At 38.7% G+C, this 71,361-nt stretch overlaps 5 protein-coding genes, 1 non-coding gene and 1 pseudogene across 9 annotated transcripts in view; 3 read left to right on the top strand and 4 right to left on the bottom strand.

Moving 5' to 3' along the window:
- LOC149023263 (uncharacterized) overlaps positions 1-5,386 on the top strand; it is a 6,049-nt gene extending 663 nt beyond the window's left edge. Inside the window, exons 2-7 of one of the 4 annotated variants that reach the window (XR_016171511.1) lie at positions 633-2,580; positions 3,457-3,661; positions 3,767-3,966; positions 4,076-4,148; positions 4,869-5,024; positions 5,129-5,384. Coding sequence is in view for 3 of the 4 variants with exons in the window: in XM_089143820.1 (XP_088999946.1) it covers positions 744-2,580; positions 3,457-3,661; positions 3,767-3,966; positions 4,076-4,148; position 4,869 (2,316 nt within the window). In the remaining variant the exon portion in view is untranslated. Of the gene's footprint in view, positions 457-632; positions 2,581-3,456; positions 3,662-3,766; positions 3,967-4,075; positions 4,830-4,868 lie in introns of those variants that run through there. The other 3 variants (XM_089143820.1, XM_089143819.1, XM_089143818.1) reach the window with 3 other exon arrangements.
- A 6,898-nt stretch (positions 5,387-12,284) lies between these two features.
- Positions 12,285-16,454, top strand: LOC149023262 (uncharacterized). Its single transcript, XM_089143817.1, has 5 exons — positions 12,285-12,419; positions 12,571-14,444; positions 14,933-15,137; positions 15,257-15,456; positions 15,535-16,454. Exons 2-5 carry the CDS (start codon positions 12,647-12,649, stop codon positions 15,648-15,650), a joined length of 2,319 nt encoding a protein of 772 aa, XP_088999943.1. The 5' UTR covers positions 12,285-12,419; positions 12,571-12,646; the 3' UTR covers positions 15,651-16,454.
- A 1,666-nt stretch (positions 16,455-18,120) lies between these two features.
- LOC149023261 (L-type lectin-domain containing receptor kinase S.4-like) lies at positions 18,121-20,659 on the bottom strand. Its single transcript, XM_089143816.1, has one exon. The coding sequence runs from the start codon at positions 20,398-20,400 to the stop codon at positions 18,349-18,351; it is 2,052 nt and encodes a 683-aa protein (XP_088999942.1). The 5' UTR covers positions 20,401-20,659; the 3' UTR covers positions 18,121-18,348.
- A 9,249-nt stretch (positions 20,660-29,908) lies between these two features.
- On the bottom strand, positions 29,909-29,981 carry TRNAK-UUU (transfer RNA lysine (anticodon UUU)). The gene has a single exon. It is a non-coding gene; the product is annotated as a tRNA-Lys (tRNA).
- An 8,473-nt stretch (positions 29,982-38,454) lies between these two features.
- On the bottom strand, positions 38,455-56,141 carry LOC149023259 (transcription initiation factor IIA large subunit-like). Its single transcript, XM_089143815.1, has 11 exons — positions 55,638-56,141; positions 55,284-55,454; positions 55,018-55,173; positions 54,703-54,757; positions 54,559-54,617; positions 54,244-54,366; positions 44,883-45,035; positions 43,470-43,533; positions 43,203-43,369; positions 39,015-39,098; positions 38,455-38,846 (listed from the first exon to the last, which is right to left on the bottom strand). The coding sequence occupies exons 1-11, from the start codon at positions 55,752-55,754 to the stop codon at positions 38,823-38,825; spliced, it is 1,173 nt and encodes a 390-aa protein (XP_088999941.1). The 5' UTR covers positions 55,755-56,141; the 3' UTR covers positions 38,455-38,822.
- A 4,267-nt stretch (positions 56,142-60,408) lies between these two features.
- LOC149023258 (LOB domain-containing protein 31 pseudogene) lies at positions 60,409-61,457 on the top strand (annotated as a pseudogene).
- A 3,479-nt stretch (positions 61,458-64,936) lies between these two features.
- On the bottom strand, positions 64,937-71,139 carry LOC149023257 (putative phosphoribosylformylglycinamidine synthase, chloroplastic/mitochondrial). Its single transcript, XM_089143813.1, has 3 exons — positions 70,956-71,139; positions 70,573-70,623; positions 64,937-70,462 (listed from the first exon to the last, which is right to left on the bottom strand). The coding sequence occupies exons 1-3, from the start codon at positions 70,980-70,982 to the stop codon at positions 66,263-66,265; spliced, it is 4,278 nt and encodes a 1,425-aa protein (XP_088999939.1). The 5' UTR covers positions 70,983-71,139; the 3' UTR covers positions 64,937-66,262.
- Positions 71,140-71,361: the final 222 nt, after the last annotated feature.

Below are 71,361 nucleotides of genomic sequence, written 5' to 3'. Positions count from 1 at the left end.
TGGAACGGAAGAATGAAGAAGAAAGCAAATCTCTCAGAATGTCGAAGGCTGGAGCAGAACACCGGTTCACCCGAAGATCGACGTTTTCCGGCCGGTTGGGACGGATTCCGAACCATCTCCGGCTCTCTTACAACGGCGACCGAATATTCCAGATTTACTTGTCGAAAACGGACCATTGGGACGTTGACTGCGAAAACATCGGGTCAACCGGTAAACCCGATCGGACGAAGGAGAACCGATGCCCTCAAACTAACCGGTTCATCCGGTTACACTTCAACCCTCTTTCACGGTTTATAAGCAAAACCAACCTAACGCGCCCAATTTCTCAACTCGATTCTCAATTAGAAAAGTCTCTCTCTCTCTCTATATCTCCCTCTTCTTTCTCTCTCTTGTCCTGGCTCTGGCTACCGTTTTGTTTGTTTGTTTGTTTGAAGAGAAGAAGCCTTTCAAACTCTTGTAAGTAACCTAAGACTTTGCTTCCCATTTTACCTTTCGTTGTTTAAGCAAGCAATGTTAGTGCATTAGCAGAAATAGATCTTACTCTGTGTTTGTATGTGCTATTGTTTTAGTATATAGCATTTCTATCAAGGAAAGATTATATTTTTATTTATATGTTTTCCTCTTTTGATTAGGGACGATTCAGTTGTAGTCTACACATGGAATGGTTGCAACATTGTTGAGGTGCCCCCTGTTTCAATTTTTTATTTCAAGGAAATTATTATTGTTGGTATCATAAGTTGTTCATGGAGTCTGAGCTGCAACCCATACCTGTAAGTTCACAAAAACGCGACCCAGCATGGAAGCATTGTCAATTACTTAAGGATGGGGATCGGTTAAAACTCAAATGCATATATTGTGGCAAAATGTTCTCTGGTGGAGGAATCCATAGAATTAAAGAACACTTAGCTGGTCAGAAAGGCAATGCAGCTACATGCCCAAGAGTGCAAAAGGATGTTCAAAGTGTTATGTTAGAAAGCTTAGATGGAGGCAAAGTGAAAAGGAAGAAACAAAAAGTAGCAGTGGCTAGTACAAATCTCAACTCAATTCCAAATGAGATAGATGCCATTGATGGTCAGTCAGAAGAAAAAGCTGGGTTCCAATTGCTTGAAGCCCCCGGTACGGTCACAAATTATTTCAGTTTGGTTCCATGGAAAGGGGAAGAAGCAGCTGACAGGAATTCAGATAGAAGGAAGAGAGTGCAAGACGAAGAAATGACTGGTGAAAGCTCAGATAGAAGGAAGAGGCAAGAAGGACAATCATCTCCTCCCCCCACAGATGTTGATGGGAGTCTGATCGGTAACATGGCCTTGGAATCAAATAGAGCGAAGGATACAGAGCAGAAGGTTGGTCAGTTCCTCTATGACGTTGGAGTGTCTCAAGGTGCAGTCAACTCTATATATTTTCAGCCAATGATCGATGCCTTTTTATCTGAAGGATCGGGTTTCAAAACACCATCTTACCATGATGTTCGTGGCTGGATTCTAAAGAATTCAGTTGAGGAAGTGAAGAACATGGTAGACCAGTATAAAGAGACATGGGGAAGAACTGGATGTTCTCTCCTGGCTGATGAATGGACAACGGGAACAGGCAGAGTTTTGATTAATTTCTTTGCTTATTGTCCTAAGGGAACAATTTTCCTAAAATATGTTGATGCCTCAGACATTGTTAGATCAACTGATGCTCTGTATGAGTTGCTAAAGGAAGTGGTTGAAGAAGTTGGATCTCAGAATGTATTACAAGTGATTACTGACAGTGCAGAACACTATATTGTTTCCGGTAAAAAATTAACTGAAACATTCCCTACTATGTATTGGACCCCTTGTTCCTCCCGTTGCATAGATTTGATGCTTCAGGACATCGGAAAGTTTGAGGGGATAAGTGGAATACTTGAGAGGGCTAAAACAATAACCAGATTTGTATACAATCATGCCTTTGTTCTGAATTTGACAAGAAGATACACTAATGGGAAGGATTTAGTACAACCAGCCATCAGTAGCTCTGCAACAAACTTTACAACTTTACAAAGCATGGTTGATCTCAGGAGTAATTTGCAGGAAATGGTTAATTCACAGGAGTGGATGGACTGCCACTATTCAAAGAGACCAGATGGAATTGCAATGCTTGATGTCATCTGTGATGAGTCCTTTTGGTCTTCATGTAGCACCATTGTTCATATAACAGACCCACTTTTGAGAGTGTTGAAAATGGTTGGCAGTGAGAAGAGGCCTGCCATGGGATACATTTATGCATCCATGTACAGAGCAAAAGAAGCTATAAAAAAAGAACTGGTAAAGAAAAAGTATTACTTGCCCTATTGGAATGTTATAGACCATAGGTGGGAGCGGCAGTTGGCTCGTCCTCTCCATGCAGCAGCTTTCTATCTGAATCCAAAGTTTTTCTACAACATTGAAGGAGATGTACACAATGAGATCATGTCAGGGATGTTGGACTGTATAGAAAGATTAGTACCTGAGATAGAGATTCAAGATAAAATCACAAAAGAACTGAACTCATATAAGAATGCTGCAGGGGATTTTGGACGCAGGATGGCAGAAAGAGCTAGGCATAGTCTACCTCCTGGTAAGGGTCCTTACATTGTTCTCCATATACCCACCCCCCACCCCTCTCATTTTTCCCCTTTCTCTTCTTCCTCCCCTTCTAGTGTGCCACTCATATTTGATGGGTATCTTATTTTGAAATTTTATTTTCTTAAAAGAGGGTGACTGCTTACAAATGTACAAGTCTGGGTATTTTTTTTGCTGAGGACAAAAAGATAATGCTGTTTTTTCCTCGCCTTTTGGGGGATTTGTTTATTTGGGCACGTGGGGGGGGGGGGGGGGAGGCGTAGAACAGGGGTGTCCGGTTGAACAAATAAATGGGGACTTGCCATGTAATAGGCTCATTAAAGGCCTTGGCAGCAAAAAATTACACTGTTGCTTGTCACCAAGTCTTTTTCACACAGCAGAATTTTTGCCAGCAATTTTGGATCAATTGGTTGGTTTTTCCCCTTTTTTTCATTTTCTTTTTGGGTCCCATATGCAAGGTTAAGTGTATTGGTATCCATGGTGGTATCAATCTCCAATAATACGAATACATCAATATTGATCTGGTATCTGGTCAAATAGGTCCATGATGAGATGGTATTTTTTCTTACAAAGACCATGTGTCGACTAGTACTACTACTACCAATGGTATATAGTCTCCGGAATTATGGATATGATACTGATACCTTGATCCTTGTCTATGAGAGAGATTTTGCAGATATTCCCTAGTTCTTCATGTGCCTTTATGAAGACAAGAAGTACTTCCTATTTTGTATCCCAATGTAGATGTACTTGTTCATGCTTTTAACATACATCTGATTCTACTTCTTCCTATTTTGTATCCCAATGTAATGTATACCTTCATGCTTTTAACGATGATCTGTATTTTTTTTCAAAACCTTAAATTTCTTAGATGAGTGGTGGTCTACTTATGGAGGAGGATGCCCAAATTTAACGCGCTTGGCCATCCACATTCTTAGTCAAACTTGTAGTGTGAAGGTTTTCAAGCGACATCAGATATCTCCCAAGCAAATCCATCACTACACAACAAACAGGCTTGAGCGCCAACGGCTCAGTGACCTTGTTTTTGTTGAATACAATTTGCGTTTGCGGCAGATGTAAGTGAAGTATTGGACCCTATTGCATTTCATCATGATAAATAATATTGTGGCTGAAAGAGAAATGAGAGAATGGTCTTTTTTAATGCTTAAAACTTTTTTCAGGCAACTGCAGAAGCATAAAGAATCTGAGGTGATGGACCCTATTTCAATTGACACATTTGATATTGTTGAAGATTGGGTTGCCGAGAAGGATTCTGTTGTTGGGGACATTGGCAGTCCGGACTGGACAGCACTTGCTCAACCTGAAGCTAACACTGCTCTGTCATTATCACCCAAAGATGAGGCTGAGTCTTTAGTTGAAGGTAACACCTGTTCCTTTGGCTTGAAAACTTTTATCTTCTTTCTTCTTCTTCTTTTTTTTTTTTTTTTTTTTATAAGATCCTCAGTTTTCAAGTTAAATTTAACAAACAGGTTTTGGTGATTATGAAATTTATGATGGAGTCAATGATGAGGAAGACGTAGAAAGCCAAGAGCAGGAGGAATAGTGAGCCTTGAGACTCTCTACTTCTTGTTTTTTAATTTTTTTTCAATGAAATACTTGTTAATAATAGGCATAAACTGTGAGGATCAATGGTGTGATGATAGGTTAACTCATTAGGCAGTGTTATGTAAATTGTTTCTTCCTAATTGAAATTTTTTTGAATATGTTATTGCATGATATTTCTGAATGCACAGTCATTCTCTCCTTACCCTACACCATCCCCCACCTAGAAAAGAAGAAAAGAAGAATAAAAAAAAGATAACATTTTCCTTATTTATGTCAATTGATGTTCTTGCCACCATTAGCAAACATATAAGCCTGTTCTTGTGGAGGAACCGGCGGTTTGGCAGGTTCAGTTACACCGAGAAACTATTTGGAAACCCTACTACAGTGGCACCAATGGATATATAATGTTCAGTTCTGGTTATCGGGCCATATGTTCTGTTTTCTACGGCCACAATAATGGCATGTTTGGTGTCATTTTCACACAAGTGCCTTAAGAAAGAAAAAGCATTCTCACTCAGTTTATTTGCTGGTGAAAACCACATTAATGAAGAAAACCCTTTTAAGGTAAAATCTTCACAGGGTTCTTACTGAAAACAGAGTTTGTATCCTGCTATCATGTTTGGTTGGTCATTTAATTCTCTATTTATTATTTATTTTTATACCACCATGCCTGTGTTGGTATTCTTCTGGTGTTCCAAACCTCCATTGCAATTGCAGATTCTGGAACAAGAAAAGAAGCGAATGCTAGTCATTTGTTGTGAAAACCACAACACAGTTACAAGATTCTAGTGACAAGGATGATTGGAAAGAAAGGTGGGGTTGACCCAAATGCTTGAAAGACGCCACCGAATCTGACCCATTTGGCATGTTTGAGTGAGTTTTGACGTCTATATGAAGAATGATTACTCTTCTTCTTGTTCTATTAAATTGTTTTCAATCAAGAATTTGGTTTCTTATGCCAATCTTTTTGTATTAAGGTGCTGCTTACCGTTCTGTGGCCAGTGCTCTATAGCGTTCGATGAAGGAACAAACCCCCGCGAGTCTTGAAATAATGACGGCAATGGCATTCGAAGGTTTCAGGGTTTCCTTTAATGCCCATCCAAGTTTATCCCAACTGCATGAAAGGTTCCATTGATGAAGGACACTCGTATACGCAATGATGTATTTAAATTTATTTTTACCATAGAATGGTTGCTTTTTAGTGAAAAAATCATTGATTATTTTTTTTTGGTATATTTAATTATATATAAAAATTACCCTAAAAATATAATCGAAGCCTGGATGAACCTTAGATCGAAAAATAATGTTGAGGTGGAGCAAAGTTTCTTTAAAGATTTTTCTGATTAATCCATAAGTGAAAATCCTGGAAAGTAGATATCAGCCATACATTGTTGAGATTTCCTGATGGTAGCTTGGGTTTACGCTAAACTATCCTCCTTGTTATGGGCATGGTAAAGCATTTCGACGAATTTCGTGTAGTTCAGTGACTAACAAATCGAAAGACCCACAAAAAAATAAGATCAATCAATGTTGCCAAAAAATTGACAAACCTAGGAAAGATTAGCGAAAATCGCTACCTAATCTTGCAAAATGTCATCGAAGATGGAATGATTGCCACCCAAATCAGTTGCTACTGTATACTACGTTTGTGTTACTTGTTCTTCTTTGCCTCTTTGGTTCGATCGACCTAATGGAGCTTCTGTGTTCTTGAAGCAACTCGTCTCTATGAGTTGAGTTTTGATGGTCCAAATACTTGGCTTTGAAGAAGAACTGACTAAGATGTCAACAATAATTCGACGATATATCGCTAATATGTTATCAAATGTCACTAATGTCGTTGTTATGTTGTCAATGTGGTTTCATCTACTATTTCAAAATATTTAACCCTATTTTGCTCCAATCTTATAACGACAAAATGGATCTTAGTTTGTTCTTGGTAACTCATTTCATAGTTTGTGTCAACAAACAAGATTTCTCGAGTACAAATCGATCAAGGATTTTCCAAACTTCATGAGTTTTGCCCGCATACAAATGGAGACACTGTGTCCATTAAGACATTATTTCTCCGTTATCTTTAGGTCAAAATTACACTCAGGGTTTATCTTCCTCAAGTTAAACTACACAACAATATTTAGACTAAAATGACTTCAAATACCCCCTCAAAACTATGTACAGATCCATTAATGTTCAAAAGCCAACCTGCTCCATTGTGAAGCAGGAAACAGGTCTAAAGGCGTCATAGAATCACATTAAAGCAAGTGATGTTTGAACCTTGATTACTGATGGGAAAAGGATGGTTCATTACATGGGCATAAATAAAAACAAAATGGACAGGTAGTTCTTAGTAACTCATTTCAGTTACTCCTACTTTTATACTTTTGCACATACAACTCTGGAGTAAAAATGGATCCCAGATGAGTTAGCTTGGATAACGGTTTGTGACTATTTTGGGGACACTTATACACTGAGTCTTTATTTCTCCATTATCTTTTTACATCATTATCTTCCTTGAAAAAGAAAAGTACAGATCCATTAATGTTCAAAACCAACCTGCTCATTGTGAAGCAGGAAAAGGTTTAAAGGCGTCATAGAATCACATTAAAGCAAGTTGCTAATTGTTACTGAGGGGAACAGATGGTTCACCCAGCAGCTCAACTGCAGCACAGAATTCCAAGAATGGTTATTATTTCTATCTTTGATACAAATGTAAATTTACAGAAAAGAAGAAAAGAAAAAAAAATGGTAAACCCAGATGATTAGCCAGGAAAACGGATAGAAACAAAGCATTTTGTGGACTTCTACACTGACCAGTTTCCCACCCGACATTTATTAGATCAGTGTGAAACTTAATATATATTAGGCAGCACACAGGTGCTTGATCTTCTAGCCCTCACTCCCTGCATGCACCAATATCACCAAGTAAAATTGGGCTATTACTAGTTGGAATCATTACATAAAAAATAAATAAATAAAGGGGGGACTTCTCTGTCACCTGCTAAATGCAATATGCACACTAGTCTGGTTCCTGAACAGAAATGCATTCCTCAAGAGTTTATACGAGATCCTCTCAAGCTGTTTAACCTGGGAGTTTCTCCTAACCTGGGTTGTTTCTACATTCTGGGGGGGGGGGGAGAGATATCATAGCAGAGACTAAATTTATTTTATAGTCAGGAAATATTAATCTTCCAACTCGTCTTCTGAGGGTCATAACTTTTCACTAGAATGTAGGTATGGAGGCCATGGTACAGTCGGTGCTCCATAAGCTATTCAATCAATTCATTCCTCAAAAGGGAGATTTCAAAGCCAAATGAATGTTCAAGCTGTGTAAGCAACCTTCGAAGTTCAGTTTGCTAATTAGGAATATTATTTTCCTATTTTGAGAGGACTTGCCTTTGATATGCACTCGTAAATTTTTGGAAGCTCACCCATTATTTTTTAATCCACTCTGAAGAACTCCTACAATAAAGGTATTTATGATGGATAAGGCATTCTTATTGGTTTCATGATGAAACTTGATCTCCTTTTCTGTTAGTTTATTGAGACTCCTTGAAAGAAGCACAAATTACACCTCAATTTAGTGTAGCAAAGATGAGCCCTTGCCTTGGAAGTTGACAAAAACTTCTAATCGTTTTCTGCTAAATGACTATCCATCTTTCCAAAAGTTGATTTATCTTCACCAACTTATATTACCTTGTAGATAAATCTTTTTGAAGGAAATAACAGAAAGATAGGAGAGGATTTACATGCCAAGCCAATGTCGTAAGAGAAATAGTATATTTAATGAGAACAGAGATGGGTGACCGCATATTTAATGAGAGAGGAGAGAGGCTGTCAAAGAAAGTCCGAACTGACAGCACGTAGTTCCTCATCCCCAGAAAAATACAATCCCTCTTGGCAACAAGTAAAAAAGGGTAAACCTGGTGCCGAAGGCTTCATATAAGCAGAGTCCCCGGAGGAGGCGGGGCAATTTTTCTGCGCAGCCTTAACCCAGCTATTGGGAACAACTAGACTGAATAAAAATAATCAGCTAAATCTTCTACAGATATTTTTCCAAGTCTTATATTGTAAACTAGCATTTGCTGCAGAAAACAGTGACATAAGGATAATGTTCTAGTCTGATAAGTGCTTCTTTGTGGGAACACCGACAAATCAATCACATAAAAGGCCAATTAAAAAATGGAATAAGGATGGGCAAGCTACTCTTCGATGTAAGCAAAATGAACATGAATAAGGCTTAAACACTGATTAAAACATTCAGAATTCCATAGAAGTGATGGATAAGTACTACAGGGAAGAAAAAAAAATTCACCATTACTTACACTTGCCCAAAATACTTACTTGAAATACAAACACATATACGAATCTGAAGTATCATCTAAATCTCTATGATCCATCTCACTGCTTTACTATAAGCATCCACTGATTAAGTCTGCAAAAAATGGGGAAATTGCGATGAGGATCACCACTTAACTCTCTCAATGGACCTCACGTATAATAAAATGAGACTAGTTTGGTAGCTCAATAAACTTGTTATATAGGCAATTTATCTGCCAGAAAGGAAATTGTTGATTACTATCCTCTTCCCCCCACCCCAAAAAAAGGAAAAAGAAAAAGAAAAGACCCTCCCATGTGCACCCCTCAACAAACAAAAAATGTAACAAACGGAGTATTTCATGTGAAGATATGATCACAGACTAGGTGATATTCAGCCAGCCAACAGTAGACTCCAGATAAGGAACCTGAGGCTTCATAACTTTTTACATATGAAACTCAAGCTCAGTTAAAAGAATTTCTGGTGAACTATGCACAACTTAGTAAAACTAGAGACTGACAGCATTTTGTATAACAGGATTTACAACATCATCAATAAAGAGGAATTGATGTGGATCCAGCACCAAAACTAATGTAGTTTTAGATTAGTAAATAATTAATTAGGAGCCAGACCTTCCAAGACCTCGATCAGAAGTAACTTATGGGACAAAATAGGTTAAGTTTAGGTAGGTTAGTTATGGTGTGATAAGGTGGGTGGAGTAACCTCAGATGGTATTCCCTTATTGAAGGTTTAATTAGGTCAATAATGGGATGGGGTCATGGGGACTAGCTAATAGGAACCGGCTTTTGGTGTTTTGGTTTGGAAAGCAAATTTAAAAATGGGTGGTAAAGCCCTAATATGGAGTGATTTGGGGTATATCTTTAGATTTCAGACTTGGGGTTCAAGGGGTTTTTTAAGGCTCAGGATAGGGTGAAACTTGGATCCAATTATCAGGAAATTGCTGGTTCAGGGTTTAGAATGGTGGAATTGATTGCAACTTGGTTTGAAGGTAGGGGATTATATATAGGGAGATGATTGTGCAAATTAGGGACAGATTTGGTGGCAAGATTGATGTAGATCTGCCCTTGAACTTTGAGGTTCTTGGGGAGTCCAAAAATTCAAGAAAATCAAAAGAAAAGGAGGAAAAAAAAGGTAGGGATGGGGTGTCGGCCTAATGCAAACCTGGAATTGGGCTGCAATGGTGAGCTTTCACAGGTGGGAATTAGAAGAATAGGTAGAGGAAGAAGGGGATGTAGAGATAGGGGAAGGAAAAATCTAAATCCAATACCACTCAATTCGTTTTGTTCAATCTTGAAATCGATCCTAATAAGCCATCTAAAGGAATTAAAACCAAATCCTAGTTGAAATATAAAAGTCAAAAAAACAAATTAGGAATACTAAAACAAATAGAAGACTAAAATTTAAAACTGGAATAAAATATTTAATTAAGTTCAACACTTGTTGGACCCAACCCCATTGGACCGGTTCTTTTTGGAGTTGGAGAACTGATTAAACTAGTCTGATACTGCATCAGCTTCAAGCTTACCTTGATGAACGGGCCTAGTGCAGGTTGATTCCTCAACCAAGACAGGATCTTGGATATTACTCACCGAGAACCTAATAAAACTCACCATCAATTTTACTTACCAAGGATCCCAAGCCTCTGGATGTTAATCACCAAACAACTAATCTAATCTAGGTTTAGATAAGACAACTCTTGAAGGGAAAAAAGATAAGTCCTTTTTGGTGTTGGGAACTGACCACAAACTGAGGTCGCTGCCCAGCCACTGAAGTTACTGCAAAGCAGTCATGGTAGTATCAACAGTATTTTCCATACCCAGTTCTTCAGGGTCTACTAGGCTTGGTATTTTTGTAATTTCTGCCCATCTTGAGTAAAGGCTCAACAGTCTTTCACTTTCTTACTAGTTTAATAATGCTTGTGAAAGCCAGCATGATCTAGTGTTTTATTTGTTGCTATAGGAGTTAAAGTCCTGAGTTTACAAGGAATGTATTCTTATTTTCAGTTGGTATTCAAGTCCTTTTTACAAGGTGAACCTAATGGAATGCCAATTATTCAGTTATATATACAGCCCCCATTGATGTGTAGATACACTGGTTTTTATTTAAAAATTGGGGGGGGGGGGGGGCTAAACATTACAGCTCTTGCTGCCTCTCTTAGAAGTATTAACTGATCAAGGATCAGATTAGTTGTTACTCTTGGAAGGTAACATCCAAGGTGGGATCTCTCAGATTCTTGGCAACATCTAGATCTGGCTGAAGTTGAGGATTCAATCTTCATAAACACTTTATCCTCTTTGACACTTGAAGACAAGGCCCTTCTTCAAGGTATGTTGGAGGCACAGCACACCATTCCTCCTTTCATATCACCTACTTTTCACTTTATCAAACCCTAACCCTCTAAGGCAATTTCCCTACAAATCAAGAAACCATGGAATTCCATATCCCTCCATCCAAACCTTCCTCCTTTCAAGCATAAGATCGCCAGCACCCAGTGAGATGTGATCCAAACCCCAACCACGTCTAAGATCTCTAACCCTGGGGACCATCATCTTCTTGAAAAATCCCTAATTTCTTGACCCTATGATCAAGTCCATATCTTTCAACCAACCATCCAAATCCCTTATAACTTTAAGGACCATTATCCATCCCACTCACTTTAGGTCCTTCCTAGTCAAATCAAGTTCTCTATAACCCAAAAATCCAAACTCTAAAGTTTAACCCATATAACCAAATATCAAGAACCCCACTCTCCCCCCCCCCCCTCCCCAAGCCACCCGAAACAATTATCTATTAGCATCAAACCCATTTGAGATTTCCCGTGAACCCATCCCATATGGCCTAAGCAAACCTAACCTATTTTGTCCCTGAGCTGTTTCTGATCAAGATCTTGGTTTAATTGGCCCTCATTCAGAGAGGCTACATCAGGAGATCTTCATTAGTACTCAATATAAATTCACTAATAGACTGAGGTAGGGGATGCCAAACCAATGAATAATTTACCAATACTATAACCATCTCCTAATGATTTATAGCCATGGTGTAACAGGGAATGTCAAGTCTTCTGTCTATCGTTACCTCTCAGGAGTCGGGATCAATGCGTTTTTTCCCCAGCTATAGTTATTCAAGAAAACACTGTACAAACTTAGTTATTCAGATTACTTTCGACAATTTGTTATTTCCTCGGATGATAAGTCATAAGTCAATGCCATCCTTCTAACCGTCCAACATACCATCCTAAAGAATCTTCAATTTCAAAAATTCCAGAGCCGCTCCAAAGCGTGGAATAAATAGTGGAAAACAGATCAAAATTCGAGACAAATATCAATAGGATCCGAATTTCGGCGATTACCTGAAAATTGCCGAGAGACAGGAGCTCTCCATCCATCAAAATCACATACTTTCACATAATGATTGATCATAGTTTAACAGTCAGCGAGGAGCAACGTTCTGCCTTCTCCCATAGAAAGTGAAAAATATGGGAAGACGAAGAAGCACAGCTCCCCCAAAAACTGAGGAGATCACAGGTACACCCGAGAAACGCCGTTCCGCGGCCGGTCTGACCGGCGTCCAAACCATCTCCGGCCCGGATTTCCGTGTCTTCCACCAACGAAACTGGTCCAAGCTGTCGTTTGATTGCGTAGGAACCGGCTCATCCGGTAAAAAACGATCTGGCCGGGGGAGAAAAGCCATCGCTTCCAACAGAACAAACCGGTTCATCCGGTTAGGTCTCCTTTCTCCCTCGAGTGTTTATATACGATGAACCCGGCTCTCTCAGGTCATCTTATTGGCCATTCCTCGAAGAGAAACCAAGGAAGCTTCTCTCCTCCGTCCTTCCCTCCCTGCTTCACTCTCTTTCTCCTCTCTTCTTCTTCGTTCATCTGGGGAATCCCAATGTTGAATGAATTGAAAGAGAGTCTCAGGACCAGAAGCTACATGTAAGTATTCCTGCTCTTTCTTTCTTTCTTTCTTCTCTGTTATTGGTAGTTGGATTATGAATGTATCTTATGCACAATGTATGGACTGTTGTGTTTATATTACCATTTAAAATGTAGTTTTTGATTAGTTTATTTGTTTTTTATCTTGAAGAGTGAAGTATTTGTTCTTGCAACATCTGCTACTGAAAGGGTGTCAAAATCCCTTATAATAATTAGTTCTCGAGTACATGATGGAAGCTGAATTAGAGCCCATACCTATTGGGTCACAGAAACGTGACCTGGCTTGGAAGCACTGTCAGATGTTCAAGATTGATAATCGGGTTAGACTCAAATGTATTTATTGTTGTAAAATATTTTCTGGTGGAGGTATCCATAGAATTAAAGAACATTTAGCTGGCCGGAAAGGAAATGGAGCTACTTGTCCTGGAGTGCATCCAGATGTTCGCCATATAATGCGGGAAAGTTTAGATGGGTCAATGGTTAGAATGAAAAAGAAGCAAAAGCTGATAGAAGAAGCTGCTCATGTGCCCCTACCTCCTAATGAGGCAGAAATTTATAACCCTCAGTGCCAAGCAAATAGTGGACTCCAACTGCTTGCAGCTCCCAATCCAGTTGAGTCAAACTTGGTCTTGTCAGTCAAGCAAGAGGAAGGAACAACTGATAATAGTTCAGAGAGATGGAAAAGAGGCGTAGTGGGTCATCCTCCTTCAGCTCCTCTGGGTGAAACTAATCCAATTAGAGACCTCACCTTGCAATCAACTAGGGGAAAGGATCAAGTTTATATGACAATAGGTCGGTTTCTATATGATGCTGGGATTCCTCTAGATGCGGTAAACTCTATCTATTTTCAACCAATGATCGATGCCATTGCCTTGGGAGGACCAGACCTCAAATCACCATCATATCATGATCTCCGGGGCTGGATATTGAAGAATTCAGTTGAAGAAGTGAAGAAAATCATCGAGCAATACCAGGGAACATGGGGAAGGACTGGATGCTCTGTCCTTGCTGATGAATGGACACTGGAGGGGGGAAAAATATTGATCAACTTCTTGGTTTATTGTCCTGAAGGAACAATGTTTCTCAAATCAGTTGATGCATCAGACATAATCAGGTTACCTGGTGCTCTTTACGAACTGCTTAAAGAAGTCGTGGAGGATGTTGGAGTCCAACATGTATTGCAGGTTATTACTGACAGTGCAGAACACTATGTTGAAGCTGGGAAAAGCTTAACAGAAACCTTCCCTTCTATATACTGGACTCCGTGCTCTGTTCGTTGCATAGATCTGATGCTTGAGGATTTTGGAAAGTTTGATTGGATAAATAGAATACTTGAGCAGGCCAAATCGGTTACAAGGTTTATTTATAATCATGTTGAGGTATTAAATATGATGCGAAGGTATACACATGGGAAAGAATTAATACAGCCAGCACTCACCCGCTCTGCAACAAACTTTACAATTTTGCAGAGTATGTTTAGCCTTCAAGATAGTTTGCAGCAAATGGTTACTTCTCAGGAGTGGATTAACTGCTCATATTCAAAAACCCCAGATGGACTTGAATTGATTGACATAATTTATAGTCCATACTTTTGGTCTTCATGTGTCACTATCATCCATGTGACAGATCCCCTCCTACAAGCTTTGAGAATTGTAGGAAGTGAGAAAAGACCAGCAATGGGATATATTTATGAAGCAATGTACCGAGCCAAGGAAGCTATAAAAAAGGAACTCATTGAGAGAAAGGATTATCTGGTATACTGGAATGTTATTGATTATAGGTGGAATAGGCAACTTCATCGTCCTCTTCATGCAGCAGGTTGTTACCTAAATCCCAAGTGTTTTTATAGTATTGAAGGAGATGTACCTAATGAGATCATGTCAGGGATGTTGGATTGTATTGAGAGGTTAGTTCCTGATACAAAGATCCAAGATAAAATAACCAAAGAATTGAGCTCATACAAGAATGCTATTGGGGATTTAGGGCGGAAGATGGCAATTAGAGCTAGACACACTATGCTTCCTGGTATCAGTTTTCTCTTCAGATTCAATCTGTTTTGGAGGTTTTTTTGTTGTGTTTAATGTTTCAGCTTCTCTTTTATATTTAGTCTTACCGTATAGTTGATTAGCTTTTATGGAAACTATAGAAAAACAGAAGATGAGTGTGTGACAGTTTTCATTACCCTTAAATTTCTTTTAACTGTGAGGAAGGAAGGATGGGTTACATTTTTTTGAGTCCAAACTGAATGGAACTTATCTTGCTTAGTCAATTTTTACATGATATGAAACTATCCTTTGCATTCTTCTGTGTTTAAGTTTTGGTTAACGTGGTTTAAAAAGAAATGCAACAAGATGGTTACAATCATGTGACATTGGTTGACAACAACCTTGTGGGCTGCAATATGTATGACATGTAGAGAAAGACTAAAACCTGTCTTCCCATTATAGTGTGTGTGTTCCATAACATATATATTTTACATACTATTGATGCTTTCAAATTTTTAAAATCTGTAGTTGAATGGTGGTCCACTTATGGAGGAGGTTGCCCAAATTTGGCACGCTTGGCCATCTGTATTCTCAGTCAAACTTGCAGTGCAACTGGTTTCAAGCAAAATCAGGTTTCTTTCAAGCAATTTCACCACCAGAGGAGAAGCCACATTGAACATCAAAGACTGAGTGACCTCGTATTTGTTCAATCCAACTTGCAGTTGCGGCTACGGTATGTATTCTACTGGACATTGCACCTTTTTACTCTAGCATTTTTCATCATACTTATGTCTCAAGTGTGGGAAAAGAAGGGGAAAGAAAAGCCAATTTTTTGTTTATTGACTGTTTCAGACTACATAGAAAGAACAAGGAACAGGATGCTCGGGATCCTATCTCCTTCAACAACATTGATACTGTTGAGGACTGGGTAACAGAAAAAGAAAATCTTCCCACAGGACATGGAGATTCAGATTGGAGGGCACTTGTCCAGCCTGCTGCTAATACTATGTTGCCTTTGCCTCCGAATGATGAGAACGGAGGCTTGGTTGCAGGTAATTTCCATTCTTCTTAGTTTTGGAGATATGCTAGAGAAGCTCACAGTCAGATGACTTACCTTGGGCATTAAACAGGATTTGAAGATGATGAGATTCACAATGGTGTCAAAGTAATCGACGAGAATGACACTGAAAACCAGTTGGAAGTGACAGTGATGGGGACATGGGACACCAAAGGTGACTGTCATTGATTGGTAATCCTTGACTTTGTTATTAAAGTATCAACGAAGGCACAGTGTAGGAGGGGGAAATGAATGTAAAGAATGAGTCTATGATTGGGGGTTATGGCTGAAATTCTTCATAGGTTCATAACCCTCTTGACTTGTCAATGTTAATCATCTTGTTTATTCAACTCTCTTTTTCCCCCTTTTTCACCAGCACCTGATCTTGCTAGCCGAAGAAACTTAAGCACCACGAAGGTGAAAGCATGTGGAAATAGGTAGCAATTAGATTGATGCCGGAATTCATGTGCACAGTTTTATGCGTTGCTGTGAGGGGATTTTGTTATATACCTTCTAGCAGCACCTGCTCTTTAATAGAGTATGGAATTGATGATCACAAAAAACTTGGAGCTTAGCAACTTGGAATGTAGTATAGTGTTTTTGATAACTTAGAAAAACACAATGGCTTCTGGGAATTGAAACCTAGAGGCAGTTGTAGAAATCAAATGTCATTCAAGTGGCCACCAAAGTCATTGAGTGTGAGACACCTTGTGTTTGTATAAACCAAGGGAGAACCTGATGAGGTTGATTTCCATTTAGTTCCAATAGTTTCAGTCAGAATTATTATAGAAGCTATGTCAGCAGATATGAACATGGAACAGATCCAAATACTCTGCTTGAATTGTTTTTCGCATATAGTTTCTTTCGAGACACTATTGTTTCTGGCTAATTCTAGCAGTTTTTAGATTACCCGTAACTGTAAATTTTGATCGGCCTAAAATTCTTGACCCTAACCCAAAACTTTATGGCCAAGCTAACTCTTATTTGTTTTGATTGGGCTGGAGTAGGCCTTGATTGGCTGTGACCTCGTTTGCCTCTACCTAGCCCTTTGGCCCAGACTACAAAACAATAAAGCAATCCATTATTAGGGTTGGCATCCAATGAACCCAAAATATATTTTATCAAACTCTGAACTGAAAACTAATATCAGCACAGAAGTTTTGGGGAAACTCAGTAGTACAAAATGTAAAATATCAATAGCAAATATTGATAATACTACATAAACTAACAAACCATATGGTTATGGTCATTAGACTTTTTTGTAGCACTCCATTGACTAAGAAACACTGGCTGCAAATGACTGTTGAAATTAGGGCCACAATTAGGAGTCCAAATCAAGGTAGATCAGAATTAAAATCAGGGTTGGGACTAGCATTAATCAAGGTTGAGATTAGGTTAAATTTGGGGTCAAAATCAAGGTTACCTTAGACCAGTTAAGTCTTTATTTAAGGCTAAAATATTCAGGTTGAGATTGAACACTACTTGGGTCGATGCCAAACTTGCACCCTTATATAGAAGCATCAAGCAAGCAATTATTTATGCTTTTCATTGGAATGGAATTAAAAAAAAAATGTTTGAAAATCTTGCACCGACGAGTTCAATGTAGGGCAAACAATTCAAAAAATAAAACTTAGGGATAGTGACAAAACTATGACATACAAAGTTTTGAAAGCATCCGGACAAACAATCATTTATCATCAACTTGTAGAAAGATTGACCTTCAAAAAAGTTACCGTTATACGTCTCTTCATAAGAAAATTTAGCTTTATGTTTCAATCACAAAACTGAGAAATTGCTTCAGTCATGTATATTTATCATCAAGCAGAATTTTGAGCCTTGGGATTCTAAATTTTGATCAAGATAAATGGTCGAGATTGAAATCTCAATTGAAATTTCTATTCAACGGCTCGAATTATTTCGCATGACAATCTTGTACATTTAATAAAATGCACAGGACTAACTAAAGCAAAGTCCTAGAATATTGTCTCTTAAAAAAAATTTTATCTTTATGTTTCAATTACAAAACTACAACATTCCAGATTTAAGAGTAAAGTTGTCCACCTAAAGAAGAGAAATCCCAAATGTCTACCTAAAAAAGAGAAATTTCAATCCTCATAGTTATATGCTACATATAAATAATAACAATATCTCCTTTTCTAGAAAATTCCCCAAACATCCCAAATCACTTTCTTGGTAGTCACGATAACCCACGATGTTAGCGTGGGATTTTGCTTAAGCTTTGTACAATTAATATGCAATACTAAGCTGTTTTAATTTTTTCTTTTTTGGGTTTCACTAGTGTAATTCAAAAAGCAAAAAGCAAAAAATTAAAAAATTAAAAATTAAAAATTAAAAAAACCACCAAAACTGGTGGTCCATAATTCATCGGAACATTAGGTAATTGCACAGCGCTAAAGCAAAATCTGTTAGCATGGATATTCTGTTTTCAAACCCCACATGTGAATCTTACAATTTATCTGTTTATTGATAAATAAAAATAAATAAAAAGAAGCCAGTGGACATATATAACTCACCTCGAATTGGTAACCAACAGCTCCAGCAGCCCACATGGCTGTGGGAGACATTTATGCCCATCCAATGAGTTGCAGAGGAATCTCCATTAGAAAAACATCAAAATGTCCAGATCAAGACAATCGGATTTCATAATTCCATTCTACCATTATTTAATTCCAAATCAAAATGTTGTACAAAAAAATGTGTACAGAAATCATGTTATAATTTACACAACAGAGAATGGGAAATTGCATGTAAATTCCAAACACAAGGAGTAATTAATAATTAATTACACAAGGGGGGGGGGGGAAATTTAGAAACCGCCTGAGTTGCCGAGTTAGTGAGTGAGTCACCGTTGTTGTCCGATATAGAATTAACGGCCACCATTGGCCTGGGCGATCGACAATTCTCCGACTTCCTCATCTGCCGCCTGCGTTAACGAGAAAGAACTCATCACCACCTTCTCAAACGAGGAAGAAGGATAAGAATAAGAATGCAAGAAATCTTCGAACCCAACATCGTCATTTTCACACTTCTCGGTGCCTTCGTACTCCCCCGGCGCATTCAAGACTTCAGGTATCCTCGTCTCCCATTGCAGGTAACTCAAGACCTGCCTCACGCTAGGACGCGCCGTGGGTGTACAGTGAGAACACATGAGCCCTAGCTTCAACACCAACAAAGCTTCAACTTCGTCATAGTTCCCCATCAACTTAGGGTCTACAACTTCAAATATACACCCTTCTCTCCACTTCTCCCAAACCCAATCGACCAGAATCAACTCCTCCGGCAACGCCTTCACCTCGATCGGTCGCCGCCCACACACCACCTCCAACAGTAATCCTCCCAAGGCAAACACGTCGGAGTTCGTCGTTGCCTTCCCCGTCCTCGTCAGCTCCGGCGCCAGATACCCTAGCGTCCCAACCACTCGAGTTGTGCTAGGGTTTGATCCGTGCTCGCAGAGTCGAGCGAGACCGAAATCACCCAATCTGGCATTCATTTCTCCGTCCAATAACACGTTACTCGCCTTGACGTCTCTGTGGATCACGACCTGTTCCCATTCTTCGTGCAGGTATAGCAAGCCCGAAGCAACGCCTTTGATGATCTTGAACCTCTGCTCCCAGCTCAGCGTCGATTTTGGCTGGTCGAAGAGGTATCTATCCAAGCTTCCATTGGGCATGTAATCGTATACAAGGAGAAGATCGCCTCCTCTGCGACACCATCCTTGTAATTGAACCAGATTCCTATGTCGCAGCCGACCCATGCTTGAGATCTCAGACGCGAATTCCCGCAAACCCTGTTTCGATTCGTGTGAAATCCGCTTGACTGCGACTAGGGTTTTCGATTTGGGAAGCGTTCCTCTGTACACCCGACCGAATCCACCGATACCGAGTAACTCCTTTTCCTTGAATCCTTTCGTTGCGGCCTTGAGTTCTTGGTAAGAGAAACGATTCGGGCCCAGGTGGAGCTCCCATTCCTCGATCACGTCACCGTTCTTGATTTTGCAGATGATGTAAATGGAAACGCAGATCGCACCCACCACGAGTGCAGCTGATCCAACAGAGACACCGATTATTAGGGCTGTGTGTTTCTTTTTGGGTCTGGGAAGTGATGGGAGAGAAGACGTGTCTAAGGGTTGAGCCTGTCCGTTCACCTTGAAGCTCCATCCGTACAAGTAATGGGAGCTCGCAAGCAGACCCGTTGAAGAAGAAAATCCCACATACATGGAATCATGTAGGATTAGGGAGAGATCTATGGAGAAAGAGATGAGCGGGTTGGTGGGTTTTGAAGAAGTAGGAGAAAGTGTTACGTTGAGAAGACGACTTACAGAATCATATTCGACCCAACACATAATCATTTTACCACTCTTGAGATTAATGTTCTGGGCGTGGGAATCTTCATCGCTGAAGTAGCTTGCAGAAGCAGAGAAGTTGGAGGTCAGACTATCGATGTCGATTCCAACATGGTTATCGTTGATGTCTTCGAACTCGAAGTCTTGAACCGTGTCGAATTCGACGGCGAGGAGATGGTTCGTGACATTACCATTGTCAGTGGCATTGAGAAGGCCGAGATACTGACTGGGCAGAGCACCAGGGAGCTCTTTGCTGGTGGAGATCGTAAAAGCAAAGCCGTGGCCACCGAGAGTTGGGTACTGAGGAACGATGGCGAAAGCGAAAGAGGTGGAGAAGGAGTAAGCTGTGCCGTCGGTGGAGTTCTTGAACTTGATGGGATTAGGGTAGAAGGCTCGACCAATCAAACGACTGGTATCGTTGGTCAATCTGACAACCCCGTTGTTCTCGATCTTAGCAACCCCATTCAAGCTCAGATTACCATGGAAACCACTGTAGATGAAGTCATCGGATTGGGAGAGAACTGAGTTACAGAGCAATAAGGCAAAAACCCAGAAGAAAGCAAAAGTTTTCGCCATCAGATGCAAAATTTGAAAAAGACCCAGATAAGGGATTTAAGAGGAGAGAAAGCAGTAGCAGCTGGGAAGAATCTCCATTAGTAGAGAAGAACAAAAAGGGTTACAAAGTGGAGAAAAACGTACGAAGGCGACCAGAAGAAGCAGAGGCTATAAGTCTGGTCAGTAAATACTTTAGTGATGGAGATATTAAATTCACACGCTTATCTCCTTTTTTTTGAGTTTCCTGGTTCTGAACTTGCTTATGCCTTTTTGCACGATTTTCTCGGTTATCTTTCTTGTGGTACTGAGTTGGGTTTGAAATTGTATATGTAGGGCAGAAGTAGAAGTGTAGAACCTCGAAGAGAATAGTGCTTTATGGGCCCTGGAAAGATCAAAAGAAGAAAGCCAAAACCAACAACCGATTCCTTCTTGCTGGCTCTGTCGCTGTTTGTAACCTTCCCCTGTCTGGCCTTATCTTATAAAACCAGAACCAGATAGAATGAAATGATTTTAACTGGAGGAATTAGGTGGTTCAGCACTGTGACAGTGTCGTAAGAGAGAAGTTAATGAACTTTTAGCTTGTTAAAGCTTGTTTCGTCACTGGATCCATCATTGGAGTAAGCTCGAAGACGCAATCAATCCTGCAGAACCAAGAGAGAAGAGAACCAACCACTATTTGCGGCTAAAGTGATGGGTGTTGTCATTAGTCAAAAGAATCTCAAATTGTGTTTAAATTAAGTTTATGAAATTATAAGACTGACCCATAAGAGCATAGATTAAAAGAGCTGAAAAGAGAAGTGCAAGGGAGAAAGGAGGACGTACAGCTAGATAAAGGGGAGGGGACCGTTGGATCGAGATTTCGGTCTAAAATTTCACAGAATGTTAATGCGTAGGACTGAAACTTTTTTGGAAGAGAAAATGATGAGAAATCATACACGCAAAAAGGCCCAAATATTCAACAAAGGGTCACGTGATTGAAAACCCTCCTGGCGTATTACACCTAACCACATTATCCTGTTGCTACATATATGCTTCTCGAAGTCAAACTATGACGCACACCAATTTTCCTTAGCAAGTTATTGATTAATACATTTTAGTGTAATCCAATATGTGCCCTTTAAAGAATAAAAGAGAGAGATTAATATGTATCGTATTGTGGGGTAGTTTATATATATATGACATTTTATTCAACTGAATATGACAGCAAAAATGCTTAAACATGGTTGATGTTTTGCATCGGCATTCTAAAGCCAAAGATGGCTAAGAAACAGAAAACTTCAAGTGATTAGTTGATAGGTTCTGGATGAGCCAAGGGCTTCAAAGATCTTTTCAAAGATGATTGAACCATGTTCCATTGAATAAAAACAGCACGATAAAAATCTATCTAACAATACTAGTTTGTATCCTCATCTTAAAAAAAAAAATCCAACTAGTATAGAATAGATTAAGGAGCTTGACTCAACCCATTCCATCATTTTCAGAAATTCTTGATGCAATGATCAAGTATCTAATTGAAACCCTAGGGCTGCTATGATGCTTTAGTTCCATGGTGGGTGGGGACCAAGAGAGGTAGCTAGTTGGAAACTAAAACGAAAGGGCTATCTGAAACCGGTTGAAGCCTTGGAAGGGTTGAGTCATCTGGTTTTCTTTCCTTTTCAATTTCAACTTGGTAGTTGTGGAGGTCTCTCCAGGTTTCTCCATCATGCCAAGACTCATAAAAGGTTATCAATGTGGTGCTATTCTTACGTGTCTCCTCTTAGTGTCTTACCCATTAAAGTGGAGAAGACAAGAAATATTTGACTTTCTTACCATCCAAACATGATAGTGGAGTGGGCCTAGCCCAGTGGGCTGGAGGGTGGTGGTTTTTGCTTTTCAGAGGAGTCAAAAAGGCACAAACTATAGGGGGGAGGAAGGAGACTCTTGCCTCCTTGGTCCACTTTATGGTTTTGAAACTTTGAAATGATTTTATTGAAAGAAGACCTTTCTTCCATGGTGACAAAAAAGATTCCATCTCCATTGACATCTACCATCCGTTTTGATTGGATTTTGGTTTTCATGATCGACAAAAAAAAAAAACCATTTATCTACAGATTATACTTTAGTTGTCCACCCTACATTTGTGCATAAATATTAGGTAAATTTCACTCTTTTGATCCATCATTGTCATACATCAAAACCCACAAAGATAATTCATTAGCATTTAAAACCCAGAAGAGATTTGGTTATCTTTCATGTTCAGCATTTAATTAACATAATTTGGAGAGACTAGTGGAGTAAAACTTGATAATAGGAATTTCAAACTCTTATGGTAATAGTTATAGAGTAAAGAACAGCACCAGTTGAGCAATGTGATGCATTCTTGTGTCAGAAGGCATAAAATGTATAGAAAGATAAAATGCAGGAAGGAAGAGGAGAGCATCGCACTATGCCATCAAGTGACATTCTTAAGCTTTTTTTCTTTTTCTTTTTTTAATTAATAAAGAAGGCTGATTGAATCCTTTTAGCTTCTTTGGAGTCAAAGATATCAATTTTGTTTTCTTATTTGTGATTGTGGAGGATTTAATCAGGTTATTTTAGTTTCCAATCAATTGAGAGATCTAGTTTTCTTCTATCCTAGCTCCTCCTTAAGTGAACCTACACCAGTCTTAATTAGGAAAAGCAAAAGATTGATCTGATTTTTACTTTTAAAAGTTGGTGAAATTTATCCCCAAAACCCAATAGTAAATCTTTCCAAGATTTGAGTTAAAAAAAAAAAAAAATTATCTTTCCAGATGGGATTGTGGAAGAGTAGTAAAAAAGGATATACTTGTACTAAGACTAGACATTCATAAGAGTATTGATAGAGTTGTCTAGAAAACTAGGAGCGATGCAACTAAACATGTATAAAATGATCGATGATTTTGAAATACTACCTTGATATTGTCTCCTAATTATTTTCATAGATGCTTGATTTGCTTTAGTTACTTTTCGTATATTTTTTCCACTCCATGCAAATTATTTGGAAGAAGCCTTCAAAAAGGGAACAAAATTTCCACCCTATTCTTTTCAACTTGGAATTATGAATCCTTTCACACATTAAAAAAAGGACAGTGAATAGGGATAAATTCATTGTTCAAGAGACACAAGATCAAGGAATAGAGCACCCTCTTCATCCATTCCAAGTGGGGACAATTGCCATCCAAGTTCTTTAGCCACTCGAATACACACCACAAAATCCACTTTAAATCAGGTGGCTTGTTGTTAAAAGGAACATCATTATGAAGGTTCCACACAAAGTATCTAGTAAAAGTTGAAAACACCCATCGAAGAGAAGTTTTATCCATAAAAGGATCAACGAGAAAAGAGTTACTGTACTAGTAAAAGTTGAAGACATGAAAACACCCACTGAAGAGAAAAGAGTTACTGTAGAGATGAAATAAAGAACTTGTGGGCGAGACTCAGTTATTAATCCTAAAGTGTCTGCTGCCTTATATCTTCTTAGTCTAATCACGAAAAATAAAAATGTGTCGCCATACAATACACAAAAAAGTCTAACAAATGTCACTCAAAAAAAATGACCTTTAACTGGCAGTCCTGCATTTAAAACACACCGAAAGATGATTAAAAATATTAAATTCTAAAATACCATGTTGAGCCTGCTTCTAGAATGGACCTCAAACTTAGTAATTTATCAACAAACCTTGTGTGGTGAGCATTAAACAAGAAATAATAAATATTTTCAAATTCAAAATTTTGGTAAGACTTAAGAGGCTGCAAGGTCAGTTCATAATGGATAATAGAATGCAAGATTCCTTGTGCCCACAAGTTGCATCGACATTACAGCAAAGAAAGAGCAAAAGCTGCTTTCAGTTGGTTCTTGTCATTGAAGCACCCACCCATCATCCATCTCACCAAACTAAACTTTTCAGTTTTCAACACATACTCATCAGCTATATAGAAATTTGTCTCAAAAGATCTAAAAAGTTTGTCAAACTAATATTTAAAGAATGATATGAAACTTTTATATTCTCAACTAAATGTTAATTAAGATGGATTTTTTTTTTTAATGAAATTCATGAGAATATGGCAAGATTTTTCTTGTGCTAATTGCTGATGCACCAACCTTCCACCTTTATCGAACCATGACTGTGCTCTACTGGCTGAGTTAAGAAGACTAAAACAAGATTTGAACTTAGATTACGGCATCTCTTCAAGGACAAATTGGTGAAGTTTGTCGGGCAAAGCTGTGAAGTTTAAAATAGAAATGAGAAATTTAATTGAGATTACTCATCAAATTTGACATCTCACCTGATGAAATCCGTATGACAAAATAAAAATTCTCACAATAATAATGAATTCAATAAGTATAACTGACAATAACCTACTGATTATCTTAATTTCTAGTCGATTTTGATTCTAATTTGACCAGAATAGGTCAGAAGAACGAACCTTAAAATCTTTTTGAATTAACTAGTTCGAATCACCAAGAATCAAGATAGTTTGAATTGGTCTATTACATACCTTAATTTTCAAGTCATTGGGACCAACATTATATACACTAGTTTACAATTGAAATGTTATGAATGAGAATGAAATTTTCTAAAAAGAATAGTTAAAGTTTTCTACCCATCATATGCTCCAAATTCAAGACTTGTCATTTGACCGTTTGCCTCAGTTTTATTGCAATTTTTTCAACAAAAGCATTAATAATTTGGTCCCAGTTGACAATTAGTTTACTATTTTTAATGATTCTATGATAAATTATGGTGATTTTATCCCCCCAAAAATGATAAATAATGGTGAGAGAGACAGTCAGAACTCAGAAGGTCAATTTGGTTTTCCATCCATAAAGAAAGGCTGATTGTCTGGTTCAAATGGAGGGATTATGGGCAAGCTTTATAGTATCATACATGCAATACAATACTAGTCAATATGTATTCATATTGGATACAATCGATACAGTACATATTGATATATCCTCCCACCAAATCGCACTAAAATATATTGGTGAGTACGATACAATACTCGATACGAGACAATATGTCCCTTAAAATAACTTGACTGGTAGTACTTTAAGCATTGATACAGGTCTATCAAGGGAACTTTGGGTCTCATGTGTTGAAAGTTCTTTTGTGTTGAAGTTCTTTTGTTTTATTTGCTTGGTTGTTGATTGGTTCTTGGTCAAAAAAAAAAAAAAAAAAAAAAAAAGGAAGAAGAAGGAAAGGATGACCCAAAGGTTTCATAAAAACCCATTAGTCATCTTACCTCCACCTTACTCGATGAAAGAAATTTTTTGACTTGGTCTTGTGCAATAACCGTTGTTTTATGTGGGTGTTCTAAGATTGGTCATGTTAATTGACAGATCAATACTCCTAATATTGTTGACCCTAGGATATGGTGAATGTCTTGCCAGTGATAACCAAGTTATGATTTGGCTTTTTAATTCCATGAAACCACAGATATATGAGATTTTTGATTACTCTGAATTGGCTAAATCTCTGTAAAATGCCTTGAGACTCGTGTATGGACAAGCTAATAATTCCTCTAAGATCTATGAACTGCAACAAGAGATTGCCCATGTTGAGCAAGGCCCTTCTCAATCTTTTTCTGATCATCTTGGAAACCTTAAAAATAAATGAGACGAACTTCGACAATATCATCCATCAGCCCAAAGTATTGATGAATATATGAAAAGAGATGAGCATGACCGTGTCTTTCAAGTGTTAGCCAGTATTTGTCCTAAATATGAAGACTTAAAAAGACAAGTACTGAAAAATCTAGACATTCTCACATTCTCTATTGTTTATGCCAATATTCAGAGATAAGAAACTAGAAGACACATTATGCAATCTAAATCTAAAACAGGGACTGATCAAAGTGAGACTACTACTCATGTTGCAAAAACAAACATTGTTCCTAACTTTGGCTCTAGAAATCAAGTCTCTTATGGTCGTCATCGTGGGAAAGGTCGTGGAACTCGACCTACTAATCATTGTAATCGTGATGGTCATTCTAAAAAATGATGTTGGCAGTTGCATCCTCACTTACGTTCTTCTAAAGATCAAACCACCACTAAAACATCGGATCCAAAAATCGTTGCTCAAGAGGCTCTTCAAATTTCTAGGGTTCTCTTGAACAGATTGCATCTCAACTACAACAGCTCCTTCAGACAAATAGTTATGTTTGCTCAACAGTTGAATCAAGCAATGTTGTTCACACCACTAGTACTCCCCTTGCCCTTTCAACTTTATTTCATAATTACTTTATAGTGAATTCAGTGCATCTTGACAATATGTTTCGTTCTTCATATTGTTTATCTGATTTGAATACTGATAAAGTGGACTCATTCTTTCCTATTTCGGTTGCTAATGACACCACTGATCCTATTCAAGGATATGAGAAGTTGAATTTATTTTCAACAAAAGCAGATGCATTGTTTGTGCCATCTTTGTCTATGAACTTACTATCAGTCAGCAAGATTACTAAGAGTTTGAATTACAATGTGATCTTTTCCAAGGATAAAGTAATATTTTAGAACTGCATAACCGGATTGATGATTGGTAAAGGTTGCCTACAACATGGTTTGTATGTGTTGGACTTTCCAAATGGTGCTTTGGTTTCTTTAAAAAACGCTAAGAAATCCCAACTTTGGCATTGGTGTATGGGCCATCCTTCTCATAGGATTCTAAATTCTTTGAATTCAGCTTTCTCTTTTGATTCTAGTTGTTGTGATGCTTGTCATTTTGCTAAGCAATATAGGTTGTTATTTTCGAACTGTACTCATGTTTTCAGTACATTTTTTGAGATTATACATTCTGATGTTTGGTACTCTCCTGTGGATTCTAGAGATGGTTTTAAATTATTTATTAGTTTCATTGATGATAAATCACGAGCCACGTGGTTATATTTATTGAGATCCAAGAATAAAGTTCTGTAGATATTTCAAGATTTTTGCAATATGGTTCACACTCAATTTTAAACTCGCATTAAAATCTTACAATTAGATAATGGCACAAAGTATACAATACCCATTTCCAGTCCTATCTCAAAAATATGATAATCTTGTATCAAACATCATGTGTTGGCACACCTCAACAAAATAGAGTTGTTGAACATAAGAATAGGCATTTACTTGAGGTAACCCGTTCTTTACTTTTTTATGGAAATATTCCCAAAATTTATTGGTCGGATGCTGTTCATACAAGTTGTTATTTAATTAATCGTCTTCCAAGTAGTGTGTTACAATTCAAGATTCCACTGAAAGTTTTCTTTAATCGTTCAATTACAATGACTTATCTTAGAGTCTTTGGTTGTGTTGCTTATGTTCACTCGCAACATGGTAGCAAACTTGATCCTCACTCTAAGAAGTGTGTGTATTTTGGGGTACTCAACATTGCAAAAGGGCTATAAATGTCTCCAAGAAAGTTTTTATTTCTCGTGATGTTTCTTTTGAAAAAAGATGAAACTCACATGTTTTTATTTCAAATAGTCAAATTCAGGGGGAAAATAATATGGATAATTACAATGAACTTGTTGTGTAAGAATTTGCTCCTACCCCATTACCAAATATGTTAAATAGTTCATCAATCGACATTGAGCAACGAAACAATCTGGATACTCAAGAAAGAACCACAAATATTGGCTCCAGCCTCCACATGAGAATGGGCAGGCATCATCTATACAAGTTCGAAGGTCAACTCAAGTCCCTAAACCTTCCATCAGAATGCATGACTTCTCAACATATCATATAGTAAAATATCTCATATTTGTGATGATCATATTTCTCCTCATTTCCTTGCATTTTTAACTACTATTGAGGATCATTAGGAATCCACTAATTATTTTGAAGCCAATAATTCATCAGTATGTGTGAATGCTATGGAAGATAAACTAAAGACCCTTGATAAGAATCATATATGGGACATTGTTCCACTCCTAAATGGTGTACACCCAATTTATTGTCATTGGGCCTATAAGACCAAATACAACAGTAATTGCACAATTGAAAGATACAAAGCCAGGCTTATTGCTAAAGAATATACCCAAATATATGGAGTTGACTATAAGAAAACTTTTGCACCTGTAGTTAAGATGAGCATTGTAAGAATGTTAATGTCAATAGCTGTCAATTGTGAATGACCTATCTTCCAAATGGACGTTAAAAATGTATTCTTACAAAGAGATTTGCTAGAAGACGTATACATAAAAGTTCCTCTAAGTCATCTATTAAAAAATCAAAATGGTATTGCCAACAGATTGAAGAAGACAATATACGGTCTTAAGCAATCACCATGAGCATGGTAAGATAAGTTAAGTACAATCCTTATAAATTTTGGATACAAAATAAGTAGATCAGACTCTTCAATATTTGTCACGAAAACTATTGGCGGAACAGTTGTCATCTAAGTCTATATCGATGACGTAGTTATCACTGGGGGATAATTGTCAAGAAATTACCACTATTTCTCACAATAATAATGAATTCTATATATAACTGACAATAACCTACTGATTATCTTTCGAGTTGATTTTGATTCTAATTTGACCAGAATAAGTCAGAACAAACCTTAAAATCTTTTTGAATTAACTAGTTCGAATCTCCAAGAATCAAGATGGAACGAAGCAAATCCAGTTTGAATTGGTCTATTAAACATACTTTAATTTTCAAGTCATTAGGACCAACATTATATAGACTACTTCACAACTGTAATGTTACGAATGTGAGTGAAAGTTTCTAAAAATAATAGTAAAAGTTTTCTTCCCATCATATACTTCAATTCCAAGACTTGTCATTTGACCGTTTGCTTCAGTTTTATCGAAATTTTGTCAACAAAAGCTTTGATAATTTGGTCCCAGTTGACAATTAGTTTACTATTTTTAATGATCCTATGATAACTAATGGTGATTTTACCTAAAAAAAATGATAAATAATGGTGAGAGAGACAGTCAAAAGTTCAATTTGATTTTCTGTCCATAAAGAAAGGCTGATTGTCAGTTTCAAATGGAGAGATTATAGGCAAGGTTTGAAGTATCCTATAATGCAATATGATACTAGTCGATATGTATTCATAATGGATACAATCGATACGGTATATATTGATACATCCTCATATCAGATTGCACTAAAATACGTGGGTGAGTACAATACAATACTCGATACAAAGCGATACGTCTCTTAAAATAACTTGACTGGTACAATACTTTAAGTATTGATTACAGGTCTATCAAGGGAATAAGAGCGAAAGTAACTCTTGAAAAGGAATTGGATCAAAAGATTATGTTCTTCTCATATCTCTTCATCACACATTTAGAAGAGAGATTCATCTCTAACCCACCTTGCACCTTGTCAGTGCTTAGGGATGAACTCCCTCCTAAATGTAATGGTGGAAGGATGTAAATCGTTTACTCAAGGTTTGAATCGGTAGCAAAACACTGGTTGAGTTAAAACCTAAATGTAATGGTGGGGGCGTTTGCGGGCAACCGGAGTAACCTAAATGTGGTGGGGATGACGTTACCGGGAACGGTAGCAAAACACTGGTTGAGTTAAAACCGCCGTCTGTGGGAATCGAACCCACGACCACATGGTTAAAAGCCATGCGCTCTACCAGCTGAGCTAAGACGGCTACAATGACAATAATTTGAAAGGTCCCACAAAGATTTGAACTGGCGTTAATGGATTTAGAGTCCAATGTCCTCACCACTAGATAGGGGTGTCAACGGTGCGGTTTGGAGCAGTTTTGGGCTGAGCTTAACGGTTTCGGGCTGAAAAACACCTAGCCCAAACACAACCCATTAGCAAAATAACGGTTTCGGGCCGGTTTCGGTTTGGTGTGATTTGGGTTCGGGCTAACTAACGGTTTGGGTTAACAGTTTAGACTCGAGTTGACTAACGGTTTATGGTTTGTAAAAAAAGAACAATAAGAAACAATTGAGTATCCTACAACAAAAGCGAAAATTATATGAAAAGCAAAGTTGCTATTGGTCAATTTCCATTAAAAAAAAACCACCAATTCTATAGAAATCAAGAACCTAAACATTAGGTAGTAAAATGACTATTTGATCTTTGAATTCATGCTTTATTTTTTTAATTGTCTATACCAACTACCTAATGGTAATATAACAATTCAAATATTATTTACTGTAAAATTACAAAACGGGTTATAACGGGTTGCAGTTCGGTTTCGGGTTGATGCGGGCTCCACCACCCTCAGTCCAATTACGGCCCATTAAGGTTCGGTTTGGGCCAGTTCGAGCTATAACGGGCCAATGCTGTTCGGTTTTAACGGTTCGGGCTACAAATTGACACCCCTACAACTAGACCATGGGACCTATATGCAAAGTGATTTAATTCAATTTAATAAATTTAAAAAACTAAGGACATGCTTACCATAGTCTTAAGAGAAGTGGCGAAAAAAGATATACATAATTTAGACCTTGTTTCTAACATATCTTCAAACAGAGCTTATTAGAAAACAAGAATACAATTTGATCTGATCAAATGCGTATAAGAAATACAAATTCTTATAATAATAAACTCAATAAAGACATCTATACATATCAAGATTATTCAAGTAAATGTAACTGAGGATAACTTACTGATTATCTTCAGTTGATTCTGATGTTAATTTTATGAGAATAGATCAAAACCTTAATATCCTTTTCAATTAACTGGTTTGAATCACAAAGAATCAAGATGGAACCAAGCAAATCCAATTTGAATTGGTCTATTTAACATATTTCATTTTTTAATTCATTAGGACTGTTGACCCAAAAAAGTCATTAGGACTAACATTTAGTTTATAGTGGAAAGGTTGTGAATGAGAACAAAAGTTATCTAAAAATAATTATAAAATCTTTCTGCTTGAAATCCAGGACTTGTCATTTGACCATTTGCCTCAATCTTATTGCAATTTATTCAATAAAAACATTGATAATTTGGTACCCTTTGACAATTAGTTTACTATTTTATATGATTGTATGATAAATAATGGGTTTACCAAAAAAAATGATAAATAATGGGAGAAGAATAAAGATGGGTGATTGTGGGACCAATGGAAAGATTATGGGTCTATCAAGGGAATGTGAGGAAAGATAACTCATGAAAAATAATTAGATCAAAGGATCATGTTCCTCTCATATCTCTTCATCACACATTTATAATAATGATTCATCTTTGATCCACCTTGTCTGTGCTCAGAGATAAAATGTCTCATAAATATATTGATAGAAGGATGTAAGCAGATCATAATCTTCTATCCTTATAGGTCTCTCTAAGAAGTTGCAATTTTACTTCTTGTTTTTATAGTGTCGGGAGTTCTCAATAATACACATAAACACACTTTACTTCCTAGATAGATTAATATACCGTTGTAGAATAAAACTCTTTATATAATAAACCACTACAAATATTAAGGCTACAACAGGGCTGAGTTGGGCCGGGCTTTTGCACTCCCAAGCCCAGCCCTATATATTCTAATATAAGTCCATTCCCACCCTGGCCCTAATTCAGGGCCAAGGATTATTGTTCCCGACTCTAAGCCCTACAGGGCCAAGCCAAACCCATTCCTGCCCCGATTGGCCCTGTCCTTGGCCTTGATTGGCCCTATCCCTGCTTTGATTGGCCCTAACCCTGACCCTAGCCCTTATTGGCCCTATACTTGGCCTTGTTCCTGCCCGTGATTGGCCATGTCCCTAACTCTAATTGGCCATATCTCTAGCCCTGATTGGCCTTATGCCTGACCCTAGCCTTGATTGACCATATCCTTGTCCCTGTTTCTAATTCATTGAGATCAAGCATCAGAGACAAAATTAGGGTTAGGATTAGGGCCAAAATCAAAGCCAGGTTCAGGGTCAAAAATCAAGAACGGGTCAGGACAGGCCCGGTGGGCCAATGAGTAATCCCAAACCCGCCTTTGAACCTAGTCAAGGCAAGAATATTTTGGCCCTAACTCACCCTCAGGGCCAAAATATTGAGACCAAGCCCTATTTGTGTTCAAGATGGGCTTAGAGTGGGTCAAGGCCGTCAGGCCCAAACTTGCACCCTTGATTACAATATTTAATTAAGTCAAGTGTGGGCTAGGATTGGCCAAACTTGAGAACAAAATTATCTCATTGATTAGTCATTGAATTGGAGTTTACATCAAGGCTTTTCAACTCTCCTTCAACTATAATTGATCAAAAAGTGATTAGAATCAACTTGAAATTTGGATCCTGAAAAATCAAGATCAAATCAAGCTCAGCTAGTTCCAACTCGAATTGACCGATTGGTACCAACGAGATTGGGCTCAAATGATTTTGATTTGAGTAGGTCGAGAATTGACTTGACCCCAAGATCCCTTCTTGTATTAGCTAATTAGAAACATAGGAGGTATAGATAATATTTGATTTGCAATATAAGGGAGGTAAGGATACAATTAATATTTAATGTAAATGCAATAAAGAAAATTTCAGTTGCAGGTGAAGAAATGTAATGCCGAGACTACATTTACGATTTTTCGAAGTGAGGAGAGAGTGTCTAGCAAAACTAGGACTTGTGCACTTTTGTCTCTTTTGAAAGTCACGGATATCACCATGCCCACTGCGAGGTGTCTGCTATGCTAGGGTTAGAGCGATCAATCACACACAATTGAATAGAAAACAAAGAAGAAGGAGACACAGATTTTACCCTGGTTCACCTTAATGTGAGGCTACATCCAGCATTAGGTTTTCACTATATTCAATGTTCGATTATAAGAGAATATATATAAGCGCTTAGAAACCCTAAGCCACAGCTATTCATGGGTCCCAGCCATAATTGATCGAAAAGTGACTAGAATCAATTTGAAATCATAGTCCAAAAAAATCAAGATCAAGCTCAGCCAGTTTCGATTTGAATTGATCTATTGGTACTAACAAGATTGGAGTCGAGAATTGACTTGAACCCTAGATCCCTTCTTGGATTAGCTGATTTGAAATATAGGAGATACGGTTGATATTTAATTTGAAATGTAGGAATATTTAGTTTGAAACCTAGAGGATGTAAATTCAATAGAGAAAATTTCAATTGTAGGTGAAGAAATGTATTGTCGAGACTATACATTTTCAAATTTTTGACAAGAGGATAGAGTGTGTTTGGCAAAAGTAGGACTTGTGCACTTTCATCTCTTTCGAAAGCCATAGATATCACCATGCCCACTGGTAGGGGATCATCTCCCCGTCGAGGGAGCACCCCGACGGCTTCCCAACCACAAAACTAGTGTGGGGCCCACAATTGAAAAATATAAGTTTTTTTTTTCTTTCTCCAGAATGTGTTTTTCATAAGAGTGTCAAAACCTAACCCGAATCGTTAAAACCGGATCGAACCGCGTTATAGCCCGGACCGGCCCAAACCGAAGCTTAATGGGCTGTGTTTGGGCTGAACAACTTCAGCCCGCAATTGTTCGGGCTGGGCCGAGCCAGCCCGTGTGTGGCCCGCTAGCCCGAACCGTTTGGCCCAAAACTAGCCCGAACACGTATCAACCCGTTAAACCCGTTATAAATAAATGAAATAAATTTAATTTAAATGTAAAAGACAAGAAAACCTCAAAGTGTTCATTTATTTTCCTTAATTGTTTTGCTTTGGAACATGCAAACAACAAGCTAGTCAAAGCCTTTGCCATTTGAAAAATGGGTTTAGTGAATATTTAGCAATTGTATTTTCATTTGAAAATCTTTAAATGCTTTATTTTGATCCATTATTACAAGTGTTAAGAAGAGGGAGGGAAATAAGCAGAGACAACCCACTAAAATTCATCAAGATGCCAGTTTCATTTGTATATATTAGTTCTATAATTTTTACTTCTTTGTAGAAAAAAGTTTTTGGTTTGAACACCGAACACAAGAGACTTGGAGAGAACTTAATGTTTATATGTATTTACATACTCTTGATAAATTCCACACATCAACAAAGTACTCAAAACATACTGTTAGTAAACCCGAACCCAAACCGTTAGTAAACCCAATTTTAAACCGTTAGCCCAAACCATTAGTCAACCCAAACCCAAACCGCATCGGCCCAAAACCGTTATTTTCTTAATGGGCCGTGTTTGGGCTGAGTGTTTTTCAGCCCGAAACCGGCCCAACCCGAACCGTTGACACCCCTAGTTTTTCACCTGAGGGCCCCAATGTTTTTGTGGTTGGGAAGCCGTCTGTGCTCCCCCAACGGGGAGATGATCCCGACTCCATCTTTGGAGTCCGGATTTCAAATCCAGGTTCAATCTGTCAACTATGGAGTTCTAATTATAAAAGTAGATGTTTGGTTGTGGGTATGTGGATTCATCCTAAAACCTATTTGATCCGACGTGATTTTTGTGAATGTGCAAATGTATAGCTTTTTTGAAATATTGTCAATCCATAAATCTTACTTTTAAGTGTAAAAATGAATCCTGATTCAGACTAGAGATTTATACAACGGTATACTTCTCATTCATGATCCGGAGATTTCATCTCCGGTTCGCCCGGCCCTGAATGGTAGAGATCCATGGGTTCGATCCTTGCAGACAGTGTCTTCCCCCTTGAGGATGTAATCAAGGTGCACGCAAGCTGGCCTGGATGAACCTCAGCTTCCAAAAAATAAAATATATAGATCACCAAGGAAATTTTGAATAAAATGGATCATTTTTTTTTTGGGTCAAATATATGCTAAGGGTTTGGCTAACCTTCCTCCTTTACTTGGGCTTAGGATCTAAAACAAAACACTAGCGGAACACTCTACCGGCTGATCTAAGATGGCTACAACATTCATAATTTAAAGGTCATGTTGAGATTATTTAGAGTCCAATATCCTCACCACTAGACCATGGGACCTATATGAAAAATGATTTAATTCGAATTGCAAAAGTTAGAAGAGCTAGGGACAGGCTTGAGATTACCTTGAGTGGTGAGAAAAGATATGGATAATTTAGGCCTTGTGTCTATATTAGGTTTTCTTATTAAAATCTATATTAAGTTTCAAAATTAGTTTTTGCATTTCTTTTATTTAATTGTTTTGCACCATGAGGTAATGGTGGTAATGAGGCACCATAAGTAAAGGAGGCCCCCATTAGTAAAAGAGGCCCTTCATGACCTTGGTTATGAGGCTCTTCATGACATTGGTCATGGTGATGAGGTGGGCTTACTTGAATGGTAGAATTTACTCAAATTCTAACTCTTGACCTTCATTTCTCATTTCAACTTCATGACCATTCATGGCCATTACCATGAGTGGGGTTAAGATCTTTGAATGGATTAAATCCAATTTATTCCAAAGAAGTGAATATGAGAGTTACTTCTCCAAGTAATGAGGAGGTTAGATCAAGGGGATTTATTCACATTAGTGGAGGAGGGACAAGTCCATTGATTTTCCCCCTTGTGAGGAAGTGTGGTTTGGGCTTATATAAATCCAACCCTTCTTTGCATGTGGTGTGCAATAGTGACACTCCTACTCACATTATTTGTTTTACAAAGTTAATTTCTTTCTTTGAATATGTCTAAGTGTTGTGCTCTAGCTTTTGGCTCCTTGAAGGGACTAGAAGAACTACCTCATCTTCTAGTTGGAGGTGGTGGTGCGAAGAACCCTTGGTAGTAGGGTGCATCAATTACCTTAAAAACAGCACTCAAGGTGTGACTCAACCTCTTTGATCGGTGGTTCGTTCAGTTGCAACTTCAAGCTCTCTGGATTGGCTAAAGATCTTTATCTTTCAATTGTATTGCAATTTCATTTTTTTTTTTTAATACTGAAACGAAATGCCGTCCGCAAGAGTTGAATCCAATCCATAACCTCTCCACTAAGAAGTATGGATTTTACCACTCAACTAAGTCTATTTTTAAATAAATATTAAAACTAAGTCTATCAGAAACCATTGGATGGCAATGGATGAACTGTTTTGTTTGACTTTTGACCGAGACATATCCGTTATATCCATTTTAAAAGTCAGTTTAACTACCATTCCCTGAAATTGCTCCAGACAATTGGATTCCCTAGCATCTTCGTAACTGATACCCACATTTCCCGCTCTTCGTGACAAAACGCTTCTCTCTCTCTCCCCCTCTCAAATTCTCAATCTCTCCATCCTGCAAATAAACCTTTCCCGTGCGTGTACTGGCAAGAGAGAGAAAGAGAGAAGACTTGCCCCCAGCGCACAATGGAGGAAACCAAAATGTTTCAGAAAGAAGCAGACGATAAGGCCGATGGAGAAAAGATGGTAGGAAAGAAGATGGCACCAAGCAAGCTACGAAGGAAGGCACCAAAGGCTCCTCTGAAACTAGACCACAACATGTACAATCCATCAGCCAAACCCACGGAGCTTTCCTACGCTGTTGACTTTTCTTCCCGTTGTGCAATTCCTCTACTATCACCCCTTATCGTTGGACCACCTCCTCCATTGCCAGAGCTTGAAGATAATAAGGTCATGGACAGCACGAGCTGCCCAGACCATGGTGGCAACGGCGGCCACAATGACAAAGACAAAGGAGCAGAACCATCATCAACACCTCCACCAGAAGGGTGGAAGCATCCAGCTACCGTTGCTCCATTCACAGAGCCTTCTTCTATTTTCTCTTTCTTTCAGTCTCATTGCTATATCGCTCCCCACCCTACCCAATAGAGCTTTTCTTTCAGAAATATCTTTTTTCAGCTTCTTTTTTCCCCAATAACTACTGGGTTGTTCACCAAACCCTTCTATTATATTCTGACATGTTTCATTCTCCAAACTCTCCTGTGTCTCTCTTCTGGGATTTAGGTCTTAGGGATAACATACATTTTTTTCCGAGGAAAATTCCTGCGAGAATGAGAACACTTCCAAAGATTCCAGCAAAAGTCTATTTACTATCTTCTTGTTTGTTTTGAGGAATTATTATTTGGGCAGGAAATCATCATTGCTTACCAGTGATGCTCGCATAGGGAGGATGCTTTGCTAATCCTGGCAACACAACCCCATAAAGGCTATGGTAACGTTACGTATCATTCCAAATTAGCCAAGTTGAAATACTTTTGGGAGAAAAATGATGGATTGTTTATCTTGTTTGTGGCAGCAGAGAAGTCACAAAGTTGGTAACCTCACCAACCACCCCCTAACACATCTCAAGTCCATCTGATGCGTGTCTGTCTGATGCCCGGCTACGCCTACAAATGTTTTCAGTATTCATGTATTTGAGAGTGATATTTGAACCATGTAATTAAGCAAGATTCTTAAAACCTGTAACTCGATACAAGTGCAGGCGAAGTTAGTGGTAATAGTTGTAATAGTGGTGGAGGAGGTGGCTAATGTCGTAGAGGGCAAAGAGTTGAAAGTAGAGAATTCGAAGGAAATAATTCGAGTTATTTTTATTTTTATTTTTATTTTTATTTTTATTTTTATTTTGTACTGCTTTCTCATTCATTAATTAAATCTTTTTTCTTTTCCCTTTTTTTCACTCTAGTAGCAAGAAAGAAAGTTGCTACGTATTCAGCATTTCGGCTTTCTCTAAATCCCCACCTCCCCAAACGTTTCAGCATCGACCACCCTGCTAATAACCACAAACGATGAACACAAAGAGAGCCAAATAAGGACTCTAGACTGAGAGAGAGAGACTTGCGAAACTCTCATTCGGAAGTTGAGCAACGAAGTTATTGGTTCCCAAACCTTTACGAGAACACCTCTGTTTCTAAATCATGTTCTCAATTCCAAAAACAACTAATTTTTTCCCAATCCTTTTACTAAACCAAATTTCAGGAACAAAGGCCTTTGGGTATTACATTGTAAAGAAACCAAAATGCATGTCATATGCAGAACAATTTATTTTTTCTAGTTCTATAAATTTACAAAAATATCATTTGACATCCAAAGATCCATTAGAGATCAAGGTGATGAAACCAGGATGGAATCAGCAGTGGTGGCGTTATCGGATGTGATCTAGCATTTACAACATGAGATTATCTTTTTACCCCCAATCAACCGAATAGATTCGATCAACAATGTAATCTGATGTTAATTAGCAACTAGAGCAACTCGACCTGCAATTCCAAAGCATATCACTAGCGTTTGGTTTCCGATACCAATGCCAGCACCAAACAGTGCACAGTCCACTCAATACTTAAAAAGATGCAGTCTATCAGCGATGTCAAAAACAAACAATACATTTTGTCAGATTTTAACCCAACAAACTGAATATACAAGCCGATAGAACTACAAATTTCACAGTAAGTAATGAACCAAGAGCAGTTTTCATGAAGATGACATTTAAAAATATTAAAAAAAAAAAGGCTCCACCTACATGTACCTCCATTCGTCCAACCTGCACATCCCTTGCATGTGCCAAATCATATCCCCTAAAGCCATTCATGCAACCACCAAAACCCTTGCATGTGCTAAACAATCCCCTAAAACCTCTCTCTCTCTCTCTTCTCTCTCTCTCCCCCTACACTCTTTCAGCAACAACCCATCCCCGGTCAGCAGAAGTGAACTGGGTCCTATCCTGTGCCAACGCCATCAAAAATCAAATTCACCAGTCGCCTGCAGAGACAAGCATCAGAAAAAGCGCTCTCAAATGAGTCTTCGGACAAAATAACATTTGCAAAGCACCAAAACCAACCCACTCAACTCCAAACCCCCAACCCCAAGAAAAACAAAACGACGAGCCAATATAACTATGGTAACGGAATTTCAAAATTTTGAGCATACCTTAGTGAAGAGAACGTCTTTGTTGTTTATGTGCATAATACCATCCTTAAGAGTGCATTTCCATCTGCTTTTTGTTCGGGTCACCTGTACAACATTTAATAAACTAAAGTCTATGCCAAGGACTTGCCTCACTATAAACACATATTTGAGGATCTCCTACAAGTTGGGCACAAGTGAAGGGGAACAAGGTATCTATAAAATATCCAAACTAAAGGAAAGAAAAGTTAAGAGATTTCAACCATACCATTAGAACTGGTAACGGATATATGCTAACCAATGCTGAAGAGATTAAAGAAAGGAGTATCTATCTCTACAGTTTTTTAAGTGAAAATGATACAAATAATGCTACATCTAGAAGATCACAATAACCATCAATAAACTACAAATCATAAATATATATCAAGGATAAGGGTCCCAAAACTCAACAGAAGCCTTCAGAAAAGATGAAAATAGCAAGTAGTAGATTCAGATGGTATCCCTTCCCAGTAGACGTTTGGAATAATGCAGACATTTGTGGATTTTCATGGTAGACTAAGTTTTTAAGACTTTGAGCATAATGGAAACGTGGGATGAATGGAACCAATCTTGTACAAATAATACAACAACTATTGAAGAATAAAACTCACAAACCATTCTATGGAATTATAGACGAAGACAAGTCAAGCCTGCCCAAACAAATATTTTGCATACACAGTATGGAAATCAACCACGAAAGTTAATGATTTGCCAAGGAGACTAATAGAAATATTCAGAACATACCAGGAAGATCTTCATATGATCGTTATTGGTTTAGAAAAAGCATAAGATTGAGCTCTTAGAGGGTTAATTCAACAAGGTTTAGAGAAAAAAATAGCTTCAAGTAAATAAATAAATATAATTAAAGATCTGTATCATGATGCAGTGACTAGCATTAGAACTATGATGAGACGCATACTGAATTCCCAAAAAGTCAGGCTACACCGAATGCAGGTCTAGGCCTCTCTATTCATTGGCTTTCATAATGGGCGAATCAACTAGAAACATCCAAGATCAGATCCCTTGGCATAGGCTTTCCACATACAGTTGTCTTGGATGATGAAACAAAGAGAAAATTACATTTACACCCCCGTATGTTCATAAACAATTACGTTTACACCCCCCTATAATTCATTCTATTACATTGACACCCCTTAGGTTTAAATAATATAACCATACCCCTATTGCTAGAATAGTAAGGTTAAGTAATGATTCAGCATTTATTATATTTTCAAAATTCTCAATTGATGTAAACCAGGTTAGGGGAAAAAAGGTAATTTCCCTATATTTATGGTTGCCCAGGAAATTCCAAAAAATAAATATGAAGATTCCAGTGTTCCAGAGGGTGTTTTCACACTTCAGAAATTAGTCACAATGTGAACAGGGTTCAGGTGATTCAGACTTAGGGTTTTAAAAGAGGGTTTGCCCAGAGGGAAAGTAAGGGCTAATCCTTTCTGGTTCTGGTGCACAGAAATTGAATTATATTGATGTTCTACCAATCAGATTAGGAATTGACTGAACAGGACTCAACAGAATCAATTTTCAAGAACTTCAAAATTTATGCAGAATTTCAAGGAAGAAGATGAAGTGCATGTTTTCCTAAAGTTAAGGAAGAAGGGCAGATTTGAAGAAAATCACAGCAGGGGTTGTTCGTAGGGCTCATGCGATCCTAATGAAGGTAAAAGAAGCTTGAAAGGGGCTGCGATTGAGGGTTTCCTAGTGGGAGTTGGATGGGCTGCCGTGAGGAAGAGGGGGAAAGGGGGAGGGTCACGATGACTAGGGGAGGGGCTAGGGATTGAAGGAAATTAAAGGGGAAGGGGCAAGGGGGTATTCGCGATGGGGTGGGAATAGTTTCCTAGGTCTAACAAGGAGAAGGAGGTTGGGGAGACTACGGTGGTGAGGGGGTGGTACTCTAGGGTTGCACAGGGAATGAGAAGGGGTTGGGAGCCTTCTACTTACTTGGATGTTGGTGATGCTTGCTGAGATTAATGCTTTGAATGCTGAGAATGCACTTCAAAGTTGAAAGTAGAAGATTTGAATGTTTCACTAGACAACCACAGGGTCCCCCTTAAAGGAACCCTACAACATCTTTGCCAAAACACTCAATTCATTAATCAATCACATCTGAAAATAACATTACATGAAGAGGCTATTTATAGCCTGAAAATAGAACTCTAACTCAAATCCAAACTCTTTAACAGATAAGGATCCAATTACATCTTGGACTGGACTCTTAATGACAAAACAACTCCTAACAGATAAGAAAAGGAATCTTATCTTATCTCAACTAACTAATTTCCAGTCACACAGGACTCATTCGAAACAACTTTAACTCAAAATAAAATTCTCCAAACAAAACCAAACCTAACTCAAATTAACAAACTGGACTCAACGAGAATTCTGGAAAATTCTAAAAATAATTTCAGAAATAAAATAAGGGCTAAAATGCCAAAAATACCCCCCCAAAGGGCCAGCTTAGGGCGGCTTCTTGGAGCCATCATGGGGACCTCACTTGAGGTTTCGACCAGGGGGTCCCTATGTTCCCATCATCAATATTACCCTCAAACCCTTAAAAAAGGAAACATAATTTTACTATTATTTTATTAAATTTGTTATTACCATGTCTTTTACCATTAAAAAAAATTAACTAGTTTCCTAAAAAGTCCCATAAAAAAGGGTCCATTCACCCTAAAAATTGACTAATTTTTAAGTATATTTTTTAATTTTTTTTAAACTTATATTAAGACTTAGGGTAAATTTGTCATGTTCACATTTAAAACTAACGGTGCGAGGCACACGGGGACGTTTATAATAGAATAAATTCCAGGGGTTGTAAACGTAACTGTTTGCAAACAAAGGGGGCGTAAATGTAATTTGCTCTTAAACAAAAGCTAAGATTAAAGCGGAGTAGGACTTGTCAAAATCAACAGTGAAATTGGAAGGTCTTAAGATAAAATAGGACATGAAGAACAGAAATAGAGTACCTAATGTGTAACCAAGATTAGATCCAGTATGCCTTTTACAGACACTATTGGTATAGAGGATGAAACAAGTGCTAGGATAAATGCAAAGTTGGATTTAGTGGATTCAACATTGATATTGGAAGGTTTTAAGATAAAACAGGACAAAAATAGAGAATGTGAAGCCAACATTAGATCCCTTGGTGTACACTTTTCACAGTCACCATTGTTTTAGAGGATAAAAACAACTTCTAGGATAAATGCAAAGTTGGATTTGTTTAAGTCAACATTGAACTAGGAAGGTCTAAAGATAAAATAGATTAAAATAGAGTACATGATGTCTAATCTGGATCAGACCCTTTGATGTATGCTTTTTACAGACGATGTTGATTTACAGGATTGAACAAATGATAGGGTAAACTGATCAATGCAAAGTAGACTATATGGAAATCAATGTTGAATTCAATAGGTTTATGATGTAGTACAAAATAGATGCTAGGATAAGAAAATAAATGCAAAGTTGAATATATGGAAACCAACATTGAAACTGGTAGATTTTAAGATAAAGCAGAACAAAAATAGAGTACAGGATCTGCAACTTTAGTTACAATAGGATTGAGAGGCATATGAATATTGAAGACAGGAGTAAGCACAAACCATAACTTTAGATAGCTATGTTCAATCATTGATAAAGGAGGTGAAATAGATGATGACTATACACAAAAGGATTAGAATACGTGGATAATAATGGAGGGGTGCATCCAGAGCATTGTGCAATCAACTTATTCCTAAACTCAAAAGAGAAGAACAGTTGGTTAATGTTGGCAATGAAGGGGGAAAAAACTAACACATACTTGTGAATGGTACAAAGATGTTACAATGCATGGGTGGTAGAACTAGAACAGATAAAAGAAAGACCGACCAAGATCAGCACAAACCTGTGCATTAACCTATTCGTAATAAATTGCAAGAAACTTATCTGAAGTGGCATGGATAAGTATAAAGGAAGGCCTTTGAAGGTGCTAAAAGAATAAAAAGTGTGCCTAATATAACCATAGAAGTGTGATGAAAGACATACATGGCTTAGAACAGAATCTTGTTTGGATTTGAGTAGAACTGATTAGAGAAACAAAATCCAAGTAAAAGACCCCATTTACTTGGATGTGGCTAAGTTAGCATTCGAGCAGCACAGAAGCACAGAGGAATAGTTTACCTTGTCAAACTGTGCCAAAACCAGATGCTGAGTATTCGGCTCGTCACCTTCGTCCACATCATCATCTACATCGTCATCATCATTTTCATTCAGAGGTTCTTCATCATCAACAGGAGCCTCCACAACTTCATTTTGTGTGCCAACAATGGGTGTGCCCGCTTGTAGATCTAAATCCATAAGCAGCATGTGAGATTCCACAATCAGTAAGAAGAAGAGTTAATAGTAGTTCACCTATCTGTGAATAAAAAAGTTACTCCAAAACTTTACCATGGCCAGCTGGTGTATTCACTGCATTGTAGTCTTCACTAGCAACTCCTTGGTAAGGATACAGCTTCAAGGAGAAAAACAAAGCCAAATTTTGTTTAAAAACAAACATTGAAACAACACTTGAATTTTTTTTTTTTTTTTTTAATACATGCAAGATTTATGACATAAGCCAAATGTATTTGGGTAGCCTGTTTATCCACTGATCCCCCTTCCAAGAGTTGAACTACACACTGGGTTGACTAAAGTACAAAAACAACATCACTACAAAGTCAACCAAATGAATGACTAAAAGTTCAATGGCCAAGAAATTAGGTTATAAACACAGTATTTTATAACATGTATGATACCAAGTACCAATTGATTGGTAAATTCTGATCCAACCTGCCTACATAACCAATTCTATCCAGCATTTAGGGACAGGATTTCTGGAGAGTGACGCAGTTACCGACCCAGGTTAAGTTCAATCAATTCCAGCTGTATCAAGCTTATAATGCCTCTATTTACCACCCAAATTTAACAATATGCACATACATTATGTTGACCACAGTTACATATTTAGACCATGAAACTATAGCGCTGCATAATGAAACTACAACAATATACTAAAACTAAATTATATCACATCTTAGCAAGTTTCAAAGATAAGCCCCCCCCCCCTTTTTCTGCCGGATGTTTTGAGCATCTGATGAAGAGAAAACATAAGGTGTTGGTCACCCCATGTTTTAAACAATGACAATGACTCCAATGGCTCAGAGGAGTCTTCATGCACCCATCAAATAATCAAACAAATACCCTTGGATTTAAAGGTATAGACAAATTTTCAAGAAAGACCCTTCTCCTAATAACACCTCCCCCTCACCCCCACCCCCAAAAAAAAACCCTCTAAACCAAAAGAAAAAAGAAAACCCCACAGGTAGTTTGAGTTGTGCATCAGAGCCACGAGAGGCTATAAGTAGAGCTTAAATTCAGGTCAAATTTGGTGGGTGCCCCAAACCCACCATGACCATCAAGACAAAAATTGTCTAAAGAAACTAGTTCCAAATGCAGCAAATTGCTCAAGCCACCTCTGCCATTGTCGATATGCTGTAAGCCATAAGCTGCACAAATCAACATCTAAAATTCCAGTTGATCAATCTACACTGGACTCTTTGATAAACATCCAGTGAATTTAATGCCTCCAGAAAATCACCTAGAGTGAAGTTTCCTCGATCAGAACTTAGGTTGTATTGATTGATTAATCTCAGTTTTGAACTCATTCAATAATGACTGGGCATTGGATAATTTGTTAATAAAGTAGGGAAAAGCATGTAGCAATGAAATGGTTATATGCATGCATACAACAATAGATCCATTTGTGAGGCTATTGAAAAATATGTTAAATATAAACAATGACAGAGTTGGACTTTAGTTTACATTTGGTGTGGAAACAATCTCATCATAAGCATCAGGAATGGGCCCATCCAGCTGAGGTATCCTTGAAGAAGTCCTCACAACTTGAGCCGGTAATACCTCCTCATTTCTGGTGACTTGATTGGATCTGTCTGGTAGGTTTCCGACTTCATTCACCTGAATCTCAGAAATATAACCATCATTCAGAGGATTGCATCAAATCAAAAAAGGAAAACATTGACTGACATTTGTCACTGTCAGAACCTAGAACCATGTTATACCATATCATGTAATACTATCATATTTATATTTTATATATACTACTATACTATAAAAGCATGAACTCACAAAAGATGGCTATATTTTTCATTCCTAGAATACCCTCAATTGTTCACTAGAAGAATATGATTATATATGTCTAAAATTGTAATTCTAAACTCTCATTTATAATTTCAAAATTACTAGAATATTTATATTAAGTGCTTTTTACATGCACACCCCCAACTCTACCATGAAACTCCTAACACCCCCAGTCTTCCAAAATTACAGACAGGTCCACTCCGTCAGTATAGGACCATTACCGCCTAATGACTGAAATTGAGACAACATTTCAAATATGACCAAAATACCCCCTTTTTGTTAAAATGACTCAACTACCCCTTAACTTAAACCTATTTTTCAAAGTTGAACCTTACACTATCTTCTTCATTGGTTAAGTTGAGCCACCAGAAAATGAAGGGCCCCACTAGAAATCACCGACCACCAGCAGAAATCATAAATCTGATCCAAATCATATTGTTTGCACTGCCTTCTATCCCACCTGAGAATTTTCTAGTCAACTTAAAATCTAATTTGAGTACCTTTTTAGGGGTTTTTGTACAAATTAGCAACAGAGAATATCGAGAAGAGGAAGGACAGGGTTTTCTTGTGCAGCATTTGGACTGCACCTTCCTACCTAGCTTCTTCCCCTCATCAATCCCCCAGAGATCGGTGTAGCAGATCCAAACTCCATTAGGGGTCCCCTATGGAGTCCCAATCCATTTTAATTTCTTTTGTTTGAGTTGTGATTGAGTTGATTTCCATTAGTTAAGTTGTAGATAAGATAAAACTCTTTTACAATAAGGCTGTCTTTGTTTGCTGGAATTAAGGTGGGGTGGGAAAAATTTTGAAAAAGCAAAATTTTCCATTAAATCCCAAAAATGTGGTGTGTTTGGTTGATGAGGGTGAGAAAACTAGAGACAAACTTCCTTAGTTTAAGGAAGCTTGTATGGTGAAGTGGCATGCTAACTTTTCCACCCCATGCATTTTCAAAACACCACAAAATATGTGGGATTTTGTGAAAAATTGTAGAAAACCAAAAAGTGGGAACCACATTTTTCACAAAATCCCTTCCTTTGCTTTTCTTCTCGCTCACCCCATTACACATGGGGCCCACATTTTTTTCCACCCCTTTTTTCCCACCCCACCTTTGCAAACAAACACAGCCTAAGGGCCCTTATCTTTCAGGAGTTTGTTTTTTTGTTGGAATTTGTCTTTATTAGTGGTTGTGGTTTACTTAGGTAACGAGCCTCTTTCTAAAGAGGACTCTTATAGATAAGTCAGTCCTTTATTTCAAGAAGAATTCTTCAACTTATAAGGTTGGAAAAGGGTCTCCTAAAAGAAACCCTAGTTAAGTTGGTCTCAAAGTCTGAACATAGTTTGAGTCAAGTCCTTCTTTTGATGTAAAAGGCTATATAAATAAGCCTCATTGCTCATTTGTAATTCTTAAGTCTGATTATTGAATGAAAAGTCATTGAGGACTGGGGTTCCTGCTTGAGGGGGCCTCGGTGGGTTTTTAGAAAGTGCTTCTTCAATATTCAGTATCCTTCTTCAAGCTTCTTCAAGTCTTCCAACTCTATAGCCTTCACAAAATCCAGCAACCATTTATGGCAACACTGCAACAGTAATCAAGAATCAAGAAGTACAGAAACCCACCCCTTCCCTCACCTCCCTACCCCATCACAGCCCTAGGCAGCCCCTCTGCCTCACCCTCACAACAACCCTAACCACTCCCCTGTTCTGCGCACCACTTCAGCCCCCTCCCCCTTGCTGCAGCAACACAACCACAGCTTCTCCCACCCCCTGCGACCCCCCTAGCCCCTGCCCTACCCCCTATGATCATTCCCAGCCCATCCCCCAGCCTCTGCAATAGCCCCCACCCCCCCCCCTCCCTCTCACGGACTCCCTTTCCCTCCCTTCTCTGCCTTGGGGCAGATCTGAAACAGCAAAGAAAGGAAAGGGGAAAAAAGAAAGAAAGAAAGAAAGAAAGAGAGAGAGAGAGAGAGGTTGCCCAAGATGATCAATCCGTTAAATTGCTTTTCCTCCAAAGCTCATAATGGTCATAAAATCCCTACTTCCACCCAATTGTGTTTTTTTTTTTCCTTTCAATTTTCATCTACCCATAGGATCCCATAAGATTATTGGAATTATTTGTTGGAAGGTTCTAGGCGAATCCAAAATTAGAAGAAAAAAAGAAAGAAAGAAAAAGAGAGAGAAGGAAGGATCCAATGAAGATTTTTTTTTAAAGATCCATCACAAGTTGATCATTCCCTAATTTTTCCTTTTCCCAAAATTCAAGCCATACCCATCATAAAATCACTTCTTCAACCCAATTGTGTTTCTTTGTTTTCCTTTCAATTTCCATCTACCCATTTGATCCCTTACAATTATTGGAATTATTTGCTGGAAGATTCTAGGGAATCTTCCCAAGAAACCCTAACCTTAGAATTGGATTTATATCAATTGGTATCAAAGCTGCAGTTTCCAGCAACCTAAACACCATCTTAGATGAATCCACAATAACCAGAGTCATGGAAGAATTAGCAGGCAGCCTTCATTTTGAAAAAGATATTATGAGTATGGCCCATCGACAAACTTTCATTCCAAAATTCTTATGCATGAAGTTGAAGATGAAGATTGGAGGAGCAGCCTTTTATGTACACGTTTACAGGCTAGTAGATCTGTAGTTAGAGCAATAATTGACAATGGTTGCAGCATTAATGCCATCTCTGAATCAGCCTTATAGAGAGCCAAGCTGCCAGTCGAGGAACACCCCAATCCTCACACAATGGGACTCCTCAACTACAAGGCTATTGAGGTAAAATTTCGTTGCCTAGTTTCCATTAGTACACTCCTATGTTGATGTATTCTGGTGTGATGTCGTTCCCATGAGTGTGATTGATGTAATTCTGGGTAGATATTGGTTGTATGGTAATGATGTAACCATCCATGGGCAGAAAAATACTCGTCACACTAGGCATTGGGAAAAAAATATTGTATTCCTTTCCTTCCCTTGAAATTGCAAGAGAAAGGCAGGAAAAGGGGTCTACAGTGTCCAGTCCCAAGAGAGCATGGTCCTAGCTCTACACCTCAATAAACTGAAGGACCTGCTCTAGAAGTTCTGTCTGAAGTCAAGACCCTTCTAGTCCAGGATAAGTTAAAGCCAAAAGATCCAATCTAGGAGGTTCCACAAATAGAGGGCAGCACCCTAAGTGACCACACAAGGCAGACCAAATCCTCTTATCCAAACAGAAGGTCATCTCCACCAAGTCAGAAGCTTCCTCCAGAGAGTGTGCCAGAAAAGATTGACAAAATTACCCTAGCAGTGAAAGATATCCTAGTTAGAGAGTCTAATCAAAGAAGGGGAGTTGTTGTCCCCAACTTTCATCTACCAACTCCTGATTGAGAGACCCCATGCCAACCACTAGAGGCGGCCCCAGAAGATGCCAATGATAAGGTAACACACTTGGACCAATATCAAAGTCCTAAAGAGATAACAAAAGAGGTACAGCTGTTGTCCATGTCAACTACAGCCACACTAGGAAGAGTTCGATGGTGACCCTAAGACTGGAATAGTGAAGGACTAGAAGGAGATTCCAGTCCTTGAAGTCCAAAACATAATAGTTGACAAAGGTTCCCTCATATAGAATGCAGAGGCATGGTCAAATCAGCAACCCCAGTCAGAGTTGTAAGTAATGAGGAACCCACCCCACTAGCAACGCCATATGTCTTCAACACCACAGAGAAGGCAATGCCGCCCACATACATCAGGGATATACCAGCCCCTATTCCTTGCGAGACAGGCCCACCCTGGGGTCTAAAGATTTGTCTTGGAAGAGAGGCTACCACGATTCTCCGAGCTTTAGCTACAATACTGACAAAGGTGGTGACAACTAAGGACTCCCTGAGCATTGACTTCATCTTTTCTCCTTGGGCTTTTGACCAACAGGGCCCTAGGATTAAGGACTTCATCCCCACCAATTCTACTATACCAGAGTTCTGTCTTGGAGCAGTACTGGCAGCCACATATCTACCAATTCCTCCCCACTCCAAGATGCAAGGGCGAATACACACCAAAGATTTTTGAAGCATTAAACCAGGTTTGATCAGCACATCCATCAAGAGATGAATGCTTTCAAAAAGGGAAAACTGATGTGAACACAAATTGATCCCCTGGCTGAAACCTAAAGGGTCCCAAGGCCCACCCAAGTTAGCTTGGCCGAACCCTATGACAGGGACATTTTTGGCATTTTAGGCCCTTTTTAACTGTTGGAATCTAATTCCAGAACTTTAGAAGAGTCCCAGACCATTTTAATTTCCTTTTGAGTTGTGATTGAGTTGGTTTCCATTAGTTAAGTTGTAGATAAGATAAGCCTCTTTTACAAGAAGGGTTCCCATTTTAGTTCCAAAACTTTAGAAGAGTCCCAAACCATTTTAATCTCCTTTTGAGTTGTGATTGTGATGGTTTCCATTAGTTAAGTTGTAGATACTCTTTCACAAGAAGGGTTCCCATATTTTAGGAGTTCTGTTTTTTATTGGAATTTGTTTTTATTAGTGGTCGTGGTATACTTAGGTAAGGAGTCTCTTTCCAAAGAGGCCTCTTATAGATAAGTCGGTCCTTTATTTCAAAAAGAATTCTTTTATTTAGGGGGTTGTCAAAGGGTCTCCCAACTTATAAGGAAACCCTAGTTATGTTGGTCTCTAAGTCTAAGTAGAGTTTGAGTCAAGTTCTTCTTTTGATGTAAAAGGCTCTAAATAAGCCTCATTGCTCATTGTAATTCTTAAGTCTAATTATTGAATGATATGTCACTGAATTAAGGAGCGGGGTTCCTGTTTGAGGGGGCCTCGGTGGATTTCTAGAAAGTTCTTCTTCAATATTCAGCATCCTTCTTCAAGCTACTTCAAGTCTTCCAATTCTCTACATCCTTCACAAATTTCAGCAACCATTAATGGCAACAGCAGTCAAGAATCAAGTACAGCAACCCACCCCTTCCCTCAGCTCCCTACCCCATCACAGCCCTAGGCAGCCCCTCCCCCTCACCCCCGCACAACAACCCTAAACACTCTCCCCCGGGGGTTCTGCACACTACTTCAGCCCCCTTCCCCTTGCTGCCGCACCACAGTCGCAGCTTCTCCCATCCCCTGTGACTCCCCAAGCCCTGCCCTGCCCTGCCCCCCACAATCCTTCCCTCCCCAGCCTTTGCGACAGCCCGCTCCCCCTCCTCCCTCTCTCGGACTCTTTTCCCCTCCCCTCACTTCCTTACGGCAGATCTGAAACAGAAAAGAGAAGAAAAGAAAGAAAGAAAGGAAGAAAGAATAAAAAGGGAGGTTGCCTACGATGATCAATCCCTTGAATTGTTTTTCCTCTAAAGTTCTCCTAATTTTTCCCTTCAACCCATAACCACCATAAAATCCCTTCTTTAACCCAATTGTGTTTCTTTTTTCCTCCCTTTCAATTTCCATCTACCCATAGGATCCCCTAAGATTATTGAAATTATTTGCCAGAAGGTTCTGGGTGAATCCTAACTTGGGGGGTGGGGGAAGAAAGAAAGGGGGAAAGAAAAGAAAAGAAAGAAAAGGAAAGAAACGAAAGAGAAGGAAAGATCCAAAGAAGATTTTTTTTTAAGATACCATCACAAGTAGATTATGCATGATCTAGTAGAAAGCAAGGGGAGTATAAGCACTGACACTGGTGGTACTGGAGCATCAGCCTTATCAGTCCTTTGACCACACATACACTGATCAGACCACCAGTTTTGATTATAATGCCTACTCTATGTATGGGGGACATCATAATTCTCAGGATTCTAACCCTGGAGAGTTTAGTTATAGGAGTGAAGATGGGTTGTTGATTGACATCTTCAAGAACCCATACCCACCAATTCATCAACCACCGGATTTTAACTTCCAGCTGTGCAGCATTGTAGGTTACCCCCATGTTCTTGCACCTCTAGTAAGACTATGACACATATTTGAAGCATCATCTGCCATTGTTTAGCAACCTATAACTTCACCGCTAGTTCACTTGAGTTGATCCTGAAGACTGATACATCAAAAAATGGATAATTTCATAATCAAGGGATAGGTGTTCCATTGATTTTGAGTTAGAGAGAGAGAGAGAGAATCTGTCTGTGCGCGCGCGTGTCTTTTAGGGGGTTGTTTGGGATTCGCAGCATTCATAGCCTAACAACTAAAGCTCCATCTAAGTTGAGAAACCCAATTGAACTAGACTTGGGTCCTACAATATAAACCTTACAAGAACTCCCGGTCATGGGCTGCTTAATTAGCACTTAAACTGAGGGGAAAAAAGACTGAATTAACTGAAATTAAGGACTAGAGTGTCCTAACTTAGCTGGGCAGAATTACAAGACTGCCCTTATACAGCCAGGTTTATTAAACTACGAAGAAAGTAAGTCTAAAATCTCCATGAGAGTGCATTTTTCACATTCAACTGATACAAGAACCAATAGTTGGTAGCAGCGAAAGAAATTAAAATCCACAAAGAAGTAAACTTAGTAACATGCAAAAAAGTATCCAAGTAATCAATACCATACACCTGAGCATAACCATATGCAACATCACTAACAAGGCTAGACTTCTACTGGACTTTCTTGCCTTCTATGAGGAGAGAGGACTCACTCTTCCCAATATCAAATGTCAATGTTCCCTAGAAATAACATGGTAGAAATTTACTCTCTTCCTTTTTTCTTTTTTTTTTTTTTTGGGGGGGGGGGTGTTATTCATAAGAGAATTAAATATTTAACACATATTCATCATCTCTGTACAACTGCAGCAGCAAGCCTCCAAGTAATAAGGCCATGGGACACAGTATGACTCCTAACCTATCAAAAACAATGACGATTGGATTCTGACTCTGTGGTATTAAATCATCTTTTATCAATCAAGAAAATTATAATTTCTAACACATATCCATCATCAACCTACAACCAGCAGCAGCAAGTCCCCAAGTGATGAAAAACAAAAATCCTTGAAACATGCCATGACCATAACCTAACCAAATAAAAAATTATGACTATTCGTATTTGATTATGTATACAATTGAAAACCATTTTTCTTTGGGGAGCACTCAAGAGACATCTTCAAGAGATATTTCTTGTTCACCCTCAAAATAGAACTGAAATTAAGAAGAGGGAACGGAAGCACACAATATAGTTCTCTTAAACCTAAGATCTAACGTTCTTTTTTAACTACACATCCAAGGACCGAATGATTGGGTTATTAAATAAGTTTAGAAGTTTGTCGGAGTGACTTTAAAGACTAAAGAATACAACAACAACAACAACAATAACCCTTGTCCCAACTAAATGCGGTCGGTTACATGGACTCTTGCCTTCCAATCAGTTTTGTTTGAGGTCATGCTAAATACAAGGCCTAAGCTATGCAAATCCTTTCTCACCACTTCTCTTAAGGTTATCTTAAGTGTACACCTAGCTCTTCTAGTTCCTTCAATCTGGACTATATCACTTCTCCGTACAGGGGCATTTATGGGTCTCCGTTGAACGTGGTCGTACCACCTCAAACGACTTTCTCGAAGCTTATCACTTATAGGAGCAACTCCTAGACCAACTCTAATATGCTCATTCCTTATCTTATCCTTCATAGGTTTGCCACTCATCCAACTTAGCAGTTACACTGAGTTTATTGACATGATTTTTTTAACAGCCCAACACTCTGGACTGTAAGTCATAGTTGATCGAACAATGGTCCTATAGAATTTTCCTTTAAGCTTTAATGGAATATATAGATCGCACAAGACCCCGGATGCACCTCTCCACTTTCATCCACCCTATTTTAATTCTCATCCTATCACCTCTTTTATTTATGATTGAATCTAGGTACTTAAAACAATCACTTTAAGGAATCTCCTTATCATCAAGTTTCACCACCTCATCATCTGCCCTATCATGATGAAAGTTACAAATTAGAAATTTCAAAGACTAAAGCATAACATAATTAATTACACTAAACAACATAAATTCTCATGCAACATCAAAAGATTTATGCCGAAATCTCATAGAAAAATTGGGATTTCTCTTTGAGAATAGTTGCCTCACTCTTTATCACCACTTCAACTTTCACATTTCAATGTCAAGGTTGTTTCTTGATCGATTCAAGGCTTCAAGGCTCACAAGTTTGCTTCACCACTACTATGGTTTTGGACCGATGGGTTTGGACCGAGGTTATACTTACCATCACGAATATGGGCAAATGTAATTGTTTATATGGGGGAGATTGTGCCAAAAGGATCTATTTTGATAATTATCACATATCATCCTTCTAAAGAACTGAAGAGCATGACATCCTAAAGTTATTAACATAGATCCAAAAGTTTCCATTTCAATGCAATTTGGAAAAAGATGTCCTTCACCTTCTAAGCTGCTAACACTTCACATGGACAAAGGCAACATATTTCAAGTAGCCTTCACACCTATCCTACTCAAATCATTTGTTAGGCACCTCACATTCATTCTTTCATCCACAATTTTAGTATATCATGTCGGTAGATTTTGATATCCTTCCACCAATACTGACCAACACATATGATACTTTTAAGGTACCAAAGATGCGGCAAAAAAGTAGGTATTATTACATAGAAGAAATCTCATGCTTTATGTGATATGTACAACCAATTAAAAGCAAATGTCTCATCATACTTTTTTCTCCTTTTTATAGGACAAGCTCAATTCCGAAGGCTTCCACACAAGCAGCAGTCCCCAGCAGAAGGGGGGAGGAATGGAATTTATACATAATATAATACTTATTTTGTTTTATGCTTCAAAACTGTGTCCTGCATATACCCAAAACATTTCCATGTTATTTCAGATCATTTATGTACACATCTAGCATTTCCTAGGTCTCTTCAATACAATACAAAAACAGCCCCCCCCCCAGGCTATGGTACTAGATACCAATACTTCAGACTTTACCTGCAATTTCTAGACTCATATAGATACTATAGCACTAAATTAACTGGAAAAGAATGAAAACTTCTAGGCAATTAAAATATAGCAATTGATCAGATTAATGAATGAGATGAAAGACACACCTCAGCTTCAAAGTACCCCGCCGCCATATCTCCTGCTCCATCTTGTTGTGGTATGTATCCACTATTGTGAAAATGTGGTGCAAAATCCTCTCTTTTCCGCTTTCCAGAAGATACAAAAAAATCCTTGATTTCACAACAACAAAGTGTGACAACTTCAGCAATAGTATATTCGTATTTACAGTTACATGTGGGAATTTTGATGGTTGAATGAAACCAAAGAATCTACTCATTGCCCAATTTTAATCCCATAAAGAACTCTTTATCATGAATCCCAGTAAACCATGATCCCAACCATTCTCCTGGGATAAAGGATACCTGTGTTGCAGGTTGATGAGAAGCTCCTCTCTCCACTTCATCCCGTCCTTCTACATAGGCTGCGGTTCACATACATATGGAAACATGAAAATCATTGAACGCAGCGGTAGTAGTAGTAGCATAAAAACCATGACTTTTACCTACCAACATTAACATCGACACCAAGAGGTCTTTGATTCATCCAAGGAGAGGGAGGTTGCTGTGACAACAAGGGCAGAAGATAAGCAGCTCATATATAATCAAAAGAAACCCCTTAAGGCAGGGATCATAAACTAGGATGACATGATAGACATTTTTCCAACTCCATAATAAAAACTACAATGCCCCCCCTCCCCTTCCCAAAAAAAAATCTACAATATATCTTCAGTTTCTCGACAAAATGGACAGATTGGGATCAAATAGCACTTGCAGCAAAGAAACCTATTCACAGAAACTAGAAGAAAATGGATGTGAGATTACCATGTACGGACTGGGTCTTCCAGGTTTGGTTTCAGTGCCGCCTCCAGAGTCGTGCACAGTAGGAAAGTCGTTTGGTCCATACATCGAGTTGTCCACCGTTCCTGGTAAGGGAGTCTGAATGGGAGTTGGTAAAGGTGTGAGGGCCTGTAGAGGTGTCTGCAGTAGAAAACCATGAAAGGGATCAAAAAATAAAAAAGAACCTGGGAAAGAAGGTTTATAAACGAAGGAACAAATTCAAAACATGAAATCAGGGAAGAAAGGCTAACAGGTGGAAACAGCATATCCGCTGTAGGGGTTTCGAACTCCTCCGTGCCCTCATAAGGAACATTAAGATCGTGAACAGGTGTAATTGGACCACCGGAGGCCGGTTTTTGTGCGGAGGACCTCTCTATTGGAGCCATTATGACTCCGCATTGCATCATTTTCATCTCCCAGAGCTGCAATTTCCAGAATAATCAGATAAATTTATGAGGGAAAAAAATCCACATCACTAAAGCCGAACTATCCACTACAGAAAAGTGAGGAAACACACAAAACACGGAAGAGAGTAAAATCATATGCAGATTGAAAAGATAGGAAAATGAAGAGAAAAAAAGGGGGAAAAAATAAACTAAATATACCGCTTGGAGCTCATTGAGAACACTCTCTCCAGGACCGCCTTCTACGAAATCATTCCGGACCTTTTCGATGACATCTTCGACGACGTGGATGTAAACGGCGCTTGTTGTAGCAGCCATTCTCCCGTCAAATAACGATCAGAAACTCTCAGGTCTCCCAATGGAGGGTTTTCGATGGAGTAGATGTAAGGCAATTAATATCGGGATAGCAAACGGAAGCTGTTCGCGATGCGAATTCAAAGAGATTTGAGGACAAAAGCAGGGAGTTGGAGTTGCAGAAATAAGAAATCTAGGGTTTTTTATACATTTTTTCAGCTATGAAGAGAAAGAAATTGGGAAGAGGAAGCGAGGCCGAAGAGAACCGATCGAACGCGGACAAGAAAAGGAGAATAAAGATTGGAATATAAATAGGTTTGCATCCGTTTTGTAGACTTTGGGGCCACGTGTGGAAATCTCCTCGCCTCTCTCTCTCTCACTCTCCCTCTGGCTGGAGCTTTTCTTGAGAGTTGCAACAAGTCCGAGACTGTAGAGGAGCATGTTATTGCCGATAAGTAGCTACAGGCTTCGCTCACCGTTTCGCATTGGAAATCCATTTTCAACGGACCGGATGAGTCTATGAAATGCGTGGTGGAGATCGTCCCAATCAGACCCGTACGATGCACAGGATGGGAAAATATGCGCACCGCCTCTTGCCCGATGCAATCCGACGATCGAGATTTTAGAAAGCAACCGTCAATTGCCAATGGCCCATGGGCCTTCCAATAATAATAAATTTTCAATTTGATGGACTGGATACTCTACCACTTGGAGTAATAAACAAGTTGGGCCTAACAGAATTCAGTCGAAGCTTGATCGAGTGATCAGCAACCCAGCATGGCTTCATCTCCAAACCCATTAGGGTTTGGAGATTGTTTTTACAAAAGCAGTTGGGAGACCTTGGCAGACTAGTTATGTGACAAAGTTTTCGAAACCTTGGTTACCTGCCGTTAATTGCGCCTTAATTTTCCCGGCGGCAATCATTGTAGACTATAGATTGATTGCAATTCTCCTATCTTATACAAGTTTATTACCAAGATTCTTGCAAATAGATTAAGAAAGCATGTGATAAACTTGTTTTAGTGAATGTTTTCAAGGCTCAAAGGTTCAAATATTGTGAAAGTTCTATGTTTTATGTTTAGATGAGAAAATGAACATCATAACCCTGTTCTAACGTATTTCACTTAAAGTCCAAGTGCAAGAGTCACTCCCCCCTTACTCAACATAGGGCTCTTTGTTGAGTCGTCTGTCTCTACTATGCTTTTGATGTAGTAAGTCTTCTCGAGTCTAATATGTCTGTCCTTCTGTTCCCCCTTAGCTAGTTGTGGGCAAGAAGTACTTATGGTTCTCAGGGCGAGGTTCAGTACTTCTTGGCGTCTATGTTTTATGTTTAGATGAGAAAATGAACATCATAACCCTATTCTAACTTATTTCACTTAAAGTCCATCTGCCTTCAATTATTGTTTTAAAAAATAGACGGAACAGTTATTTAATTTCGTCAAAGTTATTTCTTGACACATAAACAAACATAAACTTCAATTTTTACTCATAAATGAAGCATGTTTATTAAATGATTTTTGACAAAATTTCTAGTTTCTAAAGCAACAAGTGTTATTTGGTACAAAAGACTCTTGGGATTTTTTTTTAATTTAAATCAAAGCTTTAATCACAGTCTTCTATTTGATATAAAAGTTTACTGCTATGCATAGTAGATGATTTTTTTTTTTTCTCCTAATAAAAGGGCTTATTCCAAGAACCATGTGATCGGCTTCTAAAGTTCTTCCCACGGATTCTATTGAGCCCATTGGAGGACATCTACAATGCTATGTATCTAATGTTAAGTCTCAACTCCTACTCCTACACAAGTTCTTGGATTCTAAAATCAGGTGAAGGGAGAATATCTTCAATCATGGGGATTTGGTCCTACTAAGTTCAGTCTTGGGTTGTTGTAATGCCTCTCTATTTCTTGGTCCAATCCATTGTGAAGATATGTTGTGTTCGGACCTCTATCACCTCCAATCCTGACACGATCTTGTTTCACCCAGTTGACCGTTAGATAATGAACACGTGTCTTATTCTAATCTCATGGTTGAAAATTTTTCGATCCTTAACCATTTCATCCCTAATGTATCTTCTCTCCTGCTCTTTTTCCTCTTCAACACCGGCTACCCACTCCCCACCACCTGCTATCTCATTTCACTTTTGACTCTTTGGCTCTAGCAGCACCAAGTTCACCTCCACCAAAACTAGAGATGTGGACGGCATATCACAAAAACATCCAAAACCCTAAAAATTGAACGAAACCCATAAGAACAGCTGAAGGCAGGAAGTTGATGTTGTTGAGATGCTAAACATCAACGCCAAAAATTAATGACCTAAATTTCAAGAACCTTCTAATCCACTATCCACAAAAGCATCAAACAATTCCGATCCTCTCCACTCAATTCTCCATATAAATGGAAATTAGACTCCAAAATCAGAAAACTCATTAAAGATTTTAAGCAGGTGAAAAAGAACAGGCAAAGAACGGCATTGATGTTCTTCCTTTCGTTTTCTGGATTTCAGTTTAGATCTAATGTTGTAATTCTTGGTTTTGGAGACTTGTTCGTTTCAGGGGAAACAGAAAAGGGGGGGAAGAAGAAATATTTCGACATTTTTTTCAAAACAACTTCTATCTACAGGCTCTAAGATTTGCCACATGACCTTACTGAGCTATTTTCTTCTCATACTCCCAAATTTTCAGGATTTTCTGCTGAATGTACACTACAAATTTGTCATTTTCTCTTCCTTATCTTTGATTCGCTTGTTAAAATTGGATGAAGACGGAGACGTTGGCCACTCGTTTTGCCTTCTCCTTTTTTGTTGCAGACTTAGTGGTGTGTGAACTTGGTGCTGCCGAAGTCAAAGAGGGAGAAGTGAAATGAGATGCCGGTGGCAAGTGGGCTACTAGGAGTTGAAGAGGATAGAAGATACGTTAGGGTCCTTAGGGATGCAATGGTTAAGGATTAGAAAGTTTTCAACCAAAAGATTAAAATAAGACACGTGTTTATTATCTAACAGTAAACTAGATGAAAAAGAGTGTGTCAGGACGGGAGGTGATAAAAATCCTGTTGTGTCCTCCATTTTATCTTCTAAGCTTCAACTGGTAAGGTGTACCATGTCATGTTTTTTCCTGAATCTAATCTTCTTTCTCATTCTTTGGCTCAGTGACTTTTGGGTTGCTGCAATTAAGAAGCAGAACCGAGAACTGGATAGATCTCAACTGATTCTGATTCCACTGATTCTGATTTTAGATTCTGCTTGAATGCTTCAGTGCATAAGGGTTGATTTGATTTTAACTGAAAGAGCAAGAGGCCAAGGTCACTCGATTACTGTGCCTATTCCATTATTAAATATGCTCTTACCGACCCACTTCCGCTTGGTTTATGGAGATCAAAAACTCTCCATTTCCTTCCTAGCCCAGAAAAAAAATTATAAAAAGAAATAGAGTTGGGTGTTGAATTCATCATGTAAAAGGAGCTCCTACTGTCCCAGAATGGTTCAGCAAATCGCAAATGCTCTTCAACTTCGTATAAAAAATTCCCAATATATGTCCTTCAAGAGACGGAAAAGAAGAAACTATAGTTGATAGAACAGCCATTTGTTCCTCTTTAGTCTTTTTCATTCCTTTTCTTATTCTGTTTTGTCCAATTCTCTCTACTTACGGAGGCTTTATCCTCAAAATGTTCAAGTGGAGCTACCTTGCTCCTCCTTAGTTTAGGTGATTCAGAATCCTACCTGACTTGGATTCTCTGAAGTTCTCTTATTTGAGAGGACATACGGGACCATGCATGGCCATGAAAACCCAAATTAGCATTAGTCACCTGATTTAATGATGACTAACAACGTGAAATTAATGAATATGTCTCTTGACTAATCACAACTAAGCTGTAGCACTTGTACACAAAAGCAAAACAATCTGGAGTCTTGTTTTAAGCTGATCAAGGGACCAGATTCAGCCTTCAAGCACCCAAGACAATAAAACAATGTCTATAAAAAAAAAAGACAATTAAACAACGTAGCATCTCTGATCTAAGTCAACTTTGGAGTTAAGAATCGATGAGGAGAAACAGGGAATGGTCAAATCATGTATAGAGAAGCACTTCAAGCTCATATACTTAGGTGTTAAAGATGGACACCAGTCACACCATGTCAATAAAATCCCAGACCTTGCTCTCATCATAATGATTACCCATTTGTGCAATCTTATCTTCAGCAAGATGGGTTTGTAATAATTAATATTATAGCCAAATAGAAGGGGAATGGAGCTTTGTAGCTTCTTCAGCAATTAGACTGTTTTTCGAAGAAAAAAAAATGGTGTTGAGCTTGGGATACTGTTGCTGGAAAAGGAAAGAACAAAAAGAATCGCTTTTAAAAGTAATTTTTAGCACTAGTTTCCTCATTATGGAGAACCAAATTGCAGAGAATGATTATTAGTTCCATGGTCAAGACACTATTTAGAACCCCTTTAGTAAATGGACAAATAAAGATTGCACATTTGGGAAAGATTGTGAAAGCCACAAAGGAGGCCTGGGAGGAAATTTTCAAATATAGCGAACACTCCATTTTGGGCAAGTGCTTTTAGAAGTAATTGGATGGTTATAAAGACCACTCAAGCCAGCTCTTAAATCTTATTCAACAAGGTTAGTTTCTTAATCAAACAAAATTTTCAGACAAGAACTGTTAAACTCCAGGGAAAATGACAGGGCTTCCACCATCATGTGGTGCATGCAAGTTCCTGAGGAGAAAGTGTACAGATCGATGCATATTTGCTCCCTACTTCTGTGCTGAACAAGGTGTGCACCAATTTGCTGCAGTTCACAAGGTGTTTGGGGCAAGCAATGTGTCGAAGCTATTATCTCAACTTCCAGTTCAACACCGATATGAAGCAGCCATTACAATCTCTTATGAAGCAGTAGCCCGAATGCGAGATCCTGTATATGGTTGTACTGCTCATATCATTGCACTTCAAAAGCAGGTCCCGATTCTAACTACACTCTGTTTTTCTTGTTTCTTTCATATCCCCAACCCACTTCTGGAAGTCAGGTAGAAGATTAAGTTTTGCATATCATTCACTCAGACAAATTGAATTGACTAAACCCAGTTTCCCAAATTTTATGGTCATATATAAATTACTTCACAGGTAGCGAATCTTCAAGAGGAGATAGAAGTTCTGGAGTCTCTTGTGGCAAATTTCATCAATGGTCCTGGTCATGCAAGTTCCCAAACTACAAATGAAAACCATAATCAGCTTCCAATTTGTCCTCAAGTAGATGCTATAGATAGAAAATATTCCCTTCAACAGCCTCATCAGCCTTTGCATTCACCACACATCACTGCTAATATGCTGCCTGCAAGTGAAACAAACCCACAATATCTTGCATACACACCGGGGCACCAGTATTCATTTGGTAACTCCATAGATGAGCCAAACTCAAACGCACTTGAAAGACTCTATATGGAGATGGAGGGAGAAATTTTGCCTGGTGGGTTTTACACCCAAAATATGGCTTATTACTTAAGTCATCTGAAATATTGATTTTAGCTCTGAGATTACTGCTAGCAAGTTCTGTTTTAGCTTTGGAGACAGTTCAACAAGTTTCTGGAATAAGTTTCTATAATTTATATACACGAACTGGTTTGTTTGGGTTCAGGAGTCGAAAGCACTTAAGTGGGCATGGTCAAAGGTGTGAACAAGAAATTCTCATTTTTGGATCACTTTCAGGTGGTCTGGTGTTGTATACTTGATCATTCTCCAACTCTTCTGAGAAGGTGTTTCTAACGTCCAAATGTTTGTATATTTATATTGGATCAGCAATGGTACTTCCAAATATTTCTCCACGTCAATTCCACAAAGCTTCTTTTTCTTAAAAAACCCAACTAATAATTGTAGTAATGAATAAAGTCATAGGCAATGAGACATGAAACAAGCTATCAACTGGGATTGTCAGAGCTGAATTTTAACTATTATCGTTTACAGGTTGGACAAGGAAGAAGAAAGTAACAACAGTCACCATTAGTTACCACTCCACAGAATCAATAAATACTACCCTAGTATATTTTCACAAGTACACAGAGATCAGAAGCAAAAGACAAGAAGAAAGAAAGAAAGTAGAATCTGCACTTGTTGAGTAGTGTAAATGGATTTTAATTATTTATCTTTCCACAGAAACTCAAAAATTTCTGAATCCCCTAGGCACAAAGCAGCAGTAGGAACAATTAGAGCCAATAAAATCGACCAAACACCCCAACCCCATACAGTTACATGTCAATGAAGGTCAGTTCATACAATCAGTTCATCAAACCTTTTACTTAAGGCACCAGCATTCCCTACACATTATCTAAAGTTGATAGCTTAAAGTGAACAGTGAGAATAGCGAAAGGGCTTTGGTAAATAAACATTTTAGAATGACACAACTGGCCAGAGCTCTTGGCAATTATTTCCCAGGGAGAAAGGATTATGTGACTTCTTCAAGTTTACATTGAACAATTGCTTTTTAATCCATGAAAAAAGCAATAACAACCACATCATCATCCAAGCGTAATCCCAACTTAAATAAAGCAATTACAAGAACCCCCCCCCCCCCCAAAAAAAAAAAGAAGGAAGAAAAAAGATAACAACAAACTAACAAACAAACAGAAAAACAAGGCAAACAAACAGCATTCTACAAATCAGATGCTTCCATATCTATCAGAAAAAGAAAAAAAGTAATACATATGGTACGCATGTGTACACGAGAAATAAAACTGCAAAATGTGTAACATTAACCTGATATGAATAACATAGTACGTTATATTCCATACAGGAGAAATTTCTAGATTTCTATGTCCATTTCATCCTCTATAAAGAATTTGGTTACAAGAATAAAACATTAAAGAAGAAAGGAAATTCATTTAGTTTCCAAATAATTTGTCTTTCAAATTCTCAGAAAATTCATTTTTATCAGACTATACTTTGAACTGAATTTTGTATGAGCAACGGAGTCATGAATAAGCCATCTTACAATCATCAATGAGCAATCAAATCATTTTATTAGTGATGTTCATCGTTTATTTGAGTGACAATGAGTGTTAGAATGAACACCAAGAAATCAAAAACAGAAACAGAAATAAATTGAAGGAACACAGAAATTTAATGTGGTTCATACACCAACATGGTGGGCTATGTCCACGGGCAAAGAAGAAGATTACAATGGAGATCTCTAGTCCAATCGCCAAAACGATGTCACGAAAACTCTCCTCCAAAACCCTAGGATGAAATCCCAAATGTCACACTGACTTCATAAGAGATAATTGGGTAAACAGGTCCTACAACACCCTGCACACCCACCAAAAGCCCTCTGCTTCCATCACAGATCTCACGAATTTGGTCATTTGAGTCGTCTAGTGAAATACGTCGGTGTGGGTTGGCTCCATCTTAAAAGTCAGGTACAAGAATTCGGATCACAAATAACAATTAGTAATTGTTTTCTCAGTCTACCTATTAAACTTGCCCCATAGGATTTTGACTAACTACTGTAGAGTGGCTGAGTAAAAAGCATCAAGATGTTGTTCTCTCTCCTTAAGGGGTTGTGATGAGAGTGAAACAGGTTCATGAGGCACAAGTGAAGACAGGGGAGTCAGACCTGTAACCTTCTGGTAGCCTGAAAATGACAAGGCATCAACCAACTGAGCAACAGAAAAGCAGTCTCATCTATTTAAAATATATGATATGCATCCTCCCCTATTCCTCAATGCCAACGCTAAAAAGCCTTCTCTCCATAAGCAATAACATGGTTGCTGAATTCCCTCTGCTAATCGCAAATTTCAGTGGAAAGTGGGTAGTGGTGTTAACATACTTGCTTCCATTGTCTATAATTGCATGCTTATTTCCAATTGAGCAACCTCACAAACAGGGTCACAAACACTTAAAGATTGGCTTCTCCTAATGCTTTAATTATACTTTCCTATGCTTGGCATTTCTTTCAAAAAAGAGGTTTTTGTAAATACGGGCAAAAAGATTACAAGAATGCAGCGCCCTCCAAAAACATGCATCAACAGTCACAATGACTGAAGAAACTGACTTGCTTTTCTTTAGTTGATGAAGAAAATTTTAAAACTAAGTTTTGATGGTATAATTTTGTCAACAGCACACTAAAAGCCAAGGGAAAGAGAAAGGAGGCAGCAATCAGGCAAAAATGGTCCAAGAAGAAAACAGGTGAAACAGTTCTCTTGTCCTAGATAAGAAGAACAATGAAAATGAGACAGATGAAGACTCTTGTAGATGGAGGAAGTGAGGCTAGCTTCACAGCTGGCAACATACCAAGTGATCAAGTAGGAGCACTCTAGATTAGGAGAAATAGTTTACACATGCACAGAAGTTGGAATATGGAAGTAGAGCATCCACTGAACTGAACCCTACTAAATCAAGTAACTGTTACATGACACCAACTAGAACCTTATTCACCTCCTTTTCTGAAGTGGATCAAAGGTCCACATGTAGCCACTGGAAAAAACCCCAAAGCCAGCCCAGAAAGGTTGTGGGGTGCAAATGCTGTGAAACCAGCTGTGGCAAGTTGTTGCTGGTTAAATGGAACATCTCATGCGGCAGCCCCAATATGAAGAAGGGAAGGGACAAAGGCAGAAATTTAAGAAAACATAGAGAAACAACTGTTCATGTGAATAGTAATTTGGGAGCTGAAATGGACATCTGGTCTGAAAATTAGCTGCTAGACATTGGCGCAATATTCAATTAGAAGCTATCATTAATTTAGTTGCTATGTTCAGTTTTAGCAAGTTAGTACTAGTTTCTAATACTTATAGTAAGCTTCTATTCAAGCCTTTATTTTCTTTTTAGTTGAATTCAGTTTCTATTTTCAGTTATTTCATATTTTTTAGACTTTCTATTTAGTAAAGCTTCAGGCCATGCAATAAATAGGCCCCATCAGCTGTACTTAAATAAAGACCTGAGTAATGGAACTTCAATTCCTTGCTTGCAAGTGTTTGGTCTGACAAAGACTGGTTTCAACAGCTGAGACAGCTGTCAGTGAGAGACCCAAGGCTGAGATAGACTACCATCCCTATCCCCCTTCCTCTTCTTGTCATCCTTTTTTTATGTTCTTATTACCTACATAAAAAGTGTGGGGTGGGGGAAATCAAAAGATTCAGTTATATTCAGTTGGTTCATCCTCACTGAGTTAATCCTGACTGCAATAGATCTCCCACCAGCCCTGGTTTACCTTTGCGTTATTTTCTCCCTATTTCTCTTCTTTGTCTTACAGTCAATAGTCTCATTTTTTTCACTCTGCTGAATTGGTTCAGTTTCAATCCTATTTGTAGGATGAAAATTCTCTCCTCTCCCAAAAGTCCACTGCTCTCTTATTTCTTATCATCTTCTTTTTCTCCTATCAGTAACTAATTACCCGATCCTAAATCTTAGCCTGTTCGTCTGCTATTTTATGTACATAATGACTCCCCATGGATCCCCCTTTTTGCTTTCATATATTCCTGCTCATTGTATTCAAATAGTTTCCTATTCATAACTGATTTATTTTATTGTTATTACAAATCTTGTTATCTTGTAGTACCACCTTAAATTCTGACTGTTGGATTTAAATTTAAATCTGCACATATCGTGTTGTCAGATTAAAATCTCTTCCGTAGCACTGGTGGGCCCACTACCCACAGGCCAATCAGATGCACTGATCAACCTGCAGAACCAACCCAGCCACAGCCGACTGATTGCACAGTATTATAACTTGAGTTAAAATTTCATATCACATGAATCATCCCCAAGTTGAACAAATCAACCCATCAGCCATCACAGAGGAACAGCCCAGTCCAATGAATTTACAATATTTCTTCAAAAATGATCCTAAGTTTATAAATGAATCTTTTGATATGCATACTCTTTATATAGAATAGACTCATCCACCTAACTTATTCCAATATTCTGTAGGAATGCAAATCATATAGACCAGTAGTAACATTTACAGATTTACTGCTTTACTGTATTAAGTACAGGAAGCATCAGATATGCACTCTTTACTGAAGGGTAGACTCTAATGATCTAATCAAATGAGCAAGCATCAAAACAGATATAATAAGAGAATACAGTTCCTGAAATATATAGTAAGCCAATCCCCAGAGATAAGCATTTGCACCACAAAAAGAAATGCCGAGATACTATAATATTGGAACGGAGAAATATTTCCTCAGGTTGGAGGGTAGCACCTAAACCTAGAAAGAGAGGGAGGTGAACAACCACCCTCCCCCCATGAAAGGCAAAAAAACCCAGCCTTGTTGATGCCTTTACATGCACAGGGGCCATGTTGCCCCACAGAGAACTCTTTCCCTACAGGGAATTACATGAAGAGTAACAAGAAAGTAAAATTTTCAAAATAGTTTAAACCCTATTTTGATGTGTGATACATATTATTAAGAAACAAGCATGCAACTAAAAACAGTTTAAGAAAGAGAGATCCGCCTTCTGATCTTTAGGAAGAATTAGAGACAATTTATTCTTTCTTAGGAAAGGAGGGTTGAGGGGTTGCCTCTTTATGAGCTGACAGGCCTTAAGAACACCACTCCCTAGCATTTTGAAACATCCGCAGCCACGGACTAGGGCCTTTCTTGTCCACATTCCATTCCTTTGGATACCACGGGAACTGCCACATCAGGAAGCATCGTTCAGGATGAGGCATCATGGCTAGGTGTCTCCCATCTGGTGAACATATTGCCGCTATACCCAATGGAGACCCATTCGGGTTGAAAGGATAAACCTCTGTCACCTTCCCATCATCATCACAGTATCTCAATGGGGTCAATTTAAGTTTAAGGGCATGATCCAAAACATCATTATCAGGGAAATATGCCTTCCCCTCACCATGAGCAGCCCACACACCCAATGTACTGCCCTCCATCCCTTTGAACATTATTGCAGGCGAGTTACCTATTGATACACTGGTGAAGCGGCATTCAAACCTACCAGATTGATTGTGGATGAACCTTGGCTGAGAAGGGTCCCCACCCATACCCAGGGTGCCTCCAACTTGAGTTCCTGGGACCCAGCCCAACAAAGCCATAAGTTGACACCCATTGCAAACTCCAAGACTGAATGTGTCAGGTCTGTTATAGAACTCCTGGAATTGTGTCAGTAGAGGTTGATTGAACCTTATGCATGCTGACCAACCTTTCGCAGAGTCCAGAACATCTGCATAACTGAAACCTCCAACAAATGCAATCCCACGAAACTGGTTTAGAGAGACTGCCCCACTAAGAAGATCTGACATTGTGATATCCCAGGGTTCAAAACCAGATGCATAAAATGCAGCAGACATTTCTCTGTCTCCATTGCTGCCCTCCTCTCGGATCACAGCTATTTTTGGTTTTTTACTCGCCTCCATCAATTTTGGATTGGTAAATGAAGGAGTGAAGGATAAGTTCCAAGAAGGCTTTTGCCTGCTCTTCAAACCCTCTTTTTCAGATTCAACACAGGAAGCCAACCGTTGAAACTTCTCTAGATGGAAACTGGTGTCCTCCCACAAGTCTCGGAGGTGAGACATCTCCTCTTTCAATTGTATTGCCCCATCAAATCTGAGTTCTACAATGGGTGAAGCAGTTACATGCCCAACGATCTCACAGGAAATGCCGACCTTGTCAAGCTTCTCCATGACCACATCCAAGTTTTGCCTGCTAATCTCAAGTACAAGACCTAGCTCTTCTGCAAAAAGTGACTCAAAGATGCTCTTACCATGTGAATTCAAGTCCAAAAGAACCCCACAGTTCCCAGCAAATGCCATTTCAAGGATACAAACAATCAGTCCACCATCACTGATGTCATGACCAGCTGAGATCAATCCATCAGTAAGCAGTTCCTGAACGACCTCAAAAACTGTTTTGAGGTAAGGGACATCATCAAGATCAGGGCATTCATCTCCAATCTGGTCAAAAACCTGAGCAAAAGCAGATCCACCCAAGCGCCGCTTTCCTTTGCCCAAATCAACATGAAGCAAGACACCATCATTTCCAAGCTTCAGGTCTGGAGTCACTGTCACTGTTATATCTGGGCAAGTCGCATAAGCACTGATAACAAGATTTCCAGGAGCTTTGACAACTTCACCGCCTGCATGGGCTGCCATGGAAAGACTGTCTTTACCCCCATCAATGGCAATACCCAATTCAATCATTGCTTCTGAACACGCAATAGCAGCATCATACATTGCTGCTCCTTCCCCTTCAAGCTTAGCAGCATACATCCAGTTCCCACTTGCCTTCACATCAGAAAGGGAAGTAATCTTAGCCCAGACAAGATTTGTGAGTGCTTCTCCAACAGCAAGCCTTGCCATCGCTTTTGGATCCAACAAACCTTTGATGGGCTGCTCCCCAATTGCGCAAGCACCCCCAGACAGATCATTATATGTTTGAGCAATGACTGCAACATCAGCAAGTGTAATTTGCAAAGGCCCAACAGTCTGCTGCTGTGCCACAAGACCTGTTACACACCTATCAACTTTTGTCGTCAAAAAGCGCTTTGAACAAACTGATGGAAGCCTTAGTACCCTTTGTAGAGAATCTATTACTGTGATCCCTGGGGCAATATCAAGTGGTTTCAAGGTTTGGCTCACCCGGTTGAATTCAAAGCATTTCTGAGGCATATCACCAAGCACTTTATCAAGATCAAGATCTACGGCAGGAGGGGGATCAGGAAGTCCAACTGACTGGCAATGTTCCCTAGCTAAGCTATCAACAAGAACAATTCGACCCTTCCCATCAATAACTCCAATAACAGCCATTGACACCCTTTCTCTGTCGCAAATTGATTGTAAAAGATCACGACTCTCAGGCTTCACAAGTACTGCATCTTGTTCTTGGTACTCAGCACCCCATATTTCTAAAACTGACATTGTTTGGTCACCGACAACAACTGCCCGTATGTCAATCTGAGCACCCTTTGGATGGATTATTTCTTTGACGACATTGCAATTTCCACCAGCACCTTGATCATGGATGCTGATAATTGGGTTCTTCTCCTCCATCTCAATACAAGCACGGACAACACGGTACAACTTCTGAGCCATCTCTGCATCTCCTCGCTGTACTGCATTAAAATCAAGTTCAGCGTCATTCTGGCCACTCACCATGCTTGATGCTGCACCACCACCCATTCCTATCCTATATGCCGGTCCTCCAATCTTCACAACTAGCATCCCAACTTCTGGCTCACCCTTGGATATATGAATGTGATCAATCTGCCCAATTCCTGCGCTAAACATGATTGGCTTCAGCCATTCCCGCCTTTCCCCGCTTGGGAGTCTCATTCCAAAAGTTCTAGTGTACCCCTGAATCAATGGCTCACCAAATTTATTCCCATAGTCAGATGCCCCATTGCTTGCATCAATAAGAATCTGCAAAGGGGAAGCCAAGTTTGAAGGGTATGTGAAAGAAAGATCTTCCCATGGTGCATAAGACCCTTCAATATGAAGGTTTCCAACACAGTAGCCAGCTGTGGAAGCAACAACAAAAGATCCTCTCCCAGTAGCATGGGTATCTCGAATTCGACCACCAGCACCTGTCTCCGCACCAGGATAAGGTGCCACTGCACAAGGGAAATTGTGTGTCTCTGCAGTAAATAAGATATCAAGGTCATGACTACCAATGCTCAGCAAAGATGTTGAACCAGGGTGTGCCGGCCGCAACTGCTTCACTAGGAAGCCTCTGATTGCACTTGAGTTGTCCTTGAAGCCAATAACAGAGTTACTTGGATTTGCACGCAAAGTGCCCTTCACAATCTGCATGAGAGTCCTACTCATAAGCTGGCCATCAATAACAATTTTCCCATTAAAAAACCAGTGCCTGCTGTGCTCACTATTAGATTGTGCAATATCAAAGAGTTCCACAGTTGTTGGATTCCTCTTGATGTCCTCCCTGAAGAGCTTTGTGTAATACTGTAAATCCTGTTCATCAAAGGCCAAACCCATTTTCTCATTAATCTCCTCTAATGCTTCCCGTCCTCTCTCCATGACGGGAATGTACTGAACTTCTTCAGGAAGCACATTAGTCTCAAATGAAGTGAGCTTCTTGGGATAAACACATTCTGTCATTCGATCATGAATCATTGCAGCAAACTCAATAACTTGTTGTTCCTGAAGCAAATCAGACCCAGCCTTAAGGTACAACAAGTATCTCCTGGACCTCTCCAAGCGGCTCACCTCAGTCAATCCACATGCTTGACAAATTGATACAGCATTTGCAGACCACGCAGTTGTAAAAGACAGCCGGGGTCCAACTTCAACTATGAAAGTGGAGATACCATCTTGTCTGTCCTTGTCAAAAAAACTCTCAGTACCAAGATTTTGAGGCTCATATGTCTCCTGGAGAAGCCATTTTAGTACTTCAAGCTTTTCTTTTGAGAGCCTGGCATTAAGCCCAATATTAAAACATTGCTCAGTTTCCAAACCAATAATCTGACTGGAAATCTTTGTTTGGATAGACTTAAGAAGCTCAGCAGTCGCGTTCTCTTGAATCAGAGGAGTACGATAAAAATGTATAACCTCCCCCTCCGAGCTTGCTGTCTCATTTCTTTCTTCATTTGCCACAATGCTCGCCCCTTCGGAAACTAAAGCCCTGGGTTGAGCAGGAAGCAAAATCTTAGAAGTAACACCTCCACTAAGTAATCTTCCTGAATATCTTTGATGACGAAGGGAACCCCATAGCATACGATGCATCTGCTTGCGAGAACTCCTCCCCACAAAAAGGTTTTGCCTCCGTGAACCCTACAAAAACAGTAAAGGAAATCGCACATATTTATTTCTGTCGTTCATATTCCGCACCAGAACCTGGACTGAAGAAGGTCTGAAAGTGAAAAGTTCATAAACTAACATACCTGCAGGAATTCCGCCGCTGTGATCTCCCCGACAGCAGCCATTGGTCGATTCTGCCAAACAAAAACGGGACTTTATAAGATTCCTCCAATAATAAGAAGAAGAAAAAATCTGGGATTGTTCATTCTATAGATTTAATCATTGATTTCAGTTTCTTGGGTCTCAGTAACTAAAAATCTGAACAGCAAGAGATTTTACTCTACCAAAATGGTGCTGCATTTCCCATCAATGAAGGCAACTAGACAGTAGCATCGTGAGATTGCCACCACGAAATTCCGGCAATCGCCGGAATAAATTGGGTTTTACAGACAGTTCAGTTATGAAAGCAATCAGAGAAAGAGAAAAAGAAGAAGAAAAAAACATTGAATGGAGATAGAGTACTTACGGAGAGTGTGGACTGTAGAGTAACCATACTGACTGCCGGCGAATCGGTGACTGTAGAAACTAACTACGGCAAGAACCAGTCCCTCAAACAGTGGCAGGCTCAGTGCTAAAACCCTATATTTGAACCTTGCAGAGTAACGTTGTGTCCAGACTTCAGAAACGAAATTGTAACATAAAAGAAACAACTTTACCGGAAAAGGTAACTTACAGAGAGGAAAGGGAGATTCTCCACCCATTATTTCTTATGCCAAAAAAGGAAAAAGAGTAATATTATTTTAATATTTGTTAGGAATAATTTGCCCACTCTTAAACCAAAATTGCTTCAGTCATACGCATTTACAATCAACCGAAATTTCGGACCGTTGATTCCGAACTTTCGATTAAGATTTCAATCTTGACCATTGAAT

This window comes from Hakea prostrata, chromosome 2 (genome assembly GCF_041222555.1).
Source record: "Hakea prostrata isolate BN-2017 chromosome 2, UWA_Hpros_2, whole genome shotgun sequence".
NCBI classification, from domain to species: Eukaryota; Viridiplantae; Streptophyta; class Magnoliopsida; order Proteales; family Proteaceae; genus Hakea; species Hakea prostrata.
Note: the sequence above shows the minus strand (reverse complement) of the source record. Positions and strands in the feature narration are given on the sequence as shown.

Bases quoted from the DNA above. Each gene is read 5' to 3' on its own strand.
- LOC149023262 (XM_089143817.1), top strand. From the start codon at position 12,647: ATGATGGAAGCTGAATTAGAGCCCATACCTATTGGGTCACAGAAACGT. The intron at 15,138-15,256 runs GTATGTATTCTA...TGACTGTTTCAG, and splicing joins AACTTGCAGTTGCGGCTACG to ACTACATAGAAAGAACAAGG. The intron at 15,457-15,534 runs GTAATTTCCATT...GGCATTAAACAG, and splicing joins GAACGGAGGCTTGGTTGCAG to GATTTGAAGATGATGAGATT.
- LOC149023261 (XM_089143816.1), bottom strand. From the start codon at position 20,400: ATGGCGAAAACTTTTGCTTTCTTCTGGGTTTTTGCCTTATTGCTCTGT.
- LOC149023259 (XM_089143815.1), bottom strand. From the start codon at position 55,754: ATGGCTGCTACAACAAGCGCCGTTTACATCCACGTCGTCGAAGATGTC. The intron at 43,534-44,882 runs GTAAACTAAAGT...TTCTCCTTGAAG, and splicing joins AGATTGTTTCCACACCAAAT to CTGTATCCTTACCAAGGAGT. The intron at 38,847-39,014 runs GTATGCTCAAAA...TTGTCTCTGCAG, and splicing joins AAGACGTTCTCTTCACTAAG to GCGACTGGTGAATTTGATTT.
- LOC149023257 (XM_089143813.1), bottom strand. From the start codon at position 70,982: ATGGTTACTCTACAGTCCACACTCTCC. The intron at 70,624-70,955 runs GTAAGTACTCTA...TTTGTTTGGCAG, and splicing joins CTCTACAGTCCACACTCTCC to AATCGACCAATGGCTGCTGT. The intron at 70,463-70,572 runs GTATGTTAGTTT...CTGTTTTTGTAG, and splicing joins CAGCGGCGGAATTCCTGCAG to GGTTCACGGAGGCAAAACCT.